Genomic DNA, 60,948 nt, shown 5'->3' with positions numbered 1-60,948 from the left:
TGGAGAGACGCCGACACAGACAGACAGGGAGAAGGATGAGCTGCTACACAAAGGGCTGTAGTAAAGACAGAAAGGAGGGATGCAGATGGAGAGATAGAAAAAGAGAGAGTCCTTGCTGTGTTGTTGTGTGCTGACGGACACCTGGACATGAAGGACCGGCTATTCTTTCGAGGCGACTTACATTTCTGCCATTTCTGACCAGTGATACAAACCTGAAGGTGAAAAAAAAAAAAAAACACACTCAGACAGTCGTGGTTGATGATCCGCTCCGGGGATTCGCTGCCACCGATGAAGAGTAACCGGCACGTATGAATCAAGCAGTTCTTGACGTCCCCTGCGGTGCTTTTACTTGACAGCCATGTTAAGTCTTGTCTCTATACTGGCCGCCCACTCAAAGCAGGCTCCACACCGACGAAGGTAAATGTAGTTTTGCCCCTTTGTGTTTCCTGTTTGACCATTTGCAGCCTTTGATTCTGCAAGTCCAGATTTGTGTCCATTATTTTAGAAGAGTTCTTCATTGTGTAGAGAGGAGTTTCTGTAATGGTTCATCAGTTCCTCAGGACGATGGTGTCTGAGAATGGCTTTCTTGTTGGTCTCAGGATCTGGAAGAAACAAATCAAATCTACAGTTAGGAATGTCCATTTTGTTATTTGCAAAACATCTGTCATATTGTCATCTCTTTTCTTTTTCTCTAATTTCTATTTGGCCCGTTAGCTAAATCCCGTCCCCCACAGCTACTGTTGCTACAGCTTTCCATTTCAGCATTGCAGAAACTGCAGCATATGATGATAGTACAATGGGTCGTTGAATTCAGAAAGACAAAAGCAGGCTTCCCAATTCTAGGCAGGAACCGCAAATTTTGCCAACAGAAATGACAACCGTCGCCAGCAGATTGCTTCGGCTATAGCTAGCCAGAGAGACGGCCGTTTATGAATGAGGAGAAGATTGAAATTGAGTGTTTGTGTGGGCAATTTATGTCGTTGAAACAGCACCACGGAGCGATGAAAAAGGCATTAAGACATGAATAAAGAATAAACACAGTATTTATATGAGGTATTACACAAGATGGCAGAAAGTGATGATTCCCTGCTCCTCACCTGTCCTGAGGTTCGAGGAGTTGGTTATTGCACGAGGCTACGCACGGCTGGTCTTACACGTTGCTGCGCAGTAGCCCCCCCTGTGGGTGCTCGGGAGTACTGCACTCTGAGGAGTTCTTGGCTTTGTCCTTGTTGTTGTTGGGCTCGTTGTCTTTGATGATGTCATACTGACGGCAAAACAGGGCGATCACCCCTGGGAGACAAATGGACACGACAACTACTTGTTAGAATAATAGCGGTTGTTAAAATCCCTGTTTCTTTCGCAGTCGGATGATACCACCATCATATCCGCACATGAAATATGCAGCTGGAGCCAGAGGGCAGATAGCTTAGCATAAAGAGTGGAAACAAGTGCTGGTAGAGGTATTACAGTGGGGCAAAAAAAAGTATTTAGTCAGCCACCAATTGTGCAAGTTCTCCCACTTAAAAAGATGAGAGAGGCCTGTAATTTTCATCATAGGTACACTTCAACTATGAGAGACAGAATGAGAAAAAAAAAAAATCCAGAAAATCACATTGTCTGAGAATTTATTTACAAATTATGGTGGAAAATAAGTATTTGGTCAATAACAAAAGTTCATCTCAATACTTTGTTATATACCCTTTGTTGGCAATGACAGAGGTCAAACGTTTTCTGTAAGTCTTCACAAGGTTTTCACACACTGTTGCTGGTATTTTGGCCCATTCCTCCATGCAGATCTCCTCTAGAGCAGTGATGTTTTGGGGCTGTCGCTGGGCAACACGGACTTTCAACTCCCTCCAAAGATTTTCTATGGGGTTGAGATCTGGAGACTGGCTAGGCCACTCCAGGACCTTGAAATGCTTCTTACGAAGCCACTCCTTCGTTGCCCGGGCGGTGTGTTTGGGATCATTGTCATGCTGAAAGACCCAGCCACGTTTCATCTTCAATGCCCTTGCTGATGGAAGGAGGTTTTCACTCAAAATCTCACGATACATGGCCCCATTCATTCTTTCCTTTACACGGATCAGTCGTCCTGGTCCCTTTGCAGAAAAACAGCCCCAAAGCATGATGTTTCCACCCCCATGCTTCACAGTAGGTATGGTGTTCTTTGGATGCAACTCAGCATTCTTTCTCCTCCAAACACGACAAGTTGAGTTTTTACCAAAAAGTTCTATTTTGGTTTAATCTGACCATATGACATTCTCCCAATCCTCTTCTGGATCATCCAAATGCTCTCTAGCAAACTTCAGACGGGCCTGGACATGTACTGGCTTAAGCAGGGGGACACGTCTGGCACTGCAGGATTTGAGTCCCTGGCGGCGTAGTGTGTTACTGATGGTAGCCTTTGTTACTTTGGTCCCAGCTCTCTGCAGGTCATTCACTAAGTCCCCCCGTGTGGTTCTGGGATTTTTGCTCACCGTTCTTGTGATCATTTTGACCCCACAGGGTGAGATCTTGCGTGGAGCCCCAGATCGAGGGAGATTATCAGTGGTCTTGTATGTCTTCCATTTTCTAATAATTGCTCCCACAGTTGATTTCTTCACACCAAGCTGCTTACCTATTGCAGATTCAGTCTTCCCAGCCTGGTGCAGGTCTACAATTTAGTTTCTGGTGTCCTTTGACAGCTCTTTGGTCTTGGCCATAGTGGAGTTTGGAGTGTGACTGTTTGAGGTTGTGGACAGGTGTCTTTTATACTGATAACGAGTTCAAACAGGTGCCATTAATACAGGTAACAAGTGGAGGACAGAGGAGCCTCTTAAAGAAGAAGTTACAGGTCTGTGAGAGCCAGAAATCTTGCTTGTTTGTAGGTGACCAAATACTTATTTTAATTTACCAATTAATTCATTAAAAATCCTACAATGTGATTTCCTGGATTCTTTCCCCCCATTCTGTCTCTCATAGTTGAAGTGTACCTATGATGCCTCTCTCATCTTTTTAAGTGGGAGAACTTGCACAATTGGTGGCTGACTAAATACTTTTTTGCCCCACTGTATTTGACCTCTGGACGGAGCCAAACCATCTGTATTCTTAGATATGTGAGTAGGAACAATTTTATCATCTAAATCTCAGCAAGAAAGTGAATGACTGTATTTGCAAAACTACTCACACTACTCCTTTAAGGATTAGTAACGCACAAGGGTTACATGGAGGCTCTTTCTCAACTTTTAACATGGACTAAAAATCCTAAACAAATGTGGAGAATGATGGCAAATTTGCACATCTACACATCTATGACAACGAGGCAAACTTCATCTGCTGATGAGGACCATGTGATCGGACCAAAAAGCCCCAGAATACATGAGTAAGTGGATATTGAGGGGAAATACGCTGCCAATTTTTGCATTGGAAACACCGTTTGCTGTAAGGCTCGTAAAAGCATTCTGCAATTGCATTAATCTGAACTGAGTTAAGCCGATAAGAATTAAAGCTGCTACACAGTGGATGTTCATCCCTTCATTATATGTATTTATTTCTCAGTTCTTTTTGAAAGTGGTTTCTCGCTCTATACACCTTGAACTATTGATACACATAAGCCCAGACAGAGGCAGTAATGATATGAAGCACTTATTTCTCTGTTCATCCAGCTGTCTCTTGATGTTACGATAAAGCTGACCAAACTGAACTGACACAACACAACACAGAGACATGATTACGGTGAAACCGGTAGACGGAGATATGAACTTGATGATAAGATGGCCATGTGAAGCTTCAGTCAGGAAGATTAAAAACATGGCAGAGGGGAGATAGATGCACGAGAAACAGAGAGAGAGAGAGAGAGAGATAGAACAAGCTCATAAAAGGAGAAAGAGAATAATTCATGACGGTAGAGGAGTGCGTGGAGGGTTGAGGCAGGAGGAATCTGGCCTGAACGGGCTTCAGTCTCGGCTGTTCTGCTTATGTCAGCCTCCGCTCATCTGATCACTGCGATACCAAAGGGCATGATGGGATATCTCACTGTGATATCCCCCAGCGTGCCCCACAGGCCCAATTAAAAGCAGAAAAACACAATTCGCCTACTTCAATTTCTGTTTTTTTTCTCACCATGCCGCCCTTCTTTTTTCCTTTTTTCTCGACACTCAACTGCTCAGTTTTTTTTACCCTTTTCCTTCACTGCTCTCCCTCCAACTCTCTTTGAATCCCCCCGTCTCTCTCTCTCTGCCTCCCGTCGTCTCACAAGTAATTAGCGAGGCAGATCCAGACCTCTTGCTGGTACTGTATGTGCCATATACAGTATATGGGCCATATTTGTATCTCATTTCACTTGGTGAAGTTGGTTACGAGGGAGTATTTATAGCAGTGTGCATCTGTAAACCAGAGGCTGACATGCACCAAAGAATAAATGCACAGAGCAGCCATAGTCTTGTAGTTTAAAAAAAAAAGATGGAAGGATGGCAATAGTTTACTGTATGTTGTGATGATGAAAATGTGACTTTGCAAGAGGTCACAGTCTGTTTATTTGAAGCTTGGATACCCTGGCATTGAGTATCCTTATTCATTTATCCTTATGTAGGAACAAACCAGCCATGCTTTTGTATTTTATAGTCCACTGGCAAAAAAAGTTAACTTTTACTGAGCTTGAACAGAAACTCCCTCTCTGACTGAGCAGCTTCTGGCTAAATCATCCCAACAGTAAGAGCGAGGTAGCTGATGTCACATCAGTATGTTTTCATTATGATGTGTGAGTCAGAGTCTCTGCTGAGGCAATGAAGTAAAAGTGAAAGCCGCCAAACATTAGACAACATTCGGCATGACAAAACATGTCAGCATATCCCAACAACATACAACATCCTCTGGCCTTAGACCCTCTAATTGGATTAGAAATATATATTTATGTATATTTCATGTATTTTACGTTTAGGTATGTTTGTGTTTGGTGTTTTCACCTGGCTGCAAAGGTTAGTGTTACGTTTCCCATCAGGGATAATGAAGTCAAACATAATTATTTAATAATTGACAAGCATGTCTTTGCTGGATTTGAACCTGGATTTGATGTGACCACCAAAAATATTTTCCAAAAGCCCTGCAGAGCACCAAACAGTCATCAGAGAGAGGCGACTCCACCACCAGCGTGTTTGTCTCTTAATAGGAACTCAGTCAGGGAGCTTATTTTCCCCAGAGACGGTGGATTCCTATAAGGTCTGCAGTGATAAATGTGTGTTGCGGAGGAAGAATATTACCTGCCCACATGATGAGCACCACTACAATGATGATGAGTTCTCCAGCCCTCAGCTGGGCAGCCTGACCAACCTCCTCCATTATCACCTCGTCTGGAGAGAGAGCACACACACACACACACAGAGTCAACAAAGTGCCACTGAGGACACTGCGATTCATTGTCCCAGAGAGGAGATGCGAAATTGCCATCACTCTGAGTCTCTGTGGGAAAAGATAAAAGAATAAAACAGGGCGACAGGAGAGCAGAGAGGCCGCCTGGTGTAAATTCTCCACTCTGGTCAGTGTAATTAAAGCTAAGTGAGAGCAGAGGTCTACAGAGACACAGAGAGCTGGATCCCAACCCAATCACTCACTGCGTTTCTCTTGCTGACAGGACTCTGGCAGCTGCAGCATAACACCAATCATAGGGTTGGAAGTTTGAACACAGTCTGGACACAGTCTACAAACTCGCACTCCCTGTTGCCAACAGCGGGCCTTGTGGAACCCCTCAGCTCCCCTGTCTTTACTTGCATTATATAAAGGGAAACCCACTAGTTGAAGGGGGTTGGTCTTGAAGTTATAATACAGTAAAGACACCAATTTTGTACCATGACAGCTTACTGCTGCAGCTTATAGATTTATCACAGCCAATGAAATGTGAATGCATTAAAATACCAATTTTGTAGTAAAATGCGGAGAGGAAACAGCATAAAAATGTTCTGGCATTGTAAGATGGTATTACATTTAATTTTGTTACATTTAAAGTGATAAAATATGAATAAAATACTGTGTAGATAATTCTCACACGCTTCATCAGGACAGTAGGTTTAAACATGACCTCAGCAGCAGCACCACAGCTCAAGATCAGCGCCAACAAACCACTGAAGTAGTCAGAAGAAGCTAAATGTCTGATGTATAATGAGCAGGACGTGAACGATGGAGAGCCGAAGTGGAGACGGAGCGTCCAGAGAGCGCGTTCAGCCACATAGGCAGGGCTGAGTTTTCCCTGCGTGTGGTCGCCATCCTGCTGTCTGAACAAGTCGAGGACGATGGTGCTTCTGTGGTCCGGCTTGCTCTCAGGTCTCTTGTTGCCATGGAGATCCCTCTGAGCTGAAGCTGAGGCCTCAGGCTTGACAGAGGGGAGGTGCACTCTTCTAAAGTTGGTAATAGATGATAAGGTGTTTCTGTTGCGAGGGCAGACCTCTGAAGGGCGGCTCTCTGAGTGAGATGAGCTCGTGCTGGGTATGATATGAAGCTGAAGGTTCAAGTCATCTCTGCGTGTCTTTGATTACATGATTACGTTCTTACCAGCACAGCAGCGTCGGCCGGTGTTGTTTTCAGCTTGTGTGCGTTTTATACGTGCGTCTGTGGACGGATTTTATCAACGTGACACCATCACAGGCATGCAAGATGCAGTCAGGACACTTTAAAAGGTGTGCAGCTGAGATCACTATGAAGGCCGACTTCGAAAACGGATGTGGTCCGAGCAAAGTTTCATCCACTGATCCAGTGCAATGAGGATAACATTTAACCGCCATTATAACAACTAACAACAGCAACTAACATGATTTTACATCACCTGCACATATTCCTTTTATTATATTTATTCTTATTTTATTTTTGTTACTATTTTCTTGCACCAAATTGGAGCAGTGCTCCTAATTTCATTGTACCACAATGACAATAAAGGCCATTCTATTCTATACTACCACAGGATTTTGTGCAATCATCTATTAAGAGCGACCATTGCATTAAAAATAAAGGAGAAAGGCACATTAAACCCTGACTTGGATGCCCTGTCTGTCTGTGTCTGTCTGTCTGTCTGTCTGTGTCTGTGTCTCTCTCTAACACACACACACCCTGGAAAATGACATTTTCATTGAGACTCAAGATTTGAGTGAGTGAGTGAGTGATTGGAATCTTTGGAAGTAAAATCTGAAGTAGAATCTAAAACATTCTTTCACATATTGAATAAATATGTAACATCTGTTTTGGCTGTTTCCATGGCACCATACACACCGATTCAGCATCATGGCTGCATGACTTTTCTTTATATATAATAAGAGACGAGACATGCAGCATGGAGTTTCCACTGTGTTTCTAAGTTAAGTCATTAGTTATTTCTCTCAAAACTAATTCAAATATTTTACCAATTACTGCATATAAAAGTAAATAGTTACAAGGGAAAGTAAGTAAGTAAGATCTGTTATTAATGCACACATAACTACTAAATTATCTAGCGTTGCTGTGATGGAGGCTGGAACAAGACACCTGTCACATCGTATCTATCTATGTAGCCATTATCTCTGTGGTGAAGACTGATTAGAGGAACAATGAAACACAATAGATGTGTTCCGATAGGTCCATTTATTGTAGCCTTGACAGGCCTTCAAACCAAGCAGCAAAAGTTAGTTTTTCTAACTTACTCCTGTGGCTCATGTCTTATCACGGCAGGCCTAATGAAATTAAAGTGACAAGCGTTATTTAGAAAAACATAAACTCACTGGGGTTTATCCTCTATAACCTCAGATCGGACCAGAACTGTATTTTTGTTCTTTATCCCAAGGACAGAAAAATAACGTCCATATTTCGAGGACAGAAAGCTCACAGTGCCTGAACTGTCGGCCATCATGTGCATTCTAACGCTGAATGACTGACTGACTCATTCGTTCAGTCGTTCGTTGTGCTGCCGTAAAGTCGGGTCATAGATTTGGTGACGTTGGATCATAAACTGGAGTCTAAGTGCATAATTGTAACCAACTTATTTAATTTGAAAAAGTAATTAGTTACATTTCTATTTACTGCGAAAAGTAATGGAATTACACCTCCAACACTGGTAAAGAGCAAGTGCACGCCACTTTGCTTTCAGTTCACCCAGTGACCTTTGCCCCCCTGTATGCAGAGTCAAAATACCGACAGCTGTATCCGCACAAAGACAACACTGGCAAGTTAAAAAGCTCTTTTAATCAGGTCGTGCCTCAATAAAAGTCACACAACCTGCTTATTGTGTTTATTGGACATCAGAGATGCAATGAGCAAAGTAGCTTTAATCAGGTTATAATTAAATTAGAAGATTGTTGTCGGTCAGGTGTAAAACCCGAGGCGAACAACAAACTGCTCTCGTTCACGAGTGTGTGTACAGCGTGGTCATTAGCGGAAGTGACTAACGAGCTAAAGCGGCTGCTCTTTGCTCTATAACAAAGACCACTGCAGCCAAACTGGGAAGAGCAGAGCGCTGCGGTCGCACTGGGATTCTTCAGACTGCACCGTTAATGTGAGGCGGGCTGCTGCTGCACCGCTGTCAGAGATAAATTAAAGATTGAAACAGTCCCGACAGTGAGGAGGCTCTCTAATGTTTTACCGCTGTAGAGGATTGATTTACAAAACTGCAGAGTTTGCGGCTCCTTGTATAACGTAATAACCGGCATTCAAACAATACACCTCAACACTTGCCACCAGACATTTTACAGCATTATGAAAACCTCAGTGCATTCGGGGGTTTTGCGATATTTTGCCGTTATCGGATATGAGCCACAGACGGAGAGCGAGGCAGATATTCAAGAAGATAAACAGACAGACAGAAACACAGACGGGCTGTGTGCTGTGTTGCACTGCGCCTGCAGATACTAAATGGTGTCAGGCTGATTAATACCCGCTTAGAAGGGGAGGAGAGCAGTAATGGCTGGGAGATTTAATCAGGACAGCTAATGAATGCTTCCATAAACACACACACACACACACTGGGAACTTCCATCAAAGCCAAACAAACAAAATGAGTCAGCCCCTCAGTATAAACACAAGTTATCCTGCACCTATGTCACAGGATCTCACATAAACTTCAAAATACAGCTACCTTAACAAATATGTCTAGTTTTGAGTCTTTAACTCTTAATTTTCTTACAAGAACTGAAGACGCCGGGCACAAGTGCAAAATATTTTTGCTTTTCCTCAAATGAATAAAGAATTTTTAAGGCATCAATCGTCAATTAGCCACAGAGGATTTGCAACATGGCTAGCATCCATCATGTGCATCTATGGTCCAACCCTAACCCTAACCCTAACCCAAAAAACTAACAAAGCAGCACACAGATCAGAAAGATGGAGGTCCGACTGGGGTTTTATCCGGTAAACTCTTCTGTTGTCATATGACCGCTCTTTAGAAGATGTGACAGCAGGTATGCAGAGGCTAAAGCCAGGGTTTTCTATGCCATGAAGGTCAATGTCTTCACCTGGCCAGATCACCATGGTAACTTATCCTGCAAACTTAACCTGGTCCGAAGAAAGTTACGTTCATGGTTTGGGCTTAAATCAGCTGCAAAGCCCTGCACTAGCTCTAGACTGTTGCAAAGGCACAATGCTATTTTTTCAGTTTCATCTCTCTTATGTGGGTTTTTCTAGTAAATCTGCCACCGTTATCACTGTAAACTGCATGTGTGCTGTGAGGGAACAGAGAGTTTGGCAGGCGTAGCGACAGACGGACGGTCAGTTGAAGGAAAAATGGCCATTTTCTTGAAAAGTCTTTTCTGGAACGTTGCTGAAATATTGCAGGAAAGAATAAATTACTTCTTAATGTTCAAATTTGCACTGCGTATATCACACTTGAACACCTCCCCCCCCCGATCACAGGGGTCTCGACAAGCTCCCGCACAGGCGCGTTTCTAGGGAACACACTGCTCCCTAATGTCCCGTTTCCTCTCTTATCACCTTGCTGTCTCGCTGCTGATGAGCGTTTAGCATTTGCTGTGTCCCTCTGAAGCAGCTGCTCTTGGCACTGTAACTGGGTCGGACATGATAAAATTGGAAGTACTGCAAGCCGCTCCAGATAACGGCAGCCTCTGCATTGGAGAATTAGAACAATACATCGCGTGGGAGGTGGGGAGGGGGCTCTCACAAAACACGGCAATTTCTGCGTCGCATTTGTATCAAATTGTCAAATAACCACTTTCTTTGTCGTGATGAAGCATGAAAACACAAACAGACCATTAGGACTCTGCCTCTAGTTAAAAGCTGCGGTTCAAATCTGAGTGTGCGTGTTTGTGTGTGTCAGCAAGGGTAAAACAGACAAGTGGAATGTTTGTTTACTCTGAGTGCTCCTGTGTTAATACATGATTGCCTCTGTTTCTGTGTGCTTTTACACTTGCGTTTGTTGGCTCTTGCATATATTGAATTTCAATTATCTACCTACCGCGTGTGTGTTTGCAGCATGCGCTGTGAGGGAGCGCCGGCCTCGGTTTTTTTTTGGCTTTTGACGATTTCCACTAAAAATGCATGAATCTTTTCTAGGGAGTCCATCACTTTCAGGGGTTTGGCACTGATTTTATGCCCCCGTGGAATCAAGAGGACGCTAGTCTGCACTGATGAGGGCTTCTCGCCACATTTACAGCTCAGAATGATAAAATGAGCGGCTTGTTAAGCGCCAGTGTCTCTTTCAGTATGTAAAAAAATAAATGAATAAATAAAGAGTGTTTGTGCTGCAAATTGTGTTTTTAAAATTCATTTGACTCCCACAAGTTGTCTTTTTGCATCAGGTCATTTTTGCTTTAAACAACCAAGCATGCAGACAAACTCCAAGAAAAGCAAACACAGGTTGAAAATAATGTGTCATCGTCCTTCACCTGGGCTCTTGGACGCCATCTTCTCCGACTCTTTGGGCGTCCTGAAGAGGACGGGCTCACTGGGGGGGCTGCTGCCTCCCATGCTGATGCTCTGAACGTGAACGATGTACTCCGTGTCCTCATCCAGATCCCACAGTGCACAGGAGCGCGTGGTGGTGTTCACTTCCTGGATGAACCTCAGCATGCGGACATCCTTCTTCTGCAGACAAGCGAGGAGAGCACAGGTAGAGAAATCAGGGCCAGGAGGCTTGATGTAATGTGATACTTTATTGATCCCTGCGGGGGAAATTCTCTTTTCTTTGGCACCACCTCTGCAGAGAAAGTCACAGGTCAGGGTTAAACTGATGCATCAGACCACTCTCTGATATACGGTAACAACAGATTATATGGGGTTTTGACTTTAAATGTTGCAGAAGGTTTTCCAATGGGCCAAGAACAAAATACTGGGGAAACCGTGTCCTGCGTTGGAAGATAATGTTGGCACAAAGCAACAATATCTGCAGTCAAGGCCCTCTGTCACCTCCACTTAAGTCACAGATTCACTCCCCTCCCTTAAGAGTTTTCTACTTGCTAGCAAAAAAAAGTCTTTGGATGCATCCTTACTCAAATGCAGCTTTCAGATTTTCCTGCTGACAATCCCTCCTGTGAACGTCCAGCAGAGTGCCCTCTAGTTAGGGATGATATTGTGCAAATGCATACACACCTCCCTTCGTTAACAGTGGGGAAAAAAGCTGAAATAAAGCCTCCAGGGGGTTTTCCTGCAATGTAATTAAGCTTAAAGAAACTGAGTGCTTCTCTGGCCATGTGTGCTCTGCTTGAACTGTACATTATTATCCAGCTAGGACTGCTTGCTCAGGTCAATTGGTTCCTGCTAGATCAAGCGTACGTCTCCTTAGGGGCTTTTTTATTTACCAGGCAATTAAAGAAGGGAATTTCTTAACCTATTTAAACTGCATGTAGACTAAATGTACATTTGAAAAGTATCTGAACGTGTATCTATTCGGCTGCTAAAATTTGACTTGAGTTCGTTCTGACTTTGTTTTATCTAAACCAGGAGTATTTGATATTGATGGATACTGTCACTCTCACTTCAAATTGGGGGAGAGAATCATGTTCTAAGTTTTGGAGCTCCATTTCAGGAAATATAATGCTGACAAGAATTCAGTGAGTTACGCTGTGGGCTACAACTTGAGCCCCGTATATCATTTTTTATTTTGGTATAATTGGCACCGTAACAATATGCCGAATCATCCACTAGCAGTTCCTTTTTGCAATGTACCCACGAATGTTTAGACAACAATCACTAGACAACTTTGATGCTGAAGAAAAGATAAAAATGTGACAATTCTCAGGCAAGTTCTGGAGTTATAAGGAGTGTCTTTTTCTATGATTTTTATGCAAATTTATGGACATCTATTTGTGGTTGATATAAGTAGTACAGTGTAGGACGCACAGAATCTAAAAATACATACATCACATCATCTGTGTGGTCAGATTTTTGAAGCGTTTAGGTGCTTAGGTGGATTTGAAAGTACTTTAATCCTTCACTGCTGCAACTGCTAACTGTGCTGGTGAGTGAACCTAGTTAGCTTTCCAGACTATAATAAATAACTTCCTGTTGTTTTTAGATTCACCGGCATGCACCTGTCCCTTTCACCTCACACAAGTTTCTTCCGTTCGTGTCCGTTTCCCTCCTCACCCTCGGAAAAACCTCTGATCTAAACTCTGTCCAAAGTCGTCACCTTCTTTCTCCACACACTGACATGAAGGACACGAGATGCACTGAGGTACCTGTTGGGTGATGGCGAATCCAATGACGGGGTCCCCCTCCAAGATTTCCCACGTGACCACGGCGGAGTTTACCTCAATCTCTCTGATGGTCACATTGAGCGGAGCTGACAGCAGGGTGTCTGACACACACGCAGCATGGCCACAGGAAACAAATTAGAGGAGACAGGTCATGAATATTCTGTCCTAACATCTTGTAATAGATACAATTGATGCTACAATGTCTGTACATCTGAACACGCATCTTCCCCTCTCCATCACTGCGTCCGTCTCTTTGAACTCTTTCTTCTCCTGCTCCCTTGCCCTAAAATCTTCCTTCTCTTCCTACCAAATTAATCTTTTCATTAATACCAGGCCTAATTAACCACACACAGGTCTCTTGGTGTTTCCCTTGAAAAGGCTTCTCTTTCTCCTCTGTCTTTACCTTCTTCTCTTTGTTCTCTCTCCCACACACATCTCATTAAAGTGTGACTCACGCGGATGTATTTCCTCCGTCACACCAGCGACAGATTTTAAGGTTTGAGCTAAAAATCTCACATCCCAGAATCCAAAGCGATGTTTTGTAGATCAGGAGATCAGCTATGATGGATTAAAGTTACAGTCGTGCTTCACGTTCTTCCTTCCTTGACCGTAAAGGGAACACAGCGTGGAGAAAAACACATTAGTGGGGTGTGTGTGTGTGTGTGTGTGTGTGTGTGTGTGTGTGTGTGAGCTGAGTCCAACTCAAGGTCTTCCATGATCAGAGTCAGCGCTGTATTTCCCATGAGCCTGACTTGTAAAAGCAACTCAAGAGTAAGACCTTGACATTGTACTAGAACACACACTTACCTGCTCGCGTGCACACGTACACACACACACACGTACACACACACATATAGGATCAGCACTGTAATCTGCATTAAATACCCAATGACAAACACATATACAAATTCCAGTTTATTCTTCTTCTCTAAAGTCTCCTCTAACACAACTTTCACTCCACCAGGGGCTTTTTTTGGCAAATAAAATGTACAATTTGTAAAACGTACAAGTTATATTGTGTCCTAAAACTGCTACAATCAATATTTTTACATTAACAATGGATCACATGACTACTTGTATGTCAAAGTTGTTGCTCATAGTAGTAAGTAGTAAGTAGTAGTATAGTAAGATAATTATCACCAAGTCTAAGTTCCCCTCAACTCTCAGTTCTATGGAGCATTTTAGCACCTTTCAGCTCATTGTTTTGTCTTTCTGAAACTATCTTGGTTTACTCTCACCGCTGTCATCCTGCGGATAACACTCCCTGGCTCCAGACAGAACACGGATGGAGTCAGGGACTTGTTGGTGAACACTGCGAAGCTAATTTAAGACTTCTTCTGAGTTGGTGGAGACCATAACCAGAGCTAAAAGGAATCAACATTACATTCGTCAGGTGGCCTGATAGACAAACATCTGCTGGTGGTATAAACAGACACCTGTTTGCTAACGTGTTCTCAATCAAATTCATAAGGTGACAGCATGTTAATGCTCGCTGCCGTTGTCCCCAAGTGGCCAAAAATCCTTCATTGCTATTAATTGGCTATTCGGATAATAGTAAATGCTGATGTGGTGCTTCACCTGACTGACAAGTTACAGGTGACTTTAAATTACATTAAAGATCAGCACAACAATCTTTCTATCTGAGGTGCTGAATCCAAGATGCTTCTCCGTTCTTATCCGTTGAGCACGGCTCGCTAATTTCCTCCCTTATGCCTTAACGAAGACAACAACAATTTCCCTGTTGCACTTCAAACACTATGAACTTGTACATTATACATCTATTAATTCATTTTTGCCCTCGTTTGAATGGTAGTTCCAGAGGGACGGCAGCAGCAGACACACAGAAATATCCCCTCTGAAGCTTGCCAACGCTAACCGCCATAAACCACAGGTCACACGAGACCCAGGAAGGCCGTAGCGACAAATTGTCTGAGTGTGTTGAGTTGAGCAACGGTGCATTTTATTGCTTAGGAATGATGCTTTTTATTTGTGAGAGGAAAAATGCGTTCTTCCGTCTTTCAGAGGTCACAGAATCTCGCTCTCACATCCAAGGTGTTAAAGTGTCTGTGTGATCCGACAAGGCTGCACTGCTCCTCCCGTCTTTCTCTCTGTTTGCCCGCCAGATTACGAGCAGTAACCGCAGTCTGTCACTTTTTGAAAATTAGATTGTCACGTCGCCTCGCACCTCCGCAAATATTGACCAGTCGGACTTGTTCGAAAGAGTCATATAATGGTATTACAGGAAGAGGAATGGACTCTGTGCTTCCTGCCTCGCTCCAATGCTAACACAATCACTACAGTGCAGCAGAGAACACTGGAGTGTTACATAGTGTTGGAGAAATTAATATTTGGTGGAGGCCAAACTCTCTCAGTGGCTCCCAAAGGCTCTGTGTGTGTTTGCTGATGCAGAGGAGATGGTGTGTGCTCAAGTACGTGTGTGATACATCGCTATGACTCCCTGTTTGACTAGCTGTTTTCCCACTGTTTATCTTCCAGCACACACACACACACACACACACACACAGAGAAACAATACAATAGCAGAGAGGGATTCCCATCCATTCTTAAGCTGTTTTGCTGCCAAAGAGCTCAAAGCTGGCTGCAGAACCACAAAACTCCCTCTTAAAGCTACATTCATCTCCAGCCTCAGGAAGCCAAATATCAAATCTGCGGAGGCTGAGATAAATCCCACATGATCTTATCGCCAAGATTTGGGCTTTTCAAAGGGCCGCCTGTCATCTCTCAGCTTATCATCGGGACGCGATGTAACCGAGATCTTACGCAGGAGATGAATGTTCTTGAACACAAGCCGCTGCAGGTTAAAAATATGCAAAATCATGAAAGATAGATGAAGTGCTATATCCAACATGCATAAAATATGATGATTAGATCTGTGATGTATGTAGGAATAGGAATACCTCATCCGTGCTTACTCGAATACTGTTTCTTATCTCCAGGACAGTGATGGATGCTGAAGCTGAAAGTTTGTGGGCCAAACAACACAAACATTTATTTTCATTATCAGCTAACGATCTAGTGGTTTACTGATTATTGTCTAGATCGATCGAGAAATTGCCTCGTCTGTTAAGTGTCAGAAAAACGGTGAGAAACACCTGCTGAAATTTCCCAGAAGCCAATGAGACGTCTTGTTGTGTCCAGCCAACAGTCCAGTAGCCAACGCTATTCAATTTACTATCATAGAAGACAAAGAAATGCAGCAAATCCTCACATTGGTGAAGCTGGAATCGGCTAATGTTTGGCATCTTTGCTTCAAAACATCTCAAAATTGTTGCACGATTCTTCTAGGGATTAAATAATTCAGTAGTCTACTAATCTTTTCAGCTCTAACAGTCTTTGGTGGAGTTTTAAAATGGTATTTTCTTACATTAATTGCACATTTTGCCCTTATTTTTCCCCTAATGAACAAAAAAACAACCACTGACCAAACAAAGAGCAATTTTCTTGTTTCAAAAATCACACTTATTTCTGGATATGTTCCCCTAACTGGGAATAGAAACTTGCATTATAAAGCACCATGTTGGCCCAAGTCTTGCTTCAGTGTGACATTCAGCCATGTTTGGTATTACAAAGCTTCTTGCTCCTGCCGAGCTGATGCAAATGTTGATGCTGACACATCCATAACAATGTGTCATGCCAGGTGCTTTTCCGGGGGAGGGGGGGGTCCGCTGCACTGCACTGCACTACATGCACCCCGTTAGACAGCTGAACATACCGACAATACACAGCAGCATGTGCATCCCCTGTTTACTCGTGACGGCCGCCCGTCAACCTGTGGTGGGACTCACCGGCATGAACGGAGGACACCGACAGGGAGCCCAGCAGGAGCAGCAGCGGCAGCAGCAGCGCCGCAGACGAGCCTGGTTCAGCCATCCTCCTGCTTCTTCTAGCGAGGCTTCACATCCTGCGCGGCCCATTTAGAACATCCCATTTAACGGGAAGGAGCGAGCATCCCGGTCGCTACCGGAGGAGGACTTGTTGTGCCGGACACGGAGCTCACCTGAACTTGGACGCTGCAGCAGAAGCGCAAAAGCAACCGGAGGAGGAGGAGCAGGAGGAAGAGGCGGAGGAGGGTTAAGAGGAGGGGAGGGGAAAGGGGGTGGTGGTGGTGGTGGTGTTCGGCACCGTGATCGTCGCCTCGGTGCCGGTGGAGCCTCCACGACGGCCCCAAGAATCAGCACGGCTGCCGGTGACGGAGCGGCGGCGTGGAGAGGCTTTACTAGAGAGGAGCGGAGCGTAAAAGGAGTGCGCAAGTGCTGCAGAGTGCAACGTGCCACCACAGCTAATGACTCTGTCTCACTCTCTCTCTCTCTCTCTCTCTCTCTCACACACACACACACACACACACACACACACACACCTGCAGCAGTCCCTTAAGTCGTGCCCAAACCTTCAAAGGAACTTCACCACATCAGACTATATCAGTCAATACACAACTTAAGCCATGTTAATGGTGCTGATGTGATCAGTCCATGAATTGATTTATTGTTTGATGCACATTTTGACAATTTCTTTGTTATAATTTATCAAGCAAACATGCCAGTCCTTTAAGGGTTCCTGGCTCCTAACTGTTTTATATGACAGTGTTTTGATGGATATTTTATAGACCAAGCTATGAATTGCTTAATTGAAGAAAAAAAAATACCTTAAGAGATTAAACAATTGTTAAAATAAGCCCTAGATATAATAAATATAACAACAATATAACATTAATCTAACATTTGTAGTGTTGTAGTCATGTAAAGCCTTTGCTGACTGGGCACTTTTCACCCAAACTGATGTTTTCCTGACCTTCATACAGTCCAAAGCAGAATAACAGAAATAACATACATGCACAAACTTATTGATATATGAATGAAAGATTAATTGGATGAATGCAGCTCCTGATATTGGTGTGACACGGTCAGCTAGAGAGAGGAAGAGCCACTCTGTTGGAGCCGTTCTTTGGCTCGCTGAGAGAACATAAGTTACTCAGAGCTGAGCTACTTTGGACGTGTCGCTGAAGGTCTTTTTGAGTGGGTGGGCCTATTTTGCATGCAAAACTCACGTATTTCTCAAGCTTCGGCCACAATGCCTCCATCTGGATCGATTCATCTTTGTTTCACCATCGGCCCGAACATTAGGCTGGGATGTCACCGTCATGTGGAGGTGTGTTTATCAGTGGCAGTGGTGACTCTTACTGATCCTTAAGCAGTTTCAGTTGCAATAAGGTGTTGCATTATTAACAGGGAAAGCATAAAGTAGTCTAAAAACAGGAGGAAGAGGGAAGAGAAAGAAAACAGACAAAACAACAGTAACTGGTCTACACATTCACAGAGCCATATTTTATTCATGATAATATACTGTATCTAATTACACGTAGCCACTTTAGGACCGAGGTGGAAAAACAACTGTTTGAGGCAAACTGCTTTTAATGCTGTCACATTAAACATTCATGGCGTTACTTTTTTAGATACTGCAGTACATACGGCAACGATAGCAATGCTGTTGGAGCGCGCACGGCATTTTTTCAGTTCACATTCACACTCGTTCTCCAGTGACGTGGATCGGCCCTGACGTCAATTCTTAGGATCAGCTCAAGACATCTCCAATTTCAAAACAAAACCTCGATCTTTCCCTAAACCTAACCAAACCCTAACCACATAAATAAAAAAGAGATTTCATTTTAAATAAAGGTTTGTTTCGGTGGCTCAAAATGGTTTGTTGTTTCATTCGCAGGATGTATTGGAGATGATTTTGTCTTTCATGTCTCTACTGTATGCAGGAAGTGTAAATCCAACACCAAATAGCTGGAATGCCCCTTTACAGAAACAGCGGTACAATCTTTGCTGTGTGGTTAAAAACTACACGAGAAGTTTCATCTACCGTCGTATTTGCAGAGTGGAATGATGGCACGGCACCAAAGGAAAGCCCCGCAGCAGGATGTAGTCCACACATTAAATCATTTTCTTACTTTCATTCAGCACATTCTGTCTGGCCTTGACCAACATATTAAATCAGTGTCTGGAACATAACCAGGAAACTGGATTTATATGTATGAATCAATCGTCCTATATCTGTTCCATAAAACATAAACTATCAGCTGTATAAAGAAAAAAATGCTTATACGCAGTATAAACAGGACATCAGTCCAGGATATGCTCTTTATGTATAACACAGGGGTCATATTTGGAATGGAAGGACCCGTATATGGTTGATAAATGAGGGCCTGATGTGCGACATTAAAAGGACATGGAAGCAATGTACACTATCCAGTCAATAAAGAGGAACCAGGGGTCCTACAGTACATGTGCACCTTATTAAAATGGAGGTTAAAGTGTGGAGGAGTGACATTCATGGCTCACACATACAGGGACCCGGGGACAAGAGATGGCCATAGATTACCCAGATCGATACACGATTAACATTCCCAACAGAAGCCTCTTAATGTCTCTTTCATTTCAATGAGGTGCCACTCACCATCTCCCCCTCCTCCTCTTCGCTCTCCACTGTCTTCAGCTGAAGGTTACGAGCACGATTTCAGACGACAACAGTCATACCTCTCAGCTCCGCCGCTGACAGGTTTATCACTCAACTCGGGTTCACATGAGTGAAGTCTCCTCCGGTGACCTCTAGATTCAGCAGGTCCGGCGTGCGAGAAATGACTTTGCCTTTTCACCTATTGTTGCTCTCATTTGTTATTTCCACGGGCCGCGTTGGAGAGAGATTTATATGTTTTGGAGAACTTCCTTTTAGAGGTTAATGTATTTGGTGCAATGATAAGAAAAGTGTATGCAGATTTGATGTGGGTGCTCGAGAGGGAATGAGAGTCTGACACCTTATAAACTACTGAAGAGCAAGATTGTTGTTTGACCTCTACGCAAACTCACTCAAACTGACAAAAAGCATTACGTTATTCCTGTGCTGTGTCTGCGTTAGTCACTGGTGAGTTTTAAGGAAGATAACCGCCAATGATGTCATTTAATTTCATTATAGACGTGTTATCATGGAGCGCCTTTGGGCGTATAAATGAATTTTGCTGTATTTGCTTTGACCGTCCACTTTAAATAATTACCTTCTACCTAGTGTTTACTGTAGGTGAGCTGAACATGCAAATGACAAATACACAAAATTGAAATGGAACTGCAATAAATCAGATTCACCTTATCAATGTTCAGTTTTTTGTTAATACTGCTTTCGTCAGATCCCTTACTCAGGTAACAGTACTAATGCCACGCTGTGAAAGTAGTCCACTACAAGTAAAAGTCCTGCATTCAAAACCTTTTCTAAGTATAAGTATGTCGGTATTATCAGAAAAATGTACTTAAAGCAGTAAAGTAGTCCCAGTGCAGTGAAATAGTCCCTGTCAGTGTTACACTGTTAAACCTGATCAGTGTGGAATTGGGTGCCTGCTACTTCCTTGACTCCTGGAGGTGCTGCTTGCAGAAATGTCAGGACCCGCTCATCCGACCAACTTGACACTCAACACCACGCTCCCTAAGGTCCTCAGCAACACTCCCTCCCCCCAAGTGTGAAGTCGATCATATTCTTGAGATGTGTAATTGCATCTGAGTTAAAGAGTATGTCATATTGGAGAGGTGGTATTTGGGGGTCGTCATACTGGAGAGGTCATTATCCGCTAAATGTTTTCCTTCTATGACATCTTTAACATTTCACATTTACTCAACTGTGCAGTCGACGCTGCACTTCCGTGGGTCTCCACTCAAGTGTGTAGTGGGTCGGATGAGCAGTTGTTGAGAAAAGCAAAGAACACACTCACATACAGACAGACGGTCACTCAGATAGACCTCAAATAGTCTGACGATTGGATGACGTAGAGCTGCTTGAGTACTGAATACTGCTGGTGTCCATGTCTGTACTAGCTGACGTCCCCGTACTATCATGATATCAACATGAAAAACAGTGCAGAGCAAGTGCTCCACTTTGTGCCGACATTTTTTACTTCCACAGATATTCCGTATCATAGCAACCAGAGCATCCCAGCTGAAAAAAGCGCAGCGTCTCCAAAGTGCTCCCTAGTGCTCCCAGCTGTTCAGTCTGTGTGTCTGACCGTCTGTAGGTCTACCATGGACAGTGCTGCTGTCTGCTCCTACACATGCTTTGGGTGCCATTGACCTGACCTGAACATGAGCTGAGGAAAAAAAAAAACAGCTCTGTTTTGTGGCAGTGTATTTTCCAGTGAATCCAAGGTTTTAAATAGTTTATTTATCATAGGTAGAAGAGTTTACTCAATTACGGAACACTTGATTCTTCAGTTTATCATAAAAATTCACATTTAAAAACATGAAATTTGGAGATGCACGGTTTTCATGGGACAGAAGGTATAAAAGATCTGTAGAGGAACTAAAGCTGTCAGACAACTGTTGTGGAGGAAAAAGAAGAAGTGTTGCCACAAAAGTACAAAAGATGGAAATACTGTAGTACTTGAATAAATGTACTTCGTTACATTCCACTGGTTGTTGGTATGCTGAGAGTGTCTACATGGTGGTGGTGATGTGTTGGTCCAAGCCAGAAGCTTTCTTATTTCCCAGCCCACTCCTTTACACATTACAACACTAGCTGAGAACAACTGGCTTTGTTTTGAACTGGTGCTTATATTTTAACTATCAGAGCTGAAAATACAACTGGAACAGAAGAAAGGAAAAAAAAAGTTGACCCAATTATTTCAATTTGTACAAAATACATTACTCCAATATTCCTAATTGCAGTGAATTCCCATTACTCGAGTTGCGAGTTTATAGTGACCACTTATCGTACTTGATGGGTTGTTTTCCATAGGGTGTTCAGAGTTTGAAGCCTCACAGGAAACATTTGGCCCGAAGAGCTTTCTGTGCTGCATGTGGAACTGAAGGGGGGCTGATGGGGTACAAACAGGCCTGAAGTGGCCTTAATCCATCTGAAGCTGCAGAGGAATGAACGAGGCTGCAGCAGCTTTCAAGTGCTGTTATCCCTGACTTTTCCCTCGCCTCCTCTCACTGCTAACCCCCAAACTGCCCCTGGAACAGTTTAATTACACCGTATGCTTCTGTGTGTGTGTGTGTGTGTGTGTATTGTGCGGGAGAATATTTATGGTTGAGTTATGCAAATGAAGATGGAGGAGGATCGGGGGCAAAATGAGTTGAGAAACGATTGTAGAAAGTGTGAATAATAGAGAAGTGGAGGCAGACAGAAGGAGACAGAAGGACAGGACTCTATCAGCTCTCCGCAGAGAGTTGAAGTCCAGCAGAGGGGATGATGTTGGAAGACGAGAGGAGGAGGAAAAGTGAAAGAAAAGTGTCAAGAGTGTGATACAGAGATAATAAAAGGAGTTTCAGCCCATTACCTTACAGAAGTCCTCCTGATGCCAAACTGAACCCGTTCAACTGCAGCACAGTGGCACCTCTGCAATGTCACATATATTCACACACACACACACACACACACACACACACACACACACACACACACACGTGCACACGCTCACACATGCTGCCATCCTAAAAAAATTGCTCCACCAAAGAGCTGCTGACATCATCAGATCTCCTCTCATTCATGAATATTGGGCCCTTTCGTCCTTGGAGGTACAATTCAATTTTAAAGGCCAAGCTCACGTGATTAAAGCGGCTCACCTCTGTCGGTGCTTTACTGTAGCTGTCAAGTCTTTTCATCCTAACGCTACATATGGAGCCACAGAATCATTGGTCGTTAAATGAATACATAATGAATCTAAACTCATGCTAATGCTGCTCTGTGTGTGGAGGAACAGGCAAAGGTTTGTTAAACGGTGGCCGAACATGTAACAACATAACCCACCTGAGGAGAACAAACACTAAAACTGGCCTTTAGAATTACGACAGACTTTAACATAAGAGTTTACCTGAAGCTAACCGGTGGGGGCTAATGAAATATATATTTAAGCACACTGGTGTTAACCCCTTGTTGCCTGTTGTTGCAAATTTGCCTCAAACCTCTTCCGGTCTTGATGCAGCTGAGGTGGCCTCTGTATATATATATATATATATATATATATATATTCTATGTGTATATACATATATATTATATTATACTATTATTATATTGTACTGGTCTATGCTATGCTATATTCAAATGAACAATCTCCACTTCATTTAGCATCTGCTTGAATGCAAAAACACAAATAATTAATTTTTTTATATGATTGTAAATAAATTCAGGCAGTAAGGGGTTAATGATTCTCTGTAAGTGGACAATTTAAAACCATGTGGGACCAAAGCAGCCTACTTTCTTTGCAGGAACTGATGGGAAGGTCGTGTTCTTGCTCGAGGACACTGCTGACAGTTTCTCAGGAGGGTTGATATCCTGTGTTTTCAGAGTGACTCAGATGGGTTAATACCTCTCATGTGATAATAACAGATAAAGACTCTGGCAAAACTTGAAATCATGAACCCAACGCAGATATAAATACAGTGGCATTAGTTTACCGGTTTATGTCTTATGCTATGCCACTAGCAGATGGGCTGACACATCAGCTGATAATTCGTACACAGTGAAGATCTTTGTCCCGATCTGTAAATTCCATCAAAGACAACCGATAAAGCTACGTGTGGAGGCCTGCGGAGGCTTGTGGTCCAGGCTGGACTGCCAACTGGGCAAAATGGACAACTGCCATAGGGCCCTAGACCTCCAGGGGCCAGGAAAGTGTGACTGTGTGTCAACTAGTTCATGCCACTTTGAAATGTGTCTGGGAACATGCACCACTTAATATCAGTTGACACGATAAGAGCTTTCACTACCTGAAGATAAAATCCATTTGTTCATCCGTGCCCTCGTTAACGACACAGTGAAGCGTTCTCTGATTGTTTTGGGGAGTTTTTCCTTATCTGATTTGTGGCTCTTAGGATAGAGGACTTTGTAATAGTGGGTATAAATTGACTTGACTTGACTACACTTATGACGGAGAGGAGTCTAGTAACACCTAACATCCTCACTACTCCGCAGCTTTCAAACACCTGGAGAAAAAAAAAGACATCTGACAACACTGTTGACAGTTCCTCCTCATCCTCGCTCAAAGAAATCTCTGGTCTGACTTTTTGCCATTGCTGTTTCACCTCCATAGCTTTTTCTGCAACTAAGCGTTTCCAGTCTGCACGGCCAGTGTACGATAATGGTAATATGTGTTTTCGGATGGATTATTATGGACAGAAATTAATCCTGGAACGCACTAAAACACTGGTGTGTATGGAAATTGTTTTAAATTGCCTTTTTAATGTGAAAATGTTTTAGTGTTTAATTACTACGACTGCTTGAGGGCTTTGTAACTAGAATTGAAACATATGCTGTTTTAGGGCATTAGCTGGAACAACTGATGCTCCAGACACCAGAAGTAACGGAAAATTTAATTTTACATTGTCTGCATATGAATTGTGAAAAGGATGCATATTTTTGGAACTATTTTAGATGAGCCACTATATGTATTCTTCCACTGCTGTACATCTGCCATCCACAGTAGTTCAAAGCATTTGATTATTTTGTCATATTTCTTTGTAATACTTGAAGTAAAGTGAGGCATCTGCTATAACTCAACACACACAAGTTTTCTTTTGGATGAAGAAAAAGAAAGGTGGATGTTCTCACAGAGCAGTTCTGTGTCCCCGGTCAGGTCGCGGTGCGTGATGGTGGCAGCAAAGAGCAGCGGAAAGAAGGCAGCAGCTTATTTCCTTAAGTGGTCCCGATTGAAGTGTTGGCATCAGGTAGAGGGACTGTCCTCACAAGGGGGGACAGAAGGAGAGGAAAGACAGGGACAGAGATGCTGTATAGAGAGTGTGTGTGTGTGTGTGTGTGTGTGTGTGTGTGTGTGAGAGAGAGAAGGCGGGAAATGGCTGCTGTTCTGACGTCAGCATCTTTTCTTAGCTGTGCCTCTCTTCCTACAAGGACATGTACAGGTGCCCAGTGCTGAGGGTGCAAACCCCTGTGTTACCTAACAGGAAGGATGCGCCGCTGGCTTACACACAGTGACAGTGTTTGACGGCGTGAGCGCGTGTGTGTGTGTGTGTGTACAGCAGAGTTAAAGTCACTTTCGTCCTTGCACACCGTCAGATGAAACTGTTGTATTTCAGGTAAAATGTGACGTTCCTCCCAAATGGACTCATTTGATCAGATTAGTCCCTGAACCCCCACTGCATGTTGTTGAGTGCGATCATTTAATATTAATTTGTACAACTGTTTACTGTGTATGAGGGGAGATAATGGTGTTGATGGCGACGCCTGTTACTGAATCATCCTTGCTGATGCCGATGCTGTAATGGGATATGCTCTCGTGAATCAAATTATTGTGAAATTAAGCTCTCTCATTTTGTCGGGGAACCCCTTGAGTTCCCCCTCAGTGTCGTAATCCCTCAAACGCTGTTACACTCATCTCTCTGTCTCCTCAATCCTCCATTAAGCCTTCATTAAAGTCAACTAGGCACAGCAGGCCTGTCAAGCTTTGGATTTCTCCACATTTTGAAGTGGTGTGTATGGAGCTGTAGCACAAGTGATTCTGTGTATTTCACAAGTTTGGATGGTGGTTTGTCTATACCAGACAAACTTTTCATCCAAGATAGCTTTATGTTTTCACCAAAAACATCTTAAAAGCCTTTTCTCTTGTAATGCTAAAGGTCTGTTTTAGAATACAGGCAATAAAGCATACGCCTATCTTACTTTTATGATAGCTCAGTCTTTGCATCACCAGCTGCTTAAGATGCTGATTATTTTCCACGACATTTAGCCTTAACGTCTTTCAGCGTGAAATTATAGGAAGCCATCAAGTAAATATTTATGACAATCTTCTCATTTAAAAAGAAATAAGAAAATTTCCATTTGGTGGCTAGAAATGTCTGAAATTAAGAATAATTTCTTTCAAAAACTACTAAGAATTTCAAGTTTCAATCTGTTAGTGGCCATTTAGAATTTTAGAAGTGATTAGAAATTCAAAATGAAGAAAAAAAAAAAGGCTGTGCTAACGTTTTCCTTCACTTCCCACATTATTCAATCCTTATCCATCACCACCGGACCGGTCATGTATGTGGAAGTGTGTGAGGAAGAGGAGCAGAGGAGATGAGGGGAGAGACCAGAGGGAGGAGAAGCTTTGATGAATAACTGCGGTACTGATGCTGACAGCACACTTCAGTAACAGACCCAGTGTGTGTGTGTGTGTGTGTGTGTGTGTGTGTGTGTGTCGCTATCTCTGCCTATCACACATGAATCCAGTATCTGTCATTGCCATTTCTGTTCGTTTTTTTTGTCAATGTGGTGCAAAATAGCAGCTTCTAAACAAATTTTCTTTGAGTCTTTGATGAATGGGATTCTGCCATAATCCTGACTTTCATGTCTGTCTCTCTTTCTTTGCCTTCTTTTGTCTCTCTACCTCTCTCTACCTCTCTCTCTCTCTCTCTACCTCTCTCTACCTCTCTCTACCTCTCTCTACCTCTCTCTACCTCTCTCTCTCTCTCTCTACCTCTCTCTACCTCTCTCTACCTCTCTCTCTACCTCTCTCTCTCAACACTTGGGCACCAGCACTGGTTGATAATGAGCAACATCTTGAGAGAAAGAGAACCAGATTTTCTAGTAAGTTCACCGCACAGGCCTGTTTTCCAATCTACAAAGCGCCAATGATTCATCCAAGAAACACACACACACACACACACACACACACACACACTGCCACGCTCCGTCTCTTTTGGCTTCAGGCTTTAACATTATTGCCAGTGTGCTCTCATTAGGGAGGAATGGGGACACATTTGCCATCCTTGCCAGATTGAGCAAACACATCGATTTACTTTCATACTTTCTTTTTCTTTTGGACAGAGCCTTCATATCAAGGAAACATCCGTAAACCATCATCAACACCAGACTCCTTTGAGTCTCCTCTTTCTTTCTCTTTCTACACACACACACACAGTTTAATAACTCTGCTGTTCACTAAGCGTATCCTTCATTAGCATTGCAATAACGGTGCAGGCAGTGGGAAAAGTGTATTGATGTGAAAGTCTTATAGATCATATCAAGGTGCACTTAGTATGATTTTTCTGCTCGGGAGTACAAACCATTATGATTACACCTGCAGGGGATGTGTATTACTGCCAGTAATTTAGCGATTACTGACAAAACTGACAAAACTCACTTTTCAAAACAACGCATTGTGTCTCCTCTCTTCTTCTGGTAAAAGCTGAACTTGATCGCTCCATATAAACTGAAGCCAATGGCCGGCTGACCGCTGATGTGCTCAGAGCAGTCTTGCATGGCGAGGTGTCACCGTTCAGTAGGTTAAAGATGCATCGTGGCAAGACAGAACATACAGTATAAACTGGCCAGTGCATCTGTTTACATGGTCTGTTTCTGCTCAGAATACAAAATTAAAAAGACTGGATGTTTAAATGTGATTTGGTTTGCACTGCTGGGAAAGGTGGGGAATGAAAAATAACCAACGATGTCATAACCGCCTCCACTGCAGAGTTTTGTATCAGCCGGTTGTTTTATGTTCAATCAGGTAACTGTACTTTTACTTATGTACTTTTAAGGACTTCAACTTGTAAGGGAGATTTTTTACATTGTCGTATCGCTGCTTTTGTTTCTTAAGTAAATGACCAGAACACATATTGCACCACTGTATGTTACAGGTTGAAGGTTGATATGTCAAAACACCACGCATGCAATAGATTGATATATTTCAAAATTGTGATGTAATTACAATTTCAGACCAGACATTACTTATTTCTGAAGTAGCAATGACATTTCCTGTCAGTGTGTAGAGTCTGAACAAAATCAATGTATATCTTGTACATGTTCATCTTCAGAATTTCATGTTTTGGGGCTGAAATATTCCCGAAGAAAGTGTTTTCCGTCATGTTAGAGGCAGCAAAACCAAATTAAAGCCAAACCTGCACAGCCAAAGGATGGTTTTCAACAGAAGATCACAGCAGACCACTGGCAGTGTGACTCCAGCTCGCACCATGCTGTGCGTACTGTATGCTGATGGAGGATGTCCAGAGGTAGAGGTCAGTGGTTCTGGAATAATCCTCTCCTTTCTGCTCCTGTGCACACCATCTCTATATTTGGCAGTAAGGCATCAAAAGCAGCTGGGAGCTACAGCTATTACTTATTCACAACAATAGCTTTGTGACTAGTGGGAGGACTGGGTGTGTGTGTGTGTGTGTGTGTGTGTGTGTGTGTGTGTGTGTGTGTGTGTGTCGGCACAAGTCACCTGGCAGACACACTTGTACAAAGTGCACAAAGCTTCCTTCCTCTCTCGTACTCTCATTCTTTCTCGGAAAAAACAAAATGAAGCGTATAATCCTCAGTCAGTGACACCATGTATTCTGAGGAGTACCCCCTTACTTAAGTAGAAGTATTAACTATCTAAGAATAGTCAATTTCATGTACATGTCCTTTATTCAAAGTCCTTCAGAGAATCCCTCTGTAGAAAATGGCCCCTAAAATCCAATCTAGATTTCAGGTCACACAATAAATCTGAGGGATTGTGAGACAATAAAGGGACAGAAAAGAATGAGAAAGAACAACACTTTTGTTTTGGTGAAATTGATAATGTGCCCTATTTTGAGCTTTAACATTTCAATTTCATTTCAATGAAACCATCTGTGAAAGTTTAATCTTTACAATGGATTATGAATTTATCGTGAGTCAAATCTTAATCTGAAAAGAAACTGGAATCAAAAACTGTCAAATAAATGTAACATACTGTAGTAAGAAGTACAATATTTCCCTCTGAATCATAGTGGAACAGGATAAAGAAGCAAAAACTGGAAATACTCAATTACAGTACACGTCACTTAGCTGTGTTCCACTCCAATCTGATCCCACACGTTAATATTAGAAGAACACACGCATTATGAAGGAGAACTCTTTATTTATATTTACAGGCCAGTCTTTATGCTTTCTACAGCATCTACAAGAAGAACACAGTTTGCTACTAGCTGTAACGGCTGGGAAACCACAAGCGGGTGGACTCAATAGCACGACTCGAGACAACTGGCAGATAAAGTAAAAGTCTTTACTAGCAGATACAGTAGGCAGTCAGAGAGGAGGCAAACAAATCCAGGAGGGGCAAGGCAGAGACAGAGTCAAAGGCAAGAGCAGGAATCAAAAAACCAGGAATGTAGTACACAAGAAAAACTGCTGGAACGCTTGTCACGGGGAAAGAAGACGAACTGGCACAGAGGACAGGGGAGACACAGACTAAAGACACTGAGGCAGGCAGGTAACGAGACACAGGTGGAAGTGGTGGAGACACAATCAGTGGTGGCGGGAAAACACACAGTGGGAAGAAGTGAATCCAAACCAAAATAAAACAGTAAAATAAAGAAGCAAGAAGGACACAAACAGCAAAACCCAAGGACGGGTCATGACACTAGCAGTCAACTCGGAGGGAGAATACCATTTAGCAAATTGTGCTCATCGCCCAGCACGACCGGGATCAGGAGGAGCTGGAGGACTGACCTGATGCCAATGCACACCTGCCGGGATCAGTGGCTAGAAAACTAATGGAGCTGGATGATTTAATGATTCATCAAAAACACTACATAAAGTGCCCGCCTATTTTGTCTTTGTTATGAAGCTGAAAAGTGCATTCAAACAAGGGCAAACACAGGTGTTGTCACTGATATGCAAATGTGCACCTTTGATACAAGCTACAATGAACAAAAGTCGGAACGCTAGTTTTTATATTTGTGCCTATAATTAGCATATCAAATATTTTCCATTTATTTGCTTTTAAAGATCCTCTCAGCTGCTTAAAAACCCATCTGAGTCAAATCTGTAATGCCCGTTCATCTACCAGCATTGTTTAAAAGTAAAAAAAAACATAAATTAACAAGCAGCCAGTGAGTGAAAGGTGACACTGAGGCAGATTACGCTCCATCAAAAGCAGCTCACAGTCTGACTTTTACCAAATGATGACAGAGGAGCTGTCGGTGTGTCAACGGCGAGCTGTGTGACAGCTCCAAATGGCCCTCATCAGATGTGATTGTGTGAAACGTGTTTAAATGAGGCTTAATTGCAGTGCGGCTAATGTTTGGTAATGAACCCAGCAGTACCTTGATATGTTTGCTGTATGCAGAAGTGAGCTGGGTTTTGTTTTTATGCAAAAATCAAAGACAATAGACGGAGATGGTGTGTGAGGCCTAATCAGTGTTCATTTTCAAGAGACTCAATAGATGCTTTTGATTCGTGAATCTGAGGTTTAGATGCTAGAAAATGGCAATCAATCCCCAAATCAAGGCAAGGCATATACTCTATTACATCTGTTGCTTTTCATCATCACTTGTTACTATTGAGGGCTGCATCCGACCACACTAGAGCTGATGGCATTCAGGAGTCCAGCAGTCCCACTATTTCTCTGACACTCATGGCTGCCAACTGACTTTTGGCAAAGTTACTTTCCTATTTGCAACTTATTAACTAAACTCACTAATGAGCATGTGTGCTGAGCCAATATTCGATTTAAGTCATAATCGGCCTCAACAGTAATGACTGAAAATGACAATCGCAAGTCTGAATGACAATTAAACACTGTCATTAAACGTACATTATGGAGCACAAATGAAACAGAGAGAGGGCTGGAGAACAGCTTATATCTAATGGTGATTGAGCTGGTGTCAACTGGAATCTATTACTAGTCCCATTAAAGGCCTTCTACTGAATTGCTTATTGGGAGAGAGAGAAAACAGATCAGTTGTATCAAGAGCTAGAGCTCAAAAGAAGAGTGAGCGAACTGAGTTATGGTGTAAACCGAGTAAAATAAGGAACGTGACCCCTCCACAATAAGGGATTAAGGGAGTAGTCTCCTTGTGGAAACAGCACTGGGGTTTTATATATGCTCTCAGATACTCATGAAGACACTCAGCTTCGAGGAACATTAAAGAAGAGGAGGCTCACACACTCACACACAAGCATATTTTTGTCACTTAGGAGGACGCTGTATCCCCTTAAGAGGACTCACACTGTCCTTAACCTTAGAATGAGATCACTGACCTTGTAGAAAACCCTGCAGTGTGACTGTGTGAACATACTTTTATCACTGCAAGAGGTGACAGAAAGAGGCACACATGCATGCTTGTGCTTCTGTACTTGAGAGGACCCTGGTATTGTGGTAATGTCCCTAAGAATGTGTCTTTATAATAATAATAATATACAATAATTTTGCATTTTTTGTCCTCTTGGTGGCAGTGGTACAAGCTCAAACTACACATTTTCACATATTATCATCTGATATGTTGTTTTGGTGATCTGATATTAGGATTCATTAGAAGTCATGTTTGACAGAGGTGAGTCCAATATTCTTACTCTCCTTTTAGCTCTATTGTATTGCTGAAGAGGTAAGCCTCAGAAAAAATTTCCTAGTTTTTCTTTGTGTCCAGTTTAGGTCATTTTGTGGAACTCACCAATCCCCTACGTAGCCACACACACACACACACACACACATAGTAGACTTCACCCATGTTATTGCCTTCTCCCTTTTCAGTTCATCCTCCTATTGAACGTATAGCCGACAGGAGTGCGGGAGACAAACTGTGATTTAGTAGCAGTGTAAACTAGAAAGCGGGGGCCAGTGGCTCTGCTTTATCAGCGATGCTCCATCTTGCCATGGGGGACACGAGAACTCATTTAGGGTGTTGCCAGAGATGGTCTTGCACTAGCTGATAGCACGGTTGAATTACGATCGCAGTGCCACTCTTTTATTCCTCTGCCTCTGCATACGTGTCGGTGCCTGAAGGCGCTGCAGCAGGTGAAGACGAAGGTTGTGTGAGTGACTGCTGTTTTGAATGCTCCTGCGGTTATGACAGCACATGCAGTTGTACATTATCATAAACCACACACACACACACACACACACACCCAGCCTGTCCCTGAGAGTTTTTTGGAGTTTAACACAAGAAATGATAATTAGCAAGAAAATCCAATTTTGAGATTACTTCTGGTTGCGCATATGTTTTAGCACACAAGCTTGTTTGTGTTTGTGCGATGCCTCATATTGTGCTCCAGATGGCTCTGGAGGTCACCATGGAGACTGGTGGCATATAATCCGGATGTGGTGGATGCTTTTGGCTTCCTGGTGTGTGGATGACGGGTGGAGGAGGAGTCTCCTAGGAGGAGGTCTGTTTCAGCTCTAACCCTGTATTGTAATGTAATGGAATATTCTGATGCATTTCATACGTTTTGCTGCTTTCACTTTAAAGTTGATGTGACTATTAAAGCTCAAGCCATCTCCTAAAACTTACAACTGATGTTGTAAACACCTGGTGGATGGACGCTCTGTCTGGAAATAAATCTCTGCTACATGTGAAGTGATACGTTTTCATTTTACAGATTGTTTGTACCACATAGCAGCAGAATTGTGTAACTATTCACAAAAAGCCACTTAGAGAAACTGGATCAACAGAAAATCCAGTGGGAGGCACGTCACAGTGTTTCACACAGCGTGACTGTCAGGTGATCTCTGCTCTTTTCAGGAGGCCGTTAATTACAAACAGCAGGAATTGTTGTGCTGGTCAGAAACCTCCATCTATACTTCAGGCCTGATCAGATCCTCTGTACTGCAGAACATTTACCTTTTATTTGACTGGGACAATTTATCTTTTAATCTTGTTTGAGCGGGTGAAGCTACTTTGGCAAGGAATTGAGGTGAGAATCATTTTGTGTTCTGTTGTGATGCTCATAATGTAAAGGAGTAGAAATATGGCATTCATATAAAGTCAGATTAACTAGCAACACACATTTTGGATCTTTCATTCTTCATCTGTGAGGTCAAAGAAACCTCTCCGTCAGACTAGAGGTCATTACCAATATTAATAATGACAGTGGATCCTCACTTGAAAGAATTTTTTAATGCTCTGTATTTAATCAAATTCCACACATACAGAAAAAAAAAATAGGCTTTTGCCTCAAACAAAAGATAACAGAAACAAAATCACCTGTGATTGTCGGCTATGAAGCTGATCATTAGCAGGATAACACATTTTTTCAAAGGCAGAAAAAGACTTCTAAACAAGCATTAAAAGTTTCAAAATTTCAAAGGACTCAGCGAGACCTCATGAAATATTTAGATATGACATAAACAAAAACATGTTTATATTTTTCAAACTCATTTCCAACTTCACTACATGCTCTGAAGTCACAAGCAGAAATCTGTTTTTTTTTCTTCTAAACTGCAAATATGAAGAAAAAAAAATCCTGTGAAATAAACATTTTCAGTAGTAAATGTGAAATTGTGCACCTTTTTCCAATGAACTGCAAGTGATGCAACAACAGGCAAATTATATATGACTTACTGTTAAAGTTATTTGTATATTTAGGATTTTTTATTTTTTTGAAAGGTGCCAGAGGGCCGTGATGTCCTGATGGTAAAATGACCCCTCAGCCACTTGACCCTAAAAAAAAAGGCAGAAAATTGTTAATATAATGTGGATTAAATGTAGCTCAAAGAGGTTTACATTTGGGGAATAAACAATAATGGACTTGCAGAGAGTTTGATGAGAGGTTCGACATCACTCTCATATCTGTAGTAGATGATTAACTTAGCTTAGCATAAGAACTACTGGAGACAGTTAACCTGGCTCTGCTCACACGGAACAAAATCTACCTAACAGCTGATGCTCATGAGTTATCATATCATGTCTGTGCACACATTAGCTGTCTCCGCCTGTTTCCGTTCTTTGTGCTAAGCTACACTCACAGACTAGTAACAAACGCTCATTGGGGAGCTTTACGGTGCTTGTATGCAGACTCTGTTACATTCAAACAGAGGCGGGCTGTTTTCAGGCTTCGTGCACGTCTGCATGTACTAAATAGATAGATGTTTTCATTGAACTCACCATATGACAGTGAATTGTTGTAATCATGCTTTAAATATTTCATTAATGTAACAAACCTTTAGTGAACACCTTTTTCTTCCTTCTTTTTTTGGTCCTTGTGAAAGGCCTGCTCATCCGTCTGCATCCAGCGGAGTTTAAAGTCTGTTATCCCGTATTTCTCCATTTTAGAATGTAGCTGAAAAAGAATAAAGAAGAAAACTGTGAATCCCGTCATTGCAGCCCGGTTATGTTTAGAGGCATCAAACTTACTGTACCTGATCTAAAATCTGCTGCTGATAGGCAGGATCATTCAGGTCGGCCTCAGACCGGAACTTAAGCGATAACCTGAGGGTTGTTTTGGGAACTGGATAAGAAAAATAATGACAGATAAAATAGTGCTTTTCCTCACATTTAAGATCAAACCTCTGCCCCGTGTCTGCGCTGACTGCAGTGCATGAATCTGGAGAGTTATGGTGGGACTCATTCAAGGAGAGGCGGGTCTGGTCAGACCACTGGGACATTCTGGAGAGACCAATCCAGGCACGTTTATACAGCAGCACGGAGATGTTATTATTCTCAGACATGTTCCTCACACTGACGATGTCTGTGTAGTTCTCCCTACAGTATTTCTTAGCCGAGTACCAATTCATCGCAGCTTTCACTAAAATGTATGTGGAGGGGCCTTGTTCTGAAAGAAAACAGAAAGAAAGTAAGGACATTGGGTTGTATATTGACATCCACTGGTTAAGGTAGGTACAGAAAGGTATATTTACACTGTCAATAACTTCAACTATGACAGTAGAGTCAGGCAAGGTACTTGAGTCATTGTAATCACAGTAACGGTCATGAAAAATAAGGGTCATCATGCAAGGAAAAACTTCTGAGGGGGGGGTTACTTGTCATTGTCAAAAAAGTTAGATAGATAGATAGATAGATAGATAGATAGATAGATGGATAGACAGATAGATAGATAGATAGATAGATAGATAGATAGATAGATAGATAGATAGATAGATAGATGGATAGATAGATAGATAGATAGATAGATGATAGATAGATAGATAGATAGATAGATAGATAGATAGATAGATAGATAGATGGATAGATAGATAGATAGATAGATAGATGATAGATAGATAGATAGATAGATAGATAGATAGATAGATAGATAGATAGATAGGATAGATAGATAGATAGATAGATAGATAGATAGATAGATAGATAGATAGATAGATAGATGGATAGATGGATAGATGGATAGATAGATAGATAGATGGATAGATGGATAGATAGATAGATAGATAGATAGATAGATAGATAGATAGATAGACTGAAATATCTCAACAACTCAACAGCACCATGTAACTTGATATTCAAAGATATTCACGAAGAGGACATAACATAACATTGTCCCACCGTAATGAAGTGGAAGGAGTTCTCAGATTTAAACAGGAATCTAGTGTTTCCTATGACATCCTATGTCACTGAACATCACTGCTGCAGAGGGAAACCTAGTGGATGTGTTGAAACTCTGATAAAGTCTCTCTTACCATAATAGCAGACTACAGGATATTTTTTCATACAACCCTGCGAAACCCACTGCCCTTCTGCATTCATCACAGTGCAGCTCCTCTTGGAGCTGTGCCAGTCGGGCTCATTTGGTTTCCAGTTGCTGAAGTCTGTATCATTGTTGAAGTCTGCATCTCCCAGCAGCCACTTCTCTCTCCAAACGAGCCCGATCCACGCGAATCCGTCACTTCCCTGCAATACGCTCAGCAGCCTCTTGTTGTCTTTTCCATTGGCTACAGTGGCGAGGTCAGTGAAGCTCTCTCTGCAGTAGATCTGAGCATCAGCCCAGGACTTCGATGATTTCACAAAGTGGTACTCTCTGATGCGCTTTGCATGCAGAGCAGAGAGACCTGATGGAGAATGGACTGGTTTTAGTTGCACTCGTGTATTCGACTGTAATAAAGTAACTATTGTTTAATGTAAACAGTGCAGTGATCACTTTTCATGTCAGTTTTAGAAAGTGATTCAATTCCTTTTTAATAGTTTTAGATGATGATGCCTCGGATTGCATGATACTGTGAAGTGTTCACGCTACTGCATCCACCAAGTGTCAATATGTATCCAATCATGTCTCTGACCTGAGAAAATGATGACAATCAGTAGTGTCTTCTTCATCCTGCAGATAGAAACATGCAGAACATGTTCATTTTTCCCCAACGAACGAAAAAAAGAATAACTTGTACTTTGCAGCACCAGCAAGACAAAATTGATTTTGCCCAAAGATGCCTGTTTAACCCTCAGAGCTGGAACACAGTAACTTTATAGGGCACTCAATATAGTGTAAAGCCAAGTTTGGAGAAGACAAGTTTTGAATCTAGGCATGATAGCTAAAGGGTTATCGACGTAAAAGTTCACAATTCAGTGCTGGAACACTATTATACTCTATATACTTTACTTTGTCCTTAAATAGAAGAAGAAACAAGACAGAAAACATAAAGATTATTAGGCCTACCTTGTTCCCACAGTTTGTTCTGACACATGTCAGACCTTTACTAAGGATTCACTTACTCTTATTCAGTTTCCCCCCCTCCTTCCCAGAGGTAATTATGCAAACCCGGTGTCATTCATTAGCTCCCAACTTTAGAAAACAGGATGTAAAAACATACAAATCGAGACGGTGAAATTGAGCGTGTGACCTTTAACTCTGTCGTTGAGAACATTTACGACCCAGAGTCATGAAAGCAGCAGGTAGTTAAGCTGCATGAAAACATTTATCACAATCAGAATGGAAAATGGAGTACTACGCTATCCCAGCATGCATTTGATACAATTACACTGATGTTTGTTAGAAACCCTCATAATGAAGATCAGTATAGTAACTATACAAGAATGACGTCACAAGTGAAAGCCCTGCCTTCAAAACTGTATTCAGATAAACTAACATAAGTATTAAGATCAAATCGTACTTAAAGGATCAACAATGAAAGGAGTCATCATGAGGCAGAATCACCCTCTTAGTGGTGTATTAGTGTACTTTATATGATAGGGTCATTATTACTGATGGGTTATTGTGTGAGCAGCATTTTCATTTTGTAGCTGGTGAAAGTAAAGATGAATCTGCAAAGTAATTATTGATTATAGTTGTCACATAATTGCAGTGGAAAACTGTATTGAAATAGAGGTATGAAGTACTATAATATTAAAATAATCAAGGAAAGTATCTTAAACTTGTACTTCCTTGAATAATTTCCCTTAGTTGTTCCACCACTAATGAACATACAGTCTTGTATGGAGTCTTATGTGTAAAAAAATGATGTTTTAATGCCTAACGGCAGCTTTGGTAGATTTTACCTTCAGAGCTTAGAGTCCTGTGTGTCAGTGGTGGAGGTATATAGATCATTTATGTGTGTAAAGTTAGCAATACCACACCACAAAAGTGCTCTGTTACAAGTAAAAGTACTGCAGTCTGTTCTGATGTTGCAGAAAAATGGTCCCAGCCAGTTTGGAGTTTCCACTGGATGGGATGGGTATGGAACATTAGAATCTGAAAAGTGACTAAAGCTGTCAAACAAATGTAGTGGACTAAAAGGTGCCTCTTAGATGTAGTAGACGTATAAAGTACTTTGAATTTGTACTTTCATATAGTACCTGAGTAAATGTACTTAGTTACACACAGATGCAACATAATGTTATGTGATATGAGTTGTGCTCTTGGTATTTCATCACATTAACATTATTTTGAATGTCTCAGTATGTGAATGTGGGGATGACTTGTCCTTTTTACATCTTCACCAAAGTGGATCCACACCTGCATTTTTTTTTTTTCCTCCGACTGCAACCAATATTTGGTTGCTATGAGTGGTTTAGGAAATCCTGAAGCAATCATGTAAAACCAACATCTTCGTGTCATTGGTGGCGTGAGCAGAGCTTGAACTCTAATTTTCATGCACTATCAGGTGGTGAAATGAAGCATGCGACCTTCTTCTGTGAGGTCATTGACACTATTATGTGAGCTAACTGAAGGTGGCAGTTTACAACCGTTGCCATTATTGTGTCATTACCAGTCAGTATAAGCGCCTCCTTTTAGTAAAACAAACATTTCATGTCTACCTCGGTATATTTGATTAAGACAAAATATATATGTAAATGTCTGAAATTATCTGCTTCAGTTTGCTCAGTCTCAGTTTCTCCAGCTCCACATTATCTGTCGCTGATTATGCATCCTACAGACTGGACTGGCCCCTCATGTCTGTACCATGCGTGGGCAGATGGTGAATGTCAGTGTGTGGCCTTTAACTCTTGGGTGATCTCAGCCATTCGTCCAGTGAGTTACAGCTGACAGCTTCCAGTTATGGATGGTCTCAATCTCAAGGCTGAGGGGCACCAAACAGATGGACTGAGCTGTCTCTGAGGCCAAGCGGCCATCTGACTGGAGGTGTCATTTTCACCTGATTAACTAACTTAGAGCTCCCTCCGGTGGTCACTTGTGGCTCTGCACCATTCTGACTGTCAGGGCAGCAGTTTCAATATGAAACCTTTTCAAATAAGTTGTGTTGTTCTGAGCAGAATTATTTACCTATCATCAGTCATTGATTTTATTTTGATTGTTTAAGTTTATTCACAATGGTAACTAAAACAAGGATGTGTCTTATAAACAGAATATACAGTATTATGTGATCATACTGAATACAAAAGATCTGCTTGTGATAGATGGTGAAGATGAGCTGTAAACATTATTGACATATTATGGCCTCATAAAGTTGTTAGCAGACAATTTCCCATTTTCAGACAGAGAAAAGTTAGTATTTATTCTGAGTTGTGTTTCTGGCCACCAGAACAATTTAAGAGAATTTCACCAACGCCTAGAGGGAAATATCTGGCTCTTTAGCTGCTAAATCCTTCATTACGTACTCCTCAGCTGTACTTTGTGTTTATTGCTAATTAGCAAACATTTGCATGCTAACCAGCTAGAATAAGTAGGCGAACACTGTATAGCATACATTATACATGTTAAAAATCTGAATGTTAACATTGCGAGGACATTAGCATTAAGCTCTGAGCACAGGTCATGACCTCAGTGTGACTCACAGATAGTACCGTGTGGGTACAAAGCATGCCATTGTATTCGAGTATTTCAGTCGGACCCCTCCCGCTATCTGCGAGTCACCGTTTTCAAAGCCCCCGTCACCGTGTGAAACAACTAATACTGATGAAAAGGACAAACAGAACTTGATAAAGTGGTTAATATCACAGATATCACAGACCCTAACCCTAACCCTAACCCTATGGGAAGAGGAACTGATCAGTACATTGGTCAAATCATTGTCAGTGCTGGAGGTTAAAGTTGTACCAAATCATCTCTGACTGACAATGGCCACGTCAGAAAACGGATCAACATCAGGTATTATTGTTAAAGTCTAGACGTTTCCAAAGTGCGTTCACAAGTTGTTGACACGTGTTCTCTGATACTGATGTTTTAACGTTCTGTGGGTTTAATGAGTCCGTGTGAGCTCCTCCCGAGCTGCTGAAGTATAACAGGGCTTTGTCTGACATGACATCCTCCGCATAAGCTGTAATTTTAGCTCACTCACTTTGATCAGAGATGCTCAAGATGTTATAGAAAAATCTGTAGAATCTCCTCTGTGCATTCTGGATGTTTCCAGAGGAGCCGTTTCAGCCGCCCACTGAGGCCTGTTGACCAGTACAAGTGTTGAGGGAATTTTAAATCAGAAAAGTCTCTTCCTCTTTTGGGGTGGAGGACTTTTACCCTCCAGAATCCCCTCCAGTGGACATTAGTAATGTTGGAGGTCGTGGTCTTGAGCCGTGGCAGTTGGCTGCAGCCCCAGTGATGCCCAAAGCCAGAGCTCTCTGCTCTCTCTCTCTTTTTATCCTTCTTCTTCCTCTTCTTTTTATTTAAATCAAATTCGTGACTGAATTGAATTCTGTGTCTGCATTGGCCTTCCAAGTTTATAGAGGATTTAAAACAGCTGATGGCGTGTTCGACCACTTTCAACGCATGAAATGTCTGTTTCTATATATTTAGCAGGACATATCAATATCAACACCAGCAATGATGTGTTTCATAACAGTGCAGTCATATGATTTAGTGTACAGCAGCAAAAACTATTGTATCACTTCCACCCTGATGAAGATCCCATGTGCTTGAAACTGGAGCTGTTTTAAACCAATAGGTCCAAATAAATCAAAGCTTTTCTCCTTGCTCTGCCTGAGGAACATTTTTCTTTCCTTTGTGTTTTTATTTTAATAGTAAGTAATTTGGAAGTGATCTCTGTAAAAAAAAAAAAACCATAACAGCAGGCAGCAGGATGTTCGTTCAACACCGAGAGTCATGCCAAAGGCCTTCTGGTGTCATCACATCTTCACCGTCATTTGGTTCCAGTTGCTGCTATCTGTATCACTGGTGAGGTCTGCATTTACAAGTACCCACTTCCATCTGGTCCACTCATCATAAAGCCCTATCTATGCCAATTGTCCTCCGCCCTGCAGCACTGCCTCAGCCCCGGTCTTTGGGCCTTTTCCTTTAACTTCGTTGGAACAAGTTTACAACAAGTTTACAACCCTTTATGTACAACTTCAGAGTAAAATTGCAAACACACCAGGGGATTGAAGTTGTAATAGAAAAGATTTTTTTTTTTAAAGTTCAATATATGTTTTACAGTGGTTTTGTATTTGAACAGTTTTTATGTGCAGTCAGATAGAGAAGAAATGTATCATTCGATTCTGAAAGTCAGCTCTGAAGAGTTTGGCTTTTTGCTGAAAAACGTTTGGATGTGCGAATAAAGAATTTAGTCAAAATAAGAAGCAAAGTAATCACATGTAACATTGTGGTGAATCCAAACTATACATGTTTTATGACAATTTACACCACAGTCGTTTTGTATGTGGGGACATGTCACATTATTCAGATTACTTGAAACATTTGCGTACACCTGTGGGTTTGGTATGTTTCTTTTGTTTTTTGAGAGGTAACATTCAAATACTCCATTTAAATGCTTTTTTCTCCATGTTCTCCGTGTCACTAAGCACTCACACACTTAACAGGACCTCCAAGTGGGTGACAGTGGAGCTCACGTCCTCTTTTCTTCACACATACATGTTCTCTGAACTCATCGTCCATCCACCTGCATGCATGAAGCCGTCCAGAGCACTGCAGCTGGTCTCCCGCAGGTGTGTGTGTGTGTGTGTGTTGTGATTGTTTCCCTGTTTCCCGTCTACAGTGATCTAAAATGTAGAAGTTGTGAAAGATCTTTTTTCCACCCATCTTTTTTGTTTCTTCCCCATGAACCCTGAGGATCTTCATACAAACTTCATAAGTATTCACTGATCTCTTATTCAGCTTCTCTAAAGTAATTACACAAACCCCATGTCATTCATTTGCTCCTGACTTTAGAAAACATAGAAGAAACACACAAATTAACTACTTTAACTCATTATAAACATTACAACCCAGCCCTAGAACAATTAGTCCACATGGAGTGGTTTAATACGTTTATTAATCAGATTGGAAAATGTCCATCTATCCAGTACTTCTGTTTATTCTGTTCAGGGTTCATATCCCAGCATGCACTGGTGGAGAGGCAGTCAGACAAACCCATACAATTCATTAAAGAGCTATTTGATCATTTTTGGGGACACGTGCATGTATGCTGATGAATAAAAAACATCACATTAGAATGATAGTCATGATTATTTGTGTTATTATTATATAATAATACACTGTGCACTCTGAAACATCCCCTAATGTTGCCATGGAAATCTGCCAATCCTTCAAATGAACAATGCTGGTCCAGCATGCTTAAGTGAGTATTTGGTTGTCTGCTTGAGTGTGGATGCAGGAGTGTGTGTGCGTGTGTGTGTGTATAGAGATGACGACACTGTACTGTACTGTACGTATCATGCAAATAGTGCATGCATGTATTTCATGAGTACTACAAGTGATTCTCTGTCACATTTAAATCTTTTTCTGTCTCTTTTATTATGTCGACCCCCTCGTTGAAATCAGACACCAGATGGCGATGTTGCCTTCAGGATCCCTGACCATTCCCAAGCCACATTCCCCTCCTCCTCTTCGCCCTCCTCCTCCTCCTCCTCCTCCTCCTCCTTGGTGGATCCGGCGCGACAGTTGGATCCTCTCGCCATGCCGGTCACGCCCCACACAGATATCAGCCTGTTTTGTCCATCTCACACTGTATTGCATCTCTAATAAACACCGTGCTGACACATGTGTGCACGTGCACACTCGCACCTTGTCTATCACATACAGACATCTGCATACTACCCTGCTTTTTAACCCCAAGATTCAAGTCATACCCAAGTCCAAGCTGCAGCTTTTAAATGCCTATCCTCAATAAAGTTAAAAGCCTCTCATCATATCGCAGTGTTTTCAAGCCAAATGGTAAGGCATCAGCCCACTCACTCCTATTTTTAACCATTATTACAGTCATCAGTGAGTGAAAGGCTGGATGGCAGCATCACAGGTGGAAAATAGACCGATTCATTGCAATTACTCAGCCAAGTGAAACCAAACTGAAAATTAGTGCAACTCTGTGCACGCTGTTAGTTTGATAGCTGTGTCTTCGGGCACAACATGCATTTGAACAAACAGATTGTTGCATTACACCAAATGGTAGCATTCCTCTCGAAGTGATCCAAGTGTAGATACAGTTAATTTAGTCACAAGGTTGTTAACATATGGATATTTCAAACAGAAAAAAATCTGTAAAATTCACCCTAGTGCTTCCTAATATGCAAAACCAGGATGATAAGACCTCGTGATGCGCGAAAGAACCTCTCCCTCGTGGCATGACTAGATGTAAAGGCTGCCCTTATTTCAAATTAGCTGGATGGTTTCTGTGGTGTTTGTATCCTCAGAAGCATCATCCAACTCACCACAGGAAACAAGGGTGTACAGTATGCTATAGCGTTAAGCCCGGAAGCATTTGGGAGCACAAACTGGGATCATTCATGCCGTGGTTTTATTGTAGTACTGTGTCAATAAAGTGTCCACTACGCCAACAACAAGCTTGGTTGTTTATTGACAAAAATGCCATTAAACACACACACACACATGCATGCACACACACACACATATATATATATATATATATATATATATATATATAGACACAAAGTCAGAAATACACACACATGCACACACATTAAAGCACCATCTCCCTACGTGTGGGAGACAGAGAGACCATCACCATGGAAACAAACGTCATGTAGCCTAGTCTCCCACCATCCACTGCCATCCCCCTCCCCAATATGAACTCACCCCCACTTCTCCCTCTCTGTTGCTGCCTGTCTACATGCTTCTCCGTTTCTCCTCCTCTGTTTCCCATTCCCAACACCATCCATCTTCCCAAAATACCCCCACTCTCTTTTTCTATCTGTCTGCACTGTGCCATCAAATTTCATCAAATCTATCTATCTATCTATCTATCTATCTATCTATCTATCTATCTATCTATCTATCTATCTATCTATCTATCTATCTATCTATCTCTCTATCTATCTATCTATCTATCTATCTATCTATCTATCTATCTATCTATCTATCTATCTGTCTATCTATCTATCTATCTATATTATGATATTACAATATCTCTGTTACTATGTCATGTTCATGAGTGTGTTTCTATGTGTGTGTGTGTGTGTGTGTGTGAGTAGGAGACAGAAAGTGAGAGTTAAAATCCAAGACAGAGGGAGTGTGTGTGGGGGATGGGCGGCCAAGACAGACTAACGTGATATGAATTACCCAAAAATCACAAGAAGAAATCACCTCTCTCTCCTCCCTCCGTCTCTCCCTTCCTCTCTTTCTTCTCTCATTCCACCAACTGTATTGATGTTTACTGATCAATATTGTGTTCCATCCATAATTGGAGAACCAGTGCGTGCAGGTTTGAAAATGGGTAGCGTAACTGTAAATAATTAGTCATGCCTTCCTTTCCCCAGCAGCTGTCTTCAGCTCCCCTAGCTGATCCCCATGTGCCCACAGCATGCTGGGAGATGCAGTCTCCTGCCCACTGCTACATATGATGTATGGTCATCTCAACCGGCTCTTTTAAAGTCAACTACAAATACATCATGAAGCTCTCGCAAACTTTATTTCCAATGCATAAATTCATATTGTGACTTCCTACCAGCCTGACCACGCAACACTGGACCAAAGATGGACAAGTACATATCACACTGTCATACTCCTGTTGCAGCTGGAGATCAATATTCAGTATCACGATCCCTTTGACTGGTGAATTAGACTCCAAAGTCCCTGAGCTCCTCCACTTGGGCCAGCTCTTCACCTCGTCTCAGACTGTAAAACTCTTTTTCTCCTGACACCGCCATGGGATCAGATGTGCTGACTCTTACCACATCCTATCAGATCAGAGATCAGAGTCACATTCAGCAACAGGAGCATCTTCATTTTCAAGCAGCATCAAACTGCTCTCACCTTGATGTCCTGTCCTGTGTGGACGGACAGACCTTTTTTCACAGCAGACATACTGACATCATGTCACTGTAAGATAATAACTAATCCGCCCCAGATGAGTGCCCAAGAAACCATGTAAGCGAGCCTCTAGACACAATACCAGGCCTCAAATGCAGTGCAGCCGTGATTAATGTTATTAACGACACTCGTGGTTCTCTTGCTCTTACATGTCAAAATGTCCAAGAAGAGAGAGAGAGGGCTTGCGTATCATTTCCATGAGATCCGTGGCCGTGTTGAAAGAGGCTGATTTCATGCGATAAAGTGGCCACACAACAGTTCAAAGGTTCAGACAGGATGTACTTGTGCAAACTATCGAGTCCCTCGACCAATCACTGTAACCTCACATTTAGACTGCAGCTAAAAGGCCCCGCACACCTACGCAGGTGTTTTTAGCTGTTCTGCTCATTAGACCGCTCAACGTGAAGATGGATGGAAATGATGTGATTTCACCAAACTGCATGTACTAAGGGTCTAAGTGGGTGCCCGTAGTGGGTGTGTGGGCAGGTGTTGTTAACATAGAGGGGAGATTTTCTTGTTGCACCAGGTTTATTGTAAATATAATATCGATAACCCTACAGGCATGCCCTCGCTCATTTACCCTGGCAGCTACTAAGTGGTACTTGTGTGACACCTGTCCTAATGTCCTGCTATTTTATGACACACAGCTGTTTACTAAGGTTTACTTTGCATGGCAGCACATCATTTAGTTACACCCTGAACTGAGCTTCTGTGTGCCCTTTGACTGTGGTACAAGTCATAGTTACATCATGATGCATTGATCAGTTAATGGGCATCGGGTGCGAAATGTATGCAATGACAAAGAGTATTTACAGGGTTCACAAAAAGTTAGGGATATTCGACTTTCAGGTGAAATTTATGCAAAATGTAAAAAGTGAATGCTACAGTGATATTATATCATGAAAGTAGGACATTTAAGTAGAAGCATGCACTGGTAATTTCTTCATCTTAAACAATTTATTGAAAGAAAATCTAACAACAGTGGAGGGCAAACGAGGGTAAACGTAAAATTGGGACGTGGCCAAAGGACGTCCACTCCTCTCCTTTCTGTGACTCTTCCAGTCTCTGTATCACTGTTCCAACCTCCTGATGACACTCTGTGACCCTCTAAGCTCAGTGAACACCTCCGTCTGAGGACTTCCTGTTTGAAGCCTCCAGTGTTGAGGTGCTGCTGATCAACTGTTAGGTGTCGTCTTGGTCTCATGATGTCAGAATGTGAACAGCAGGATGAGGAGGACTGTTTAAATACCAATTCTAACTGAAGCAGGAAATGTATTGGTGGTGGTTCATCCTGAAATTTCACCTGAAAGCCGAATATCCCAAACTTTTTGTGAGTAGTGTAAATGGTGATTAAAAATCAAAATGAAAAGACTACTGTAGTCATAGTGTAATCATTTCCAGACTGTAACATCTTACTGAAGTACATTGAAGCGTCTCAGTAAAGTAATACGTTCTTACACTAACCAGCATTTCCTGATGGTTATTTTTGACTGCCAATATGCTAATGATGCCCATCTGCTATACCAATATCTCTGGCCTTAACGTTTCCCTCAAAATATTGTTTATGTCAGAGTGTAAAAATCTCTGAACTATAATGAAACACTGAAACCAGAAGCTCAGACAGGTTTCATTACACACTGACACACTGACATAACACTTCACTAAAGGTGGTAAACAATGGCAAGGAGGAGATGAGAGACTGTTTCTTACTAATATCTCTCATTACAGTAACAAGCTAAGCGGACTAACCTTAAACTGACCTCTGGAGTGAAGATGTTTTGATAAAGCTGCCACCAAGGACAACTTTAGTCATCTCAGGTACTACAAGGGCACCAACCTGCCTCCTCTCCTCTCCTCTCCTCTCCTCTCCTCTCCTCTCCTCTCCTCTCCTCTCCTCTGCTTTCCTCTCCTCTCCTCTCCTCTGCTTTCCTCTCCTCTCCTCTCCTCTCCTCTCCTCTCCTCTCCTCTCCTCTCCTCTCCTCTCCTCTCCTCTCCTCTCTCTGACCTGTTCATCTTAATGCTCGGATCTTAGCTCCTTGATCCATCACAGTTCATGGCAAAGGCCATTGCTACCCTCTGGCACTCCTCTTTCATCTGCGTTTTCACCTTCTCTCTCTCCATCACACTCCACCTTGCTTTCATCTCCCCTGCTCCCCTCCCTGAAGGTTAGAGGGAAGCAGGCAGGGGCAGGTAGACACGGAGGGGTGAAGAGATGGAGACGGCATCATGATGCCCCATACCTCCTACATTCCCACACATAAAAGTTTGATTTATCTACAGGCGGACACACATACACGGAGTTGTACATTTTCTACTTCAGCACTGCCAAGGTTGCAACCGTATTGTCATGCAAAGCTAATCAATGCAACACATAAAGCCTCTCAGTCGTCTTTTTTACCGGTTGTACATGAGAGCTGCTCCTGGGCTTGCTGAATTCGATTAGCTTATTGGGAATGTGTAACAGGGCACCAGAGGACACAAATGATCCTGTGATTGATTAGGTCTGTCTGGAAGAGAAGCCACAAGACTAGTAGTCTGTCATCCATTAGATAAGTCTTTTACCTTGAGTTACAGCTCTGTCTTTCACTTAGGTAACATGGTTCATTTCTTTTTTCGCCTCGTCTTTCCCGACTTGATGTTTTACTCCGTACTTATATCAAATCACTCAGGCCTTCTTTTCTAAATATATGATTTGACTTTTGGCACGCTTACTTTACTTTGCAGCTGCACTTAATAATATCTTACCATTAACGATGGATCAAATGACTTTGTGTAATAGAAAAATGATGTCAAACTCACTCAGATATTTATCACCAGCTTTACCGTTCCCTCAGCTATACAGCGCAATTCAGCATCTGCAACCTCACTGTACGAGTTTTATGGCCCACAACTTTTTCATTTACTGTCAGTGCTCCTGTTGTTCCCAACCGCAGTAGGCAGCTATTTTCATTAGTAAGCTCTGAAAAACCAGTGTTCACTTTCTGTCAAAATTGGGGAGGTCGCGTCTGATAATCTTTGGTAACTTTTTAAAACGGACAATCTTACAACCAGGCCCACTTCACACAGTGGTTGGCCAGGAAAATAAATTGGGGACTGGCCTTCAAACTCATTCAAATCCAGCTTTGATTGTCATCAAACACCAATAATCCAGTTTTTAACCATTCACACCAACTTATTTTCCCAATTGATCTGCCTCTCTGCTGACTTGTTGATTGGCGACAGCCCATCCCTAAACAGGTCACATGACTGAGACGGGCAGTGGGACGGCAGCCGTGTGTGTGTTGGGAGGAATATGAGATCCAAGTATCTGATGGTGTGAAACGTGACGCAACGTGAGTTTCAGGCCAATTTGGGTCACAGAAAGAGCGAATGTGAATCTGTGTGTGTGTGTGTGTGTGTGTGTGTGTGTGTGTGTGTGGGCCATCTGTCCTGACAAGATTACTGGAGTCAGACAAGAAGTCCGACTGGACCAGATTAGAGTATGAATATAGGGCAGGAGGAAGAGAAAGAGAGAAACGGAAGGGGAGGAAGAGGAGGAGGAGAGAGACAGAGATTGAGGATGATGAAGAAAACAAATGATAGAGGGGCTGAAACAGAAGCGTAGAAGGCAGCGGCAGAGAAAATTGCTCAATTTCAGCTAAAATATGGGAAATATGTGTGTTGTCAGATCAAAGCGAAGGGGGGGGGGCGCACATACAGTCAGATCTATTTCTGCTGCTACATACTGTATGTATGTTGTACATGTTTATATTTGTTCCTGTTTCCAGCGTCCTGACTGCAGCTACACGTTTACATTAACCCCTTGCTGTTTTCCACTGTGGCTACTTTATATGTTTATGTGTTTGTGTCTATACATAAGTATGTGTGTGTGTTCATGGATGTGCTTATTACACAGGTGAGATCGAACGCTGGCAGCACCCAGGAGAAAAACACTTCGACTGAAAACTGATTGCATCGCCATGGCAACTGGGTCCTACTTTCTCTTTCCCTCATCCCCTGTCTACGTCGATTTGAGTGGCGGTTGGTTTGATATGAGTCTCTTCAACGGAGTACCTCCCATCCCTCTCACACACACATAAACACGCACACACAAGCACACGCACACTGACTTACGACTCTTTCTAATTTTACACACACGTGTTGCCATACACCCGATGGGAGATGTTTCAGTGTGTCTTCAGTCAACAAATCTGACTACATAGTTTCATCGTTCCAAAACCCATCCATTCATCCACTCACTCCCTCATTATGAATCACTACAGCTCTCCCACTTACTGTATTACTGCTGCTCAGACCCTTCACTACACACACACACACATATATACATACATATAACATATATATAACATATATATGTATATGAAGACATATATAATCATTGGCATTCATCCACTCTCTTCCCTCCAGAGGATTGACAGGCTGGCGAAGAGTTCCCCAAGCTGTTGCCCTGGCAACCCTGAAGAATATTCCTCGGTGGCCATGACAACCGGTGATGCACATCCGGTGTGGTCGTTGGATTTTTATTTAGATGCCTAGCAGGGGGCCGGTGTGCGTGTTTCAGCATTTGTGTGTTTGTGGATATGTGTGTGCACGTAAATGTGTGTATTTATGGTTGCATGCAACAAAGCAGTAGAAGCACTGTGTGCCAGTGAATGTTTGCATGCGTCTATTTTTATAATGGTGTTTGTATGTGTTTGTTTGCATAGAGGGATTTTAGTTTGCTCCATACATACTGCCTTTTTTTGGCCAGATATTCAAAGTATTAACGTCAAGGTCACTTGTGTCAACACAAACTCTTAAAATTTAGCCCGGACAATCAAACCTCTGTTGAAACTTTTCAAACTTTTCAAAGACAAAATAATGCCATCCTCCAGATAAAATGGTAAACTCATAAGCATTGCAGCTTGCGGGCCATTTAGCATAGTGCTAAATGCATCATTAAAACAGCCCCCGTATAAACATTCTAATGTTGTGACTTATTAAAACGCTACTGTGAAGTGTAAAATAATATGTAGTGCATTTTAAGGTGCTAAATTGGTCATATAATGTGAAACAGTGCACTTGGCAAACAAGCTAGCTCGCCTTTGTGCTGGAATAACGTGTCAATCTGTACATACGACACACTCTGTTCATCCATCATTCCTTTATCATTACATAATAATAACAATCACTCAGACTTACTGTATACTCCAATACTAACTCACTACTTCACTGAGAATATGATGTGGAAATGGACACGTTTCCTATGGCTGTCACTGACGCCTGCAGTACATCTATAAATGTGTCACTATGGTCCTGTTAATGGCTCCAATAGGAATCAGTCAATAATAGCTCTATACATGTAAAAGTCCGTGCTGTCCATTAGTGATGTATGTGGAGGTGAGCAACAGCAAATGCATGTTTATGGGGGAAAATAAACTCACCACAGAGACCTCTATACTGTATCAGCTATAGGAGAGAGAGATGGAGTATAAGCAAAATGCTTCAGGGTTGATGGATAGGAACAGACAGAGAGAAAGTCGACCTTTTCAGCGACACCTGAGTGTGTGTGTGTGTGTGTGTGTGTGTTTGTGTGCGTGTGCATGTGTGCGTGCATGCATGTGTGTGTGTGTGTTAAGACCACATGTCGCGTCTACAGGGCTTGTCAGTACACATATCACTTAATGATAAGCTACAGACAGTGTGCTGCAAGCGAAGGTGAAGATATGGGCTCTGCGGATAAGCTCAAACTCTCTTCTTTCAGCTGATTGCCATTTCTTTCTCTTTTGCTCTCCTCAAGCTCACACACACACACACATACACACACACATAAACAAACCCGCTGTGTGGTGCTGACAGCCATACAAATAATCAATAAGTAGACTCCTACTGTCACTTGCATTTTCACGAAAACCTCCTTTAAGTGACCTTAAATCAAGTCTTAAACATCTACATGGCATCATGCATCAGCACACACAGCTCACACCTCTGTCCAGTCTGTCTGGGGTGAGATGGATGAAAGGGGGAAAAAAAAGTAACGCATGGAAGATAGTGACAGAAGACATACCGTACTTGTACAAAAAGTAAAACAATAAAGTCTAAAGGGCAAGATGACTTAAATGTCAGAGCATGAGTGTGTGGTGTGGAGTGAAGGAAGCACTGCTGGGTTTGATGAAATTATGTCAATGACAGTCTTTTGGATTTCAAAGTAAGCTCTGTGCCACAGGTATATATGCTGCCTGTAGCCTACAGCCTTGCAGATATATAATGCTCTTAAAAATAAATTAAATGAATGGTAATGTTTCTGCAATTGTCAAATTGTTTGTACTTTATTCATGAAAGATCACAGTGTGTGAAGCGGGTAGTATGCAGAAGTTATTAGGATTTAATAAACACAGCTATGCATCTGCACAGACTCTTAAAACAAGCATAACGTGCCCAGTCCAAATCAATGAAGCAACATTTATACACTGAACCCCAGAGTATTTCACAAAAACCAACTCAGTGAACAGGATTTGCCCTCCAGTCTATTATGGACCTATAACGACCACATGACACAAATAGTTTCACAGTTACAATTTGGCATATAAGACAATTCTTTAACTGGCCTTTAAGTTCTTTAAAAGAGTGGGAAGCGACGTTTCTCCACTTCCACAGCTAATCCTGGTGAATACAGTGAACCTGTACAGGACTGTTTAGTTCTCCAAAAACAGATGAGTAGGGAACTTTGCTAAAATCACTTGCCCGGACTTGGAGGTTTAGTTTCATGTCTATCTTGGAGAAGTTTTAGGCTAACATAAGTGTGGCAGTAAGGGCCAACGTACAGCGGAACTTGCTGTTTGTGTGCACAATCGTGTTGTGGCTGGGTTCCAAACGTTTTCTAATTTGAAATTACTGGATTACTATGCCGCTATATTCAATTCAATTCAATTCAATTCAATTCAATTTATTTTGTATAGCCCAATATCACAACAGAGTGTCTCATAGTGCTTTACAAAGTTCACTGAAATAAACAAGTGTAAGCGAACAAACAATCTAATAAAGAGTCCAGCAGTCGATGAGGCCAGTGGATCAGTCCGATGGATCAGTCCGAGGCATCACCTGCCCTTTATGACCCTCCTTCTTCGGGAAGGAAAAACTCAAAAAACCCAGTGGGAAAAGAGAAACCTCCGGGAGCACCACAGTGAAGGAGAGATCCAGCTCCCAAGGACGGACAGGCTGTAGCCTTGGACAGACGCACATCCATTATATATATTATATATATATATATATATATATATATATTATATATTAATATAGTATCAGGAGGAGAAGAGAGGGGACAAGGTGCAGCAGGGAGGCTTATCCATTACTCCCAGTGTGGTGGACCTTCAAGTAATAATCTGTGGTATTTTCATGAATGCCTGCTCCTTTTTTCACTGTTAAAGCACAACAGTGATTCTGTCTTAAATAATTCTATTAGAGCTTCCAGTTGATTTTTTTTGGTCTGATTCCTTTGGAAGATGGGGTGAATAGGTTTGGCTGGACTAAGAGCAGGGAGACAGCCACACATCACTGACACCGTCCACAATCGACCACTTGGCAGATCAATGTTGCTTTCAGTCCAAATGCAGTTTACGGCAGTTTCGATACAGTTATGATTAAAACTATGTAGACTGAACAAGGAGCTGCGTCTGAGGACGTTTTTGTTTTCCTTTTGGAGTAACATTTATTGGCTGCAGTTTTTTTAGTTGTTGTGATTGTTTTTTGATGATGCAAACTGCAAAAATCACTGCATTTAATCTCATCATCTCATCAAAATGTGATAAAATGATCTGAAAGACTGCCAAGACTTTCCTCAGCTGTTCTCTTTGAACCTTTGAAACCTTTTCTATGTGAGGCTTCCAAAGTATTTCTGTCAAAACCTCTGTAAAATGTACTTAAGGAAACACTGTAATTGGTCGATTTATTGTTGAAGTTGGCAAATACACAAATACTATCAGCTGCACTTTCAAAATACAATATTGGAAGTGCTGGTGATACTATTAGTTAAGGCCGACCCATTGCCTACCTACCTGCCTTCACATTAAGCTGTACCTAGTTTATAGCACGTGCAGGTAGGGAACTGTGTCAGCAGTATATTAATACTAATTCATCAAAATCAACTCACTGCAGCACATGAATGGAACATAAAAACAGTATCTAGTAGGACATTTCTGTATTTTAAACCTGGGTCCTTTGGAACTGACCCAGTAGATCAGACAACAACTGCAATTTTACCTTGCAGAACACAGGAGTTGCTGGTCTACTGCGTCAATCAGTTAGCTTGTTTGTGCTTTGTTTTAAAGGGTTGGCTCAGATCCCAACTAACCCTTTAAAGTCAGGTGTTCTGTGACATCACTTTTTTTTGCCAATGGAGTCTGGTACCTTCAAAGACGATAGCAGCTAATGTAACGGCTGTTTAAACAGAAAGTATCTTACAGGTCTGTGTCCTGCAGGGAACCTTTCCATAATATTATCAGATGCTGAGCCTGTCAGTGGCCAATTCCAAACCACTGTGCACCTATTGGTCATTCAGACACAAACATATGGTCCAGGTTTGGAAATACTGGAGTTATTATGTGGCTTGGTCATGTATATGGTTGATGTCTTTTTGGTATCGTCCTGATTGGTGCATCCCTAACTGTAATTCTGTGCTGTTCCCATTTTTTTTGGCATTTCTTTTCCCCTGTTAAAAGTTTGCTGAGAATTCAGTTCCTGACGTTGTGGAAAAGCCTCACAAACTGCATTTCCTGTTGACTCTAACCTCTACCGCTGACTGCTCAAATACTTGAGAGTGTAATTGAGCTTGGCGATTCAATCCAAATGTTTTCCTCTTTTTAGCCACTCAGTGCAGACCTGAGGTGAGATGTGTGACATGAGCGTCTGGCCTCGTCGCTGAAACAGCGGCTGTTGTCCGAGCTGTTAAATGATGGCGGTTTGACAGGCAGCCCCAGGTTGATCAAAACAGGTTGATCAAAGGAGGAGGGTTCCCAAATTTACAGAGGAAGAAAGAGTGCGAGGTGGAGTGCCCATGAGGAAAGAAGTAGGGAATGAGAGACGATGAAGTAGCAAGCGATGCCTCGTTGCCATGGCAGCACCATCTCTTCGGTCTCCGTGGGAACGGCTGAATCCTGTTGCAGCTCGACTTTGCCCCTGGGCGAGAGAGAGAGAGAGAGAGAGAGAGAGAGAGAGAGAGAGAAGGGAAAAAATGGAGAAGAAAAACAGTAACAGAACGGCGAGTTTAGCCCGGGGCGTTTGGGCTGACCTGGAAAATGTTGGGCGTGTGCTTATTCTCTCCCTTTCTTTGACTCTGTCTCTTTTTTATTCCCCCATTTTATCTCGCTCTCTCACCTTGTCAATAGACTTCTAAGTGTTTTTCCAGACACTGTCAGACAGTTAAAGGTGAATGTGCAGCGCTATTCAGAGCCTTCAAATCCTCATTCTGTCCCAACTGATCAGTGTGTGTGTGTGTGTGTGTGTGTGTTTACATCCCTGCACATCCAACCATCCCTGCACATGTATGCATATGCACACTTTCTGTGTTTTAAACATCTTTACATTGGTGAAGCACACACACACACACACACACACACACACACACACACTCAGAGTGCTGTCACACGCCCACGCCAGCCTGCTTGTTTGTCTGTTTGTGTGTTTATTCGTCCATTTGTTTCTGACCTGGCTCCAGCCTATTCACAGCGCATAAGTAGCCCTATTAATGGGCCAACTTGCCAAGAAAACAGATGATCCCCTCTGACAGAGGTCCTATTGTTACCATCAGCGGCGAACAATGCAGCCCTGTCTGTGGGCCACAGTGGTCGATTCACCCCCTCTTTCAGCCGCAGGTCACTACTCTATCAGCCACAGCCACGGGGAACGGGAAGGGCGCTCAGAAGCTACATTGTACAAGTAGGATTTGTGCGACATGGGTGATTTATGAGGAAGTTACTGCGTAGGGTTACGACATATTCAAAGGCTTGATTCCTTGGGATTTCATAATGATTACAACAGTTGATTTACTTTATGATGAGCAATTGTTTCTCTTCAACTTCCCTGTAAATCATAAAAGTCAACACGTCTGACATTTATGTGACAGGATGTAACAGGACGTATTATAAGAAAAGCCAGTTGAATGCGTGAGAACATTCAAACTTGGAGGAAAAGCTTTGTTGAGAAAATAAATTCTATTCTAATTTGTGTTTTTGAGAACTGAAAATCGCTATCTGAAATCATAATAATTTATTACTAACTGGATTGCGCTGTAAAGTTTTACAGGTTTTGAACTAAAGTTACCCAGGCAACAGAACACTCAGGTTTCCAATATTCCTGCATTGGCCGCCGCACCTATTCCTCATGCATGCCTTATGTTTACTGTTATTTGATTAATGAGTCATAATCAGCTCAGCATGTGAAAATGGCAGATTATCTAACATATTTAGCCATGTAGAACAAACAAAGCATTGATTGTTGTTAGTGGAGACGCACTACTGTCTCCAGTCACACTCTCATAACAATGCATTTTTGCTTAAAAAAGAAGAGAAGACAAAGGCAAAGAAATGTGTATATATTCTGCTTTTATACACTTTTATACATTTAGAATTTCTGACAAGTGGTGGTTATTTGATTTGCTAAGTGACTCCATATCTTTGTTCAGATTGCTATAAGCTATGACAGCATGGCCATTTGCCTTCACCACATCTGGGCTCCTGTAAGAAAGACAGCTAATGCCAGATGTCCTCCTTTTGTAAAGCTGGAAAAATGTGCACATTAGCCATATGTGTCTGTGTGAGACACACACACCGTGGGTATGTGTGTGTGTGTGTGTGTGTGTTTAGTGTGCAAACTTTTATTGTGATCTGACGGATGAAGTCACATGTATTCAGTCCAGTGTGTGTGTGTGTGTGTGTGAGATCATCTCGTCAGGATGTCACTCAGCTCAGCAACATATCACAGCAAATGTTTATCCACTGTCTTACACCTGTATGAGATTAAACCCTGAAGGCTAATCTTAATTCCCAGTAATCTGAGACTATTCTGCAGCTCATGTGACGTCAGGATTTAATGCTGTGCTGATAAATAGCAGCAGCCCGCTAATAGATTACCCAATTCTCTCATGTCAAATCAAATCCAACAAACCACAAATACATAAGCTGCGTCTGCGTTTGCTTTTCTCTGCCGTTAGTCAGCTTGTTTTCTTCTCATTGAGTCAGGCTGCTATAAGGACAAGTGCAGACTTTTTATTACTGTAACTGTCAAACAGCAGTCAGTGTCAGAGGTTGTTATCACAGAGCAGATTAATAATTATAGTGCGGAGGTATTTTATTATATTGTTCTGCTGTAAAGTGGTCCAAATGTTTAGATTGATTGATTGCTTCTCAGCAAGCCCATTCATTCCTCTAAATTTCACTGTGCAAAAAATCGACTTGCAGTGACTTTAAAACCTGCTACATTATGTGATACTGCAGGGACTTGAGACTATATCCAAAAACTACTCAGTGCCGAATTTTAATTGATTTGCAAACTATGTTGTGCAGCAGACAAACAATGAGCAAAGATTCTTGTGATTTTTTTGTCATTTGTTACAGTGAAACATCACCAAATCCACATGAAACGACTGAACAGTTTGTGAGTGCTTTGCTTTTTTTCCAGTGCGCATATTTCTGTTTACAAACCACCTGCAAAGTACTAACGGATGTGTAAGTGACTCCATTCAAGGATAAGGTCTGCAGCGGTCAGTTTATGATGAAGACAGCGTCTGCAGAAACTTTTCAACCTGTGCTAACATTATATTTATTGATTGCTGTCAGGCTGTAATGACAATTTCAACAATTATAACAAAAATTCTTCTAAAATACGTTACAGATCTAAACCAAAATGCGTTACTCCGTCTCTCAAACTTTCCTCCCCCAGACCATGTGTTCCATATGAAGGAACTAAATAAACAAACATATAGTTGCCCTAAAAACTACATTTTTGTTAAATTAGATGCTGCTCAAACTGCAGTAAATCACACATTTCTTGGGAACTATTTTCAGCTGCGTATCTGGTGCACTTGTTAGTATTTACAGCAGCAGTAAGGCGTATGTGAGATAATCTCACAATAAACTACAGCGCCCTGTTCTTTGTAATGGAGGAACATGTCCCCCAGTGGGACAATGTGGCTCACTGTTTTTCTCAAATATTAGCCACTGCTTCAGAGCAAAAGCAAAATTCAGAACCGATAGCAGGGCACCACTGATGTGAGGTACATGAAGTGCATGTTGCCCTGTGTCATCCATGCGTCACCCACTGTGCAAAGGAGGTGAAAGTATGTGATGTGTGACTTCTGCCTCTCTTTCCTTCCCTCTGTCCACTTCGCTCCTTATCACCAGAGCGGGCAAAGTTCAAGTCAGTTCTCTCCTCTCACAGGTCCTGCTCGTCCTTTTATCTCACACACCATCTCTCCGTTCTCTCTCTCTCTTACTCCTTCAGTCAACCTATTTTCTTCTCTGTCTCGCTGTTTCTTCATTGTGTGCAAGTACACACACACACACACACACACACACACACACACACACACACACATTAATGTAGCTTCATTTAACAAAAACATGATTCCCACTCACAAGAGAGATTGAGAGAGGAGCAGCACACACACACACACACACACACACACACTGTGAGAGAGAGAGTGAGAGAGAGAGAGAGAGAGAGAGAGAGGGAGCACTTCAGCCTCCATTTTCAGAGTTTGAATCTGAATGTTTAATCATTTCCAGCTCTTTGCTGGGAAGTATGCATGAATTTTTCACAGTGTGGATAAGGGAGTGTGATGGGAAGCACGGGTAAAAGCAGGCCAACCCATACTTCCACATGACATGAAAAAAGATGCCGTACAATCTCCAATTCCCCCTTTCAGCAACACAAACTACTGTTTGCCTCATTTGTTTGTTTCCTTGCCATTTTGTCTTTTCGCTCTGCAGATATCGTTTCAGAATTACTATTTTCTGCGGAAAGAGATAAGAGCTCTCATGTTCAGTGTGACATTGCCGAGAGCCATGTACTCTATCGGGTCTTTAGACTACAGCCAACAGCATCAAAACAGCTGTCACAATATTTCCCCAGCACTCGTATATAGTGTGAAGCTGTTCTAAGGTCAGTTTGACATAAGGTAACTTCCTTCGCTGCGCTGACAGCTGACATTTTACAAGTGACACTGAGCATGCTTTATTAGTGCTGAATGTTTGAAAGTGCCTGCATAAACGTGTACAAATATGCAGTTATGATCGTATGCACACATACACACACACACACGCAGTCATTTCAGTACAAACATGCAACCACAAGAGAATTTGCACGTGCATTCATTTACATTTTGTGCATAAATATAAACTCATGTTATATGCATGCTTACTTCCACACAATGACATGTGTACGGACACACGCACAGTGATCCACCCACACACTCGATGTATTGTCCTTCAGCACAGCATAATAGGCCATATTGATCGAGTCTGCGCTGGGATATTAGTTTAGGACAATGCGCCTTCAACACACAGTCACACTAGCACATACAAATAGATGTGTTGTGCGTCCTCTGTGCCAGGGCATCGCAAGAGCTCCTTTCTTCCTGACACCTCTTTTCACACTTTTTACCACCAGCAGCTAAATGCAGCCATTAAAGTTCTATCATGGTGTGGTAAACCCCTTTTTTGGTTTTGCTTTTTTAGAAATAGAGCCCCTCTGTTGCCCCCCATGTTTGAAAGAAAGCAGTAAAAGTGACCTCTTGGGTGCCCCTACGGTAGATAATGCCCTCTACAGCGGCCCAATGCGCAAAAAAATCATGTTTTTAATCACAGAGATGTAGTAGTTATACTTTGAATCTGAGTTACACGATAGAACGATTTGAATCTTTGAACTCATTCACTATAAATGCATCATGACGTTCTGCAGAATGCTGCCCCACTGTAACGGCTGGGAAACCACAAGCGGGTGGACTCAATAGCACGACTCGAGACAACCGGCAGATAAGGTAAAAGTCTTTACTAGCCGATTCAGTACACGGGTAGGCAGTCAGAGAGGAGGCAAACAAATCCAGGAGGGGCAAGGCAGAGACAGAGACGAAGGCACGAGCAGGAATCAAAAGACCAGGAATGTAGTACACAAGAAAAACTGCTGGAACGCTTGTCACGGGGAAAGAAGACGAACTGGCACAGAGGACAGGGGAGACACAGACTAAAGACACTGAGGCAGGCAGGTAACGAGACACAGGTGGAAGTGGTGGAGACACAATCAGTGGTGGCGGGAAAACACACAGTGGGAAGAAGTGAATCCAAACCAAAATAAAACAGTAAAATAAAGAAGCAAGAAGGACACAAACAGCAAAACCCAAGGACGGGTCATGACACCCACCACATGCAGCTGGTGTCCCTAACCCTCAGACAGCTGTAGTCCACCACTGCTCCGTATTGTAAAAGGCCTAAATGTTTATCCATGGTCCTGTGCAGATTGCAATATAGTAATTAACAGAAGGGTATATGTAGCATAATGTGAGAAGAAACATCTGTTAACGCACCCTAAAACATTTTAGAATGAATTTTATGTGCAGTGTAAACAGTATACGATATAAATGCTTTAACCAACGTTTGTTAACAGCTCAGTTTTTAAGGAAAAGGGCAGATCTATTTTAGTCTTCCATTGCAGCTTGAATGCATTACAGTTCCATGAATCCATGATGGGAGAAGACAGATACTGCTCTTGTTTTTTTTTTAATCCACGCACATCTCTCTTCCTCCTCTTGATGTTTTTTCGCTCTTCCTCTCGTCCCGCCTTCATACAGCAGGAAAACACTCATGCACCCCCTTTGTCTTTCTCCGCTGCTAACATCCACAGAAACAGACAGGCTACTGCCAATTCATTTGGTCCCATCTCATCCACTCTAAGCTTTATCCCGCCATCCTCTCTCTCTCCCTTTCTGTCTCTATGTCTCTCTCTCGCCTCTAATCTCAGTGGGAAGCCCTGGAATTAACCGCCAGTTTCAATCAAGTCCAGCCAGATTCACCCTCTTCTGTGGCCAGTGACCTGCATATCACACACACACAGACACAAATGCAAGCGCACAGACACACACACACACACACACGCAGCAATCCCACTCTCACTTAGTCAGAGGTCAGGGGGTGAACGTCACTGTGCGGCGACGTTGTCCGTGTCACACGCTCTTCTGGCACTAACGAAGGGAAAAATTAGATTTTAATCCCGAGTGTGGACGTGTGTATGTGTACGCGTGCTTACAAGCGAGTGTTTATGTGTGCTCATGTCTGTGGTTATGTGTGTGTTTGAGACCAGAGCTATCGTCCCCTGGTGGAGATCAATTAAATGATAGACATGCTTGGAGTCAATCTTTCCAGCAGCCCCAGCTATGTATATGCACTGCAGTGATAAAACACACACACAGTTAAAAGGCAGTGTACATCTAAATATGTGTATATGCATGTATACATGTACACACATATTTAAGAGTACATTATTTAGATTTATATGTATGTACATATTTAAGAGTACATTATTTAGATTTGAAATGGTAAAAATTTTGATCATTGTGCCGTGGCTTCTCGTTTCTTCACTACTGTATATGCAAATTTTTCATTTCATCCTCCTTTTCTGAATTCATTTTACAACATCTGAACTGGTCTGACAACCAGCACCACTTTATGCAGTGGTCGGCCAGGTTTGCGGTGGCGTGCAACTAGGCACGGTTTCAAATTCTCTCTCAAACTCTCTTTTTTTTGTCCTTCATGCAACTGCTTCCATCACGATCAGAGTGCAACATGATGAAAACATTCAAAAGTGTGTGGCCTTATCTCCATTTGAGGGCTTCACTCCAACCAGACCGCAGGGACATGTAAAGACACAATTAAGCTCCTCCAGGGCCACAAAAGACACCGTGCACCAACACACAGTTGAATAGTCCTCCCCATGACAACTACTGAGCAGCTTTTCTGTTGGGGCCAAAGTGGCTCAGAACCAGTTGTGTGAAAACACAATTTCCCAAGTCCAAGGATTCTAACTGGCAACCGTCTGACCACAACAAACTTCTCCGAGGGTTTAACTGTAATCAGGGAGCTGCACATCTCCTAAAATGAAACAGAAGCAGAACTCTGTTGCTTTTACATTAAATGTGATGGAGCTCACTTCACCATTCAACTCAGAGAAATGGATTCAATAAAAACTAGTGCTGCACAGTGAACCGATCCGCATTTCTTCACCAAAATCTGAGGGGAGAAGATGAAATGCACCGCTCTAGACAGGCAGGAACAGTGAATTAGCCATGCATTGAGAGCATTTTATCATCCATCCTGCATACAATAGAGCACGCTGCTCTCTTTTCGCGGCGTATTTGCCAAGATGAGGAGGTAATAGCTGTGTCAACACTGCGGTTGCCATGGAGACTGCGGGGTTTCCACAGCCGTGCTCTTTTTCCCAGTGACCCAGTTTGTGCATGTCGTCGTGGCATTGAAGCCCACCAGGAGCTCTCAGCGCTCCACTCCTCTGCCTCTTACCTATAGTCATTGAATGCAGTCGATTGGTGTTTTGTTTGAGCGAGAGCTGTGTGAGCTCCAGTCCTCACACCGCAACTAGCAGCTCTGCTGAGGAAACAAGGACATTTGGGCAGCACCGCTCGGTTGAGTGCATTTGTTCCTCTTCGTGCTTGAGTGGAAGAAGAGCACAAATTTAGCGTGTTGTTGACAGTGCAGTCTAATACTGAGAGTCACAACTCTGCAGAAAGAGTTGTTTAGGTTTTTTTGTAATAGCTAGTCAAGGTAAACCCAGATTTACTTAATCAGACTCTACTCCAGCTCACATTCAAAGATGATTATCTTACACTTGATTAAGGTTAGGGAGGAGTATTGTTCACAGTCAGTAAAAGGCGAACATCAAATGCAGGTCTGTGAAAGTAGATTGTGCACAC

The 60,948-nt window shown here is 42.2% G+C and overlaps 1 protein-coding gene across 1 annotated transcript; it reads right to left on the bottom strand.

The window, feature by feature from the left end:
* Window positions 1-1,150: 1,150 nt before the first annotated feature.
* On the bottom strand, window positions 1,151-16,529 carry fndc5b (fibronectin type III domain containing 5b). Its single transcript, XM_070846951.1, has 5 exons — window positions 16,445-16,529; window positions 12,621-12,739; window positions 10,830-11,028; window positions 5,238-5,327; window positions 1,151-1,290 (listed from the first exon to the last, which is right to left on the bottom strand). Exons 1-5 carry the CDS (start codon window positions 16,527-16,529, stop codon window positions 1,151-1,153), a joined length of 633 nt encoding a protein of 210 aa, XP_070703052.1.
* Between the last annotated feature and the right edge of the window lie 44,419 nt (window positions 16,530-60,948).

This window comes from Pempheris klunzingeri, chromosome 16 (genome assembly GCF_042242105.1).
Source record: "Pempheris klunzingeri isolate RE-2024b chromosome 16, fPemKlu1.hap1, whole genome shotgun sequence".
Classification (NCBI taxonomy): domain Eukaryota; kingdom Metazoa; phylum Chordata; class Actinopteri; order Acropomatiformes; family Pempheridae; genus Pempheris; species Pempheris klunzingeri.
Note: the sequence above shows the minus strand (reverse complement) of the source record. Positions and strands in the feature narration are given on the sequence as shown.

Bases quoted from the DNA above. Each gene is read 5' to 3' on its own strand.
- fndc5b (XM_070846951.1), bottom strand. From the start codon at position 16,529: ATGGCTGAACCAGGCTCGTCTGCGGCGCTGCTGCTGCCGCTGCTGCTC. The intron at 12,740-16,444 runs GTGAGTCCCACC...CGTGTGTGTCAG, and splicing joins GGTGTCCTCCGTTCATGCCG to ACACCCTGCTGTCAGCTCCG. The intron at 11,029-12,620 runs GTACCTCAGTGC...GCTTGTCTGCAG, and splicing joins GATTCGCCATCACCCAACAG to AAGAAGGATGTCCGCATGCT.